The 72,089-nt window shown below is 39.2% G+C and overlaps 2 protein-coding genes across 2 annotated transcripts; both read left to right on the forward strand.

The window, feature by feature from the left end:
* The first annotated feature begins 8,661 nt into the window (after positions 1-8,661).
* LOC135636244 (putative invertase inhibitor) lies at positions 8,662-9,198 on the forward strand. The gene has a single exon (XM_065147885.1). The coding sequence runs from the start codon at positions 8,662-8,664 to the stop codon at positions 9,196-9,198; it is 537 nt and encodes a 178-aa protein (XP_065003957.1).
* Positions 9,199-24,909: 15,711 nt separating this feature from the next.
* Positions 24,910-25,446, forward strand: LOC103973422 (putative invertase inhibitor). Its single transcript, XM_009387981.2, has one exon. It carries the CDS (start codon positions 24,910-24,912, stop codon positions 25,444-25,446), a length of 537 nt encoding a protein of 178 aa, XP_009386256.1.
* The last annotated feature ends 46,643 nt before the right edge of the window (positions 25,447-72,089 follow it).

Below are 72,089 nucleotides of genomic sequence, written 5' to 3' on the forward strand. Positions count from 1 at the left end.
AGGATCATGTTGTTCCATGGGTCCTTCATTCTGACGGAGCGGACTCATCTTGCATGGTGCCGAAGACGAAGGGAGCTTCTGGGCACATGCACCTTATCTCGGAGAAGCATTTGATGGAGGAACTAAGGCGACTCAATTTACGAAGGCGAAATTGGGTTCAGAAGGCCTTAGCACGGGGCAAGAGGACTCAAAGGTGGGTACTCTTGAAGAATATGCCACAGTGTTGCCATTCAAGTTGCCATGAAGGAAGTGGTGCGCAGCGGAGATTGTGCTGGTAGGGGTAGAGGCCCAGGATCCAGACAATGGTACACAAATTACAGTGACATCGGTGGACTTCGGGAGCTACTAGGCGACAGACTGTCCTAGAGCGGTGCTTCATCTAGGTGTGACCCAAGAGTGGGTGGATGAAGGTCGATTGCCAAAGGAGCAAACAAAATCGAAGGTGGAAGAGACCCTGCGATGTATTGGCAGAGGCCACACATGGAGGGTTCACAATTCGAGTTTATTCCATAAGGATCAGAATGCAATGGAGATGTCACCAGGAGGCGACATGGTGCAGCGGATCATGGTGGAACAGTTCGTGGCAATGCGATACACACGATATAGTCCCGTGAGGGACTAGATCATATGGAGGTATAATCGGGAGCTACTGGAAGCTCCACTTCGGTGAACAACACGACGGCAAGAAGGGCTATGGATTCAAGGAGTGAAGGCCATGGTACCGTAGAGGCGGGTCTTCTGTGCGTGCATCGAATTTTGCATCGGATGAAAATCTTGGTCATCAACATATGGGGGCTGTGTTCCACCAAGGGAAAAGTTTGAATGCAAGTACCAGTGAGTTCCATGGGAGGGACTTGATCATGTAGAGGTATGATCGAAGCAGTTGGAGAGTTGGACTGCTCCAGAGCTCATATTAGCTTAAGGGAGCCCGGCAAGTCAGAGGACTAGGTCGAGTAAGCGAACGTTGCTACCAAGGAAGCTAAGGAGAACAGAATCGGTGCAAACCCTACAACGTGATGGCAGAGGCCATGCATGGGAGTTGCAGTCTGTCTTTCCATCGACCAAACAGACTGCTTGGAGAATACAGAGGTGTTGAAGCAGGGGTCGAAAGGGGCAAGGAAGCGACGACGAGTCCAGAGGGACTTAGCTACCCAAAATTAAGCATCAGTTAGAATGGAGGTGGACTCAGAGGAGTGCCATGGAGGCATATCTACTGATTGTGAAGAAAAGGGATGCAGATGCGAGGCGACGGATAGTAGTGCCATGGGCATAGCAGCGCCATGGTACCACAGAGGCAGGACTTCCGTGAAAGTCATTGATCCCTTGCTCTCATGGAGGGAGAGTGCTTGGTCGTGAAAGGGGCCGAGGAGGTGGAGCATACAGAGGCAATCTCCAAGTACCGAGACAAGACTGAAGGGCAGAGGCCGAGGAACTTCATAAGACCGGTGTCAATGAGCTTCTCATCAAGATAGCCGAAAGTGAAGGACTTCAGGTCATGCAAGAGTGCATAACCAAGGAACGAAGTAGGCAGTATGTGGTGCTGTACCTTTGCTACTCAGTGGAGTAGGCGGCAGGGTTGATGGAGAAGACGGTACAATCCCAGAGGCGACCAAACCTATGAGAGAATTACTCCAAGTTGGGGTGAAAACTTCCTACATTCCAGAAGTTCGATGGCATTGAGAAGGTGAATCACAGTAACTAACTCAACGCAAGGAGTGCAAACACTTCAAGTGCTTCAGAAGTGTGAGCAAAGAGCAGGCGAAGGCCAGTAACCAGCTCGATACATGGAGTACAACCTCGAGGAGGCGGGCGAAGTCAAGTAACCTTTGCCTTCTCAACTCTTAAGAGAATGGGAGAAACCGAGTACCCCAATTCTCTTATCTATCCAATAGAGGAGCTCTGCACAAGTTCAAAGACCCTTCGAAGATAATGGAAGATAATAGTTGTCAAATCCTCACCAACGGTGATAAGCGCTACTGAGAGTAGATTGTCCGCTTCATTTCCCAACAAAATGCCAATCGAAAGTGGAAGTGATGCGAACCTATTTGGATGTGACAACTAAGTGAAAGAAGAGTCAATGAGCAAATTTTGTGGGGGAATGACCCAAAACTTTAGAAGTTTGCGAGACGATGCTCGTTAAAGCTCCAACAAGCATCCACCTAGTTCAAGCAGCATGAGGAATTTGAGAGACTGGTGCAGTAACGATGGTCTTTTCCTTCATTTGGGGGATCCGCAGGAATCAACAAGGATCAACACAACTCAACCAACCCCACACCAGAGTCAGAGTCATTGGTGAGTTGAAGCAGCATGGTGGATCAAAGGTTTGACTACTCAAAAACAGCAGCGGAGAGCAGCTAGGAGCCAAGAGGCGCATTGTAGCTGGAGCAGAAGATTGAAGACTCAACAAAAGCAAGGAGTTACAGTGTCGACAAAGGCTTCAACGAGAACGTCGAAGGAATAAGTGGGGGAGAATGTCACGAACGAACTTCTAAACAAGATGTTTGATGTAATGCTTATGTATGTCCATGTCTTTTGGCATGTTCATGCCTTGTACAGCATGTAGAGGGGCGGCCGAAGGCTTAATAGTCCCATTTTAGTTGGGTTGGTGGCCTCTTTAGTCTTGTAAATAAAGGTTGTGTCATGTGGACACGTGCGAGAGATTTTCGATCTGTAATGGACCATTTTACCCTTTGTTGTGTAACTGTTCAGAGCTTGTAAAGTCTGTTTGTAATTTGCATTGTCTATGAAGTATTTTTCGGAGATGTTTGCTTATGGATCCCGATTGAGGTGTTCTCTCTAACCCGTTCTCTCTTTTGTTAGTCTTAAGGGACAATGGGAGGCTCCGGGGAGGCTGACCTTTGCGGACGGACATGCAAGGGTGCCGCACGACTTAGGCAAAACCAGCTAAGTCCGTGATAGTACGTCATTGATACAATGATGCCTACGCCCGAGGAAGGGGCAAGCAAGAATGAGATCACTTGCTACGCGAAGTGTATAGATGACTCCACTCTTACTCAGTGTTACATGTTGGGCTCCATGACTCTTGAGTTACAAAGACAACATGAAAAGATGGATGCCAAATCCATTCTCCTATATATCTGTAAATTGTTTGAGGAACAATAAAGGACTCAGTGATATGAGATATCTAAGAGTTTCTTCCGTGCTAGGATGACTAAGGGGATACCAGTTCAAAACTATGTCTTAAAGATAATTGAGTGAATAGAGAAACTCATAGGTTTGGGAATAGTTCCTATCGGATTCATTTTCTCGGTTCATAATGAATTTTAATATGAACAAGATTAAGGCGACTCTCCTTGAGCTTCTTAATATATTGAGGGAGGCAGAGAGCACTATCAAGAAAGAGAAGCTAGTTCTCTGGTGAGACCAAAAAGAAAAGAAAGATAGAAAAGTCCTTTAAAAAGGGCAAAGACAACGGCAGATTAGGTAAAGCAAAGGTTGTTAAGAAAAACCCAGCAAAGGATAGGTTAGTGCTCTCACTATAGTAAATATGGGCACTAGAAGAGGAACTATAAAGAGTATCTTGAAGAGAGGGTAAAACAAAAGCTTGGATAAGCTTCAAATACATTCATGATCAATCTTTATTTGTTAGAATCCTATGATAACACATGGATATTGAATACCAATAGTACTTATCATATTTACAATTTGTTGCAGATTCTAGTAAGACTTTGGAGATTGGCGAGAGGTGAGATGGACCTTAAGATGGGTAATGGAGCAAAAGTTATTGTAGTGACTATTGGCGAGGTCACCCTACATCTACTTGGAGGAGCTATTATTGCATTGGATGTATGGTATTTTTTCCTTCTATTATCAAAAATATTATTTTCATTTCGTGTTTGATAGTCAGTGTATATAAATTAGTTTTTGAGAATAATGGTTGTTCAATATTATCAAATGATAATATCATTATGAAAGGAACATTGCATAATGGCTTATTTATGCTAGATACTGCTTCACATATCATGAATATAAGTGAGTTTAAGAGAAAACAAGATGAGGTGAACAATACATACCTATGACATTGTAGGCAAGATCGTATCTATGAAGGAAGAATTCAAAAGTTGCTAAAGGGTGGATATCTGGATCCATTCAACTATGAGTCAATGCAACTTGTGAGCCTTGTCTTTGCAAAAAATTGACCAACTCTCCATTTAGTAGAACTGGAGAGAGAGCCACTGAGTTGTTGGAACTCATATATAGTGATGTCTGTGTTCCCATGTCAACTCATGCCATAGGTGGTTACTCCTACTTTATTACTTTCATAGATGATTTCTCAAGGTATAGACATATGCACTTAATAAAGTACAAGTCCAAGGCCTTTGAGAAATTCAGGGAGTATAAAAATGAAGTGGAGAACTAGACTAAAAAGAGTATTCAAACTCTTCGATCATATTAAGGAGGTAAGTACTTAAGTACAGAGTTTACCCAGTTCCTCAAGGACCATGGGATTTTGTCCCCATGGACACCTCCTTATATAGCTCAGCTCAATGGTGTATTTGAGAGGAGGAATTACATACTATTAGATATGGTGCGGTCCATGATGAGTTTCGCCGACCTACCCATCTCATTTTAGGGATATGCCATAGAGATCACTGCTTACCTTTTGAATAGAATTCTAACCAAGTTAGTAGTGTCTACTCCATATGAGATATGGAAAGGAAAGAAGCATGATCTTAAGGTTGTTAAGATTTGAGATTATCATGCCTACATTAAGAGACACAACCCCGATAAGTTAGAATCTAAGATGGAGCGGTGCAAGTTCGTGGGATACCCCAAGAAAACTTATGGGTATTATTTCTATCATCCCGAGGACCAAAAGATCTTTGTAGCTAAGAGAGTGGTGTTTCTTGGGAAGAGACATATTCTTGGTGGAGACAATGAGAGTATAATAGAGTTGAGCGAGGTTAGAGAACCTAGTTTAAGCACCATTCCATAGCCAGAGTCTGTTCAGTTACCTAGCACACAAGTTCTGACTTTACCTAGGTCCAATAGAGTACCCCATCCTTTTGAGAGATATGTGAGATATATTAGAGGAGAGGATGTTAAGAACATAAGATTTGATAAGGTGATCAGATCTTATGACTTCGTTAAGAACGAAGATGAGCCTTGTGTCTACAGGAAGGTAAGTGGGAGTGCTATCACATTCTTGGTGTTATATGTGGATAATATCCTAGTTATTGGGAATGATATATGAATGCTCTCCATTGTAAAGACTTGGCTATCTAGACATTTTTTCATGAAGGATTTAGGGGAAGCATCCTATATATTGAGGATTTAGATTTATAGATATAGATCCAAGAGGATGCTTGATTTATCTTGGTCTAGATACATACATACCATTGTCATATATGGTTTACACCATTTGGGATGTACAACATATCAAAGACCAAAATAAAAATCTATTACCAGTTGGACAGTTGGATGAGCTTAGCTGCATGATCCAAATTGAAAATAGTAGTATGAAGATTGTCAATAAACCAAGACAAAGAAGATCCTAGCAAATCTACATATGCTTTTGAGAGAGATACTATAAGAGACAGATGCACCTATAGCGTCATCTAGTTCTAAAGAATAATTTACTATGTTATGTCATCAAAGATTGGAACACATGTCAAAACGAGTCCTAAAGATTCTCTTCGATAGAAGCCTTATACCTAGACTTGCATATTTGCCTTGATTCATTTTGATGTTTGGAAGTCACCAGTTATATCACTAGGAGGAGCAAATTATTTTCTCATTTATTGATGATTATTCTAAGAGATGTTGGATGTTTCCGATCAAGAAGAAGGCTGATGTGTTTTCAGATTTGTAGTCATTTAAAGCAATGGTAGAATTTGAATATGGGAAAATGATCAAGTGCCTGTGGACAGATAATATACAAGCAATGAGTTCGATATTTTCTATAGGTAAGAAAGCATTGTGGGGCAGCTTACAGTGTCACACAATCCTCAGTAGAATGACATGATAAAACAGAGGAACAAGACTCTGTTTTGGGTAAAAGCAACAAGAAGTGTTTGTTATGCTATCAATCGGTCTCGTTTAATAGTAATTGAGTTGAAGTCATCTATCGAGTTATGGATTGGTGAGCCGCATAATTTTTCTTCCATACATATTTTTTGTTGTCCAGCATATATAATGTATAATGCCCAAAAAGAACGTAACTTGACTCTAAGTCTAAAAACTGCGTAATCTTGAATTGTACTGATAAAGTAAACGGATATCACTTATCGGACCCCACTGGCCATGAGGTAATGATTAGAGATGTTATCGTTGTAAAAGATCTTCAAAATGATGGTAGCAATAGTACAGGGATAGAAAGTTCAGAAACTATTGGAGTTCAGGTGAAAGATGATTCTTCTAAAGCAACACCTGAGTATGATGGACAAGTATCAATTCAGTTCGAGGCTTGAGAAGTTCGACGATCAACTCGTAAGAGGGTACCACTTACTTGGCATAAAGAGTGTGATAATATTAAAGAGTCATCAACTTTCAAGGAGGCTACATGCAGTCAAGATACATCTTTGTGAGTGATAGTAATGCCCTAGCAATTGAGTGGAGAGGATGAAAATGTCTCGAGTATCGTATACAGAAGCGGTTGCAACCTTCTTGTGTGATCTCATCTACATGCGTGGTTGCATCGTGGATGAGTGAATTTGCACCGCTGGTGAGGGAGGTTGCAACCTCCCACGCATGAGATAAGATGCATGGTTGTAATCTCTCGTGCAAGGTGACACTGAGGAGATTTCTTCAATCCCTGTGATGTTTATATAAGGCACCGAGATGTAGAGTGAAGAACCATCCAATCCATCACAGGAATAGAGAGAAAGAAATAGAGAAGTGAGGAGTTCAAATCTTTTGCTTTATTTGGTTCCTCTTTAGTTTCTTTCCTTTAGTTTCTTTTTCTTATTTTTTTATTATAAAAGATCAAGATGTCTAATTTGTTCTTATATTAAATATAATGTTGTACGATATATTTATAGTGTATACCTTCTAGTTTATGCGTGTAAGTTTTTCTCAACTAATTAAGAATTTTATCATGTTATATTTTGATGTTATTATTTTATTTAATTTTAATTTTGATCTTATTATTTTAACTTTATACTATTTACTTGTATCCGATTTTAATTTTTATTTCTTTTCCCCAGTAATGTTTGAAGCAGTAAGCTTGCCACTCTGATACTAAGATAATGCATCTAAGTTCACCAAAAGATGAGAGGAGATTTGTTAGCACATTTGGTTGGTAGGAGCTGGAACGCATTACCTGACCTTTCGAATTAGATGCATGACAAACGATGATTTCAGAATTTAAAGGAGTTCTTATGAGCTTACTGCCATGTGTAGAAAAGAAAGAGAATGATCACCTTGTCATTTTCTTTTGACTTACTATCTTATTTAAATTTCTTTGTGGTGCACATATATTTAGTAAATTCATTCCTGTCTTAACATATATTTTTCTTGTAGAATATGACGTAGAGAATTTGGAATTCTTGGTTTCTCAAACATTTCCACGTAGGTAAAGTTTTCCGCCTATTAAAAAGCCCATAAAAATCCTTAAACTATTACTTATCCTTGCATGCAAACTTTCATTTTTCATCTCTGATTCTCTTTAGTGGTGTCTTAGAGAATATCCTACCACGAAATATTAGTAAGCATTATTCTAAAAAGTAAAGCTAGTTGATTCTTTTTGCATTGTTCTTGTTTTGTTCCCTTATAATCATTTATAATTTGGATACATGATGATTTTTCATTCATCCCCTTGATCGTGTTTTAGAGTAGCGTTAGGGGATATGCATTTATTAGTCATATAGTGTTACTAGTTTCTACGATAGGAAGGATGACACCTCGTCAGGGGCCCACAAAATGAAGAGATTAATGTGTTTGTAATGAGCATACATTAACAATCTTAACGATTACTTAACACAAAATGAATTGATGATACGGTGTCACATGATTAGATGAATGATTTAATGTCAATGGTTACATTCATTCACAGTGAAATAAGAATCGAGAGTAACATCCCCATTGATATGCTTGGATGTGCTTATCGGTACCCTCGTTTTCCCAAAAATGCAATTAACCTGATGCTTTATCCGCATCTCATTCGATGTATATAGGCCTCCGACGTAAGAGAATCTGCATGCATGCATGCAATTGCCAGCGGTCACTTGCTTTCCCAGCCATGCATTTAAGCTTATGCTCATTGACCCATGTACTAAAATAATTTAATCTAACTTAATATCAATAGTAAAATCCAAATATCAACGTCATATATAAATAAAAAAATTAGAAATAACTATTCTTCGTATAAAATCAAATTATAAACGTCATCGAAGTAACTCGACTGAGACATAAATTCTCTTACGACTTTTATAATCCTAAATCCTTATGAACAATAAGGAATAACCGATACTAAATCCTTCCTATATTTGTCTTAGGTTTCATTGAATATTCGATCCGTAATCTTTAGAATTATTTCTTTCTATAAAAAAAATTCCATCGTTGAATTCTTTATTTCTTGACTAATAATGGCTCTAGAATTCAGTAATATTTGCCCGCCTCAATAAGGTTATATATTGATATCAACTTCGTCTCCTTACGAAGCACGCATAACCTAACCAAGCTATCGATAGCAGCAAATCGATGAGGCCGTCCTCCATTTGTATCCTCCTAGCGGTGACAGTCCTCCTCCACCACCACCTCCTCCCCGGGGTGGAGGCATCGGTGGAGAAGGCGTGCAGGGATGCAGCGAATAGCAGCCCCAATGTCAAGTACGACTTCTGCGTGGCAGCGCTCCGCTCGTACCCGGGGAGCCAGTCGGCGGACAAGAAGGGGCTGGCGGTGATCGCGTCTAGCTTGACGAAGAAGAAAGCCACCAGCGTCAACGCTAAGGTCAAGAGTTTGCTAGCCAAGGCGAGTGATAAGAAGACGAAGCAGTGCTTAGAGTCTTGCGAGAGCGTCTACGAGGACGTGCTCTCCGACCTCGACGCGTCCATCCCGGCCATCAAGGAGGGTCGCCTGGGCGACGCCAAGACTTATCTCAGCGCTGGTGTGGACGCGCCCATCACCTGCGAGGAGGCTTTTCAGGAGATGAAGGTCCCCTCGCCCTTGACCAAGGAGGACTCCGACTTGAGGAAGATCTGCATTCTTGCTTTAGCCTTCACCAATATGCTGGGGTGACTTGCTTGCCGTTCCGCCTTTCCGTTGGTTATATCTTCAAGAAGATCCTATTCCGAATGAAATAATGTGTTTCATGCTTGATCTCTTCAGGGAAAGCAAGTAAAAATACTTTCCCGAAAGAAAAGTATTGTCATATGTATTTATTTTGCATATTAGGAAGATAAAAATATAAATTTGATCAAATTTTGAGAATTTATCAGATGGAGCTTCATTTAAATGAAGAATCAAGAATAAAAAAATATCATACTATTTTAAAAAACATTTTTGAATTTTACTGATAATGGAAAATCAACCTAGACAACGATTCTTTTTAATTGCATGCAATCAAATCAAATAAAATCATATTGATTTTAGAGTAAAATTGTTTACTTGATGAATTGATTAGTTTATCATATATGAATTAAAACCCAAGAAACTATTAATGTTTTCAATTCTAATACTAACAATATGATCTCGGTATTTCTTTTTTTATCTAAAACTATGTATGTTAGGATCGAGTCTGCACTAAGAGGGGGGACGGGGGGAGGGGGTGAATTAGTACATCGGATAAAAACGTCGATTTAAAAATCTTTGTATGTTAAAAAAAATTGATCTCGAAAATTTGCTTAAAAGCATGTTTGTTGATAAGGGTAGTGAAACTGAAAATGTAAAAGAATTACAAAGTAAGTAAATGACAATAATAAAAATATAAATCAGAATTTATAGTGGTTCAGTCGTTGTGACCTACGTCCACTTCCGATTCCTCTTCCGTTAGGTCACCGGTGTCCACTAATAGTCTTTCTTCAATAGGCAAAGACCAAACCACCTTTTTACCGTACTTTCTTCTTTTCACAGGTATAGGAGGTAACTCTTACAAGCCTCACACCTCTCTTGAATGATCACAATCCTAGAAAAGGACAAGGAGGACTCTTTGCTCTTTTACAACGCTTTTAACACCCAATATTTCAGAATATTGTTCATACTTTCATGCTCTTTTATGCAGAAAAGTGTGGGGTATTTATAAGCCCCAATGGCTTCCGAATTGGAGCCAAAAAGTGTCACATCCCTGATTTTCGAAGTACTGATGGTACCACTGCCATTATTGGGCGGTACTACCACCTGCGGACTAACACTAGGTGGTACCACTACTTAGTCTGAGCGGTACCACGGTTTGACAAAGCTCAGAGATCGAGCTCTGGAGGTACCACCGTTTGACAGCATTAACTGTCGGCGATACCACCATCTAGAGCACTTGGGAGACTGAGTCCCAAGCAGTGCCATCACCAGTCGTGACTTCGGGTATTGAATAGACTATTCAATCAACCCAATTCAGCGCTGTTAAGGGCCCAATTAGCCCCTAATTGAGTTAGTAGGATTACCTTCCAATCCTAACTCGACGTAAGGTCTAACTACAATAATTTAAGACACTAACCAAGCAATCTTGGTCTGGTATGTCAATTGTTCTTCCGGCGATCTTTTGGTGAACTTTCGATGATCTTTCGATAATGTTCCAGCAGACTCCCGGTAAGCTCCTGGACTTTACGACGATCTTCTTGGTGAGTTCTGACGAGCTTCTTTGGTAAGCTCCTGGATTTCTCGATCAATTCCGGCAGAACTTTCGATGAACGTTTGGACTTCCGACGAACTCTCGAACTTCCAACGAAGTCTCGATCTTGACTCTGGCCCAACATCTGCTTTATACCTTACTGCTATCGTAGTTAATCCTGTACACTTTTCTCAATATATAGATTTGATAAAAAAATTTACCAATTGATTTCATCATCAAAATTCGAGATTTAACAATCTCCCCCTTTTTGATGATGACAATCAATTGATGACAGATTTAAACTTATCATAGTTTAAACTGATAAGTTATATTCATTTAAACTTATCAACATGCATATCATGATACTTATCATAGTTTACCAATACAATACCATGTATTTATAAAAAAAATAATGTCAAGGCATGACATCCATTTTCAAGTCAGTGATGATAGACAATCATCATTTTTAAATTTGATACAAATTTCAAATATGAAATTTAGCAAGATGACAATTCTTGATAAAAGATAACAATTTATCAATCCATGGCAAGATATCAATTGTAAATAGCAAGTTGAGCTCATGATATATTATCATAATGAAAGACATTTATCAAGCATTCATGAAACATTTCAAGTATCTATAATGCATACATTTTAATATGTTTCAAGCATTTACGACAAGATACATTTTATACATTTGTCTCAAACATTCAATTTGTCATCAATTTATCATATTTCTCCCCCTTTGTCATCAACAAAAAGGAGAACAATTCAACAATGCAAGTGTGGTAAAAATTCAAGTAAGTTTCACACTAATTTATCCAAACCATAAAGGAAGATAAGCAAAAACTTTACATGATAACTTTTATGGATAAGCTAACATTTTTACTCATGGGCCTTTTTTTCTTTTTGATTCTTCTTTATATGTGCAAGTTTATTTCTTCCTTTGTCATAAAAATAAGAAGAAGAGAGAGGGGTAAGGAAGAAATCCATTAAGAACCAAATTTATGATTTGAACTAAGTCAAATTCAAAACTATAAGTGAGCTTCATTAAATCATGCTTCAAAAGTTTTAACAAAAAGAAGGGATTCATGAATAGAATTAAGATATCCATACGAAATCAAATCCTCATTCTTGCAAGTGATTATTACATACCAAAAATTCATAAAAATTCTTTTTTCATGAGAAGAATAAGGATGAATTCATGCAACGGGAGCATCATATGAAAAATAATTCCATGAATTAAAACTTCATAAATCAAATCCATTTCTCATTAAAAAAATCATTTGTCAATGAATTTGATACCAAGTATATTGATATTCTGGATATCATGAAAGCCTTAAAAAAATGAGAAAATTCGAAAAAGATATATATCAAAATCATGCATTTGGACAATTTAACATCCGTAACTCCCTTCTAATAAAATCAAATTATTCTTCACTTAAAGGTTTTGTAAAGATATCAGCTAATTGATGTTTTGTATCAATAAACTCTAAAGATATATCATGATTATTAACATTATCTTATATAAAGTGATGCTTAATATCAATGTGTTTAATTCTAGAGTGTTGAATAGGATTTTTTGTTAAGTATGTTGGACTAGTGTTATTACACTTTATAAGCATGTTTTTCAGGTGAATTCCATAATCCTCTAAAGTGTTTTTCATCCATATAACTTGAGCACATCATGCACCTATTACTATATACTCAGCTTCGGTTGTAGATAATGCAATCGAGTTTTGTTTCTCGGAAGACTAAGAGACAAGTATGTGTCCTAAAAATTGACATATTCTGGTTGTGCTTTTTCTATCTTTTTGACAGCCAGCAAAATCAGCATCGGCATAACTAAGCAATTTAAAATTTTTAGATTTTGGATACCATAATCCTAGTTTAGGAGTTCCTTTTAGGTATCTAAAAATTCTTTTAACAACTTTTAAGTGAGATTTCTTGGGGTTAGATTGAAACCTAGTACAAAGTCCTATGCTAAACATGATGTCCAGTCTAGTTATGGTGAGGTATAGTAAGCTACCTATCATACCCCTATAAGCTTTTTGATCAAAGCTTTCTCCACTTTTATCAATGTCTAACTTAGTGGAGATACTCATAGGAGTATTGATAGCCTTTAAACTTTCCATATTAAACCGTTTTAGCAACTCTAATGCATATTTTGTTTGACTAAAAAAAATATCATTACTAAGTTGTTTGATTTGTAAACCTAAAAATAAAATTATTTCTCCCATTAAACTCACTTCAAACTCTAGGCTCATACTCTTAGCAAACGATTCACATAAAGATTCATTTATAGAACAAAAAATAATATCATTAATATAAATTTAAATAATAAAAAAATATTTTTAAAATTTTTGATAAACAATGTAGTATCGACCTTACCTTTAGATAAATTATTTTAGATAAGAAAAGAGCTAAGTCTCTCATACCAAGCCCTTGGGGCTTGTTTTAATCCATAGAGAACTTTAGTCAATTTAAACACATGATTCGATAAATTATCATTCTTAAATCCGGGAGGTTGTTCAACATAAACTTCTTTGGAAATAAAGTCATTAAGAAATGTACTTTTAATATCCATTTGAAATAACTTAAAATTATTATTACTAGCATAGGCAAAGAGCATCCTTATGGCTTCTAATCGTGACACAAGAGCGAAGATTTCTTCATAATCGATACCTTCTTTTTGGTTGAAACCCTTGACCACTAATTTAGCCTTGTTTATAACCACGATATTAAATTCATCTTACTTGTTTACCTATTTAGTACCAATAACTAAAGGGTTATTGAGCCTCGGAAAAAGCTTCAACACCTCATTTCTCTCAAATTGGTTCAACTCTTCTTGCATTGCGATAACCCATGAATCATCTTTCAAAGCCTTGTCAATATATTTAGGTTTAATTTGAGAAAGAAAAGTGACGTTGGCACAAAAATTTTTAAGAGAAGAATGAGTTTGAACCCCTTTTGATGTGTCTCCTATGATTAGCTCCTTAGGATGAGCATCTACGTACTTCCATTCCTTGGGTAAGGATATTTCGGAAGAAGATATATCCAAGTTGCTAGTTGGAGGAGAGGGTTCATTTAAATTTAAATCATCAAAATTAAGATCATCATCAAACTTATTTTTCTTAAATTCAGAAATTTCATTAAAGACAACATAAATAAACTCTTCTATAACCAAAGTTCTTTTGTTAAAGATATGAAAGGCTTTAGAAATAGTAGAATAGTCAAGAAAAATTCCTTCATCGGATTTTGCATCAAACTTTCTTAAGATATCTTTTTTATTCAAGATAAAATATTTACAACCGAAAACTTTAAAATATGAAACATTGGATTTTTTGTTATTCCATAATTCATAAGGAGTTTTAGAAAGTAATGGTCTTACTAGAACCCTATTCATGACATAGAATGATGTATTAACGGCTTCGACTCAAAAATATTTGGGTAGGCTATATTCGTTTAACATGGTTCTTGTCATTTCTTGTAAATTTTTATTCTTTCTTTCTACTACATTTTGTTAAGGATTTCTTAGAGTAGAGAAATTGTGGTTGTATCCATGAGATTCATAAAAAATTTAAAAATCATGGTTTTGAAATTCGCCACCTTGATCACTTCGAATTGATGAAATCATAAAGCCTTTTTCATTTTGACCAAGTTTATAAAACTTAAAAAAATACCTAAAGCAATCACTTTTATGTGCCATGAAGTGTGTCCAAGTGTATCTACTATAATTATTCACAATGACAAAGGCGTATTTGCTACCTCCTAAACTTGATGTGTCAATTGATCCAAACAAATCCATATGGATCAATTTCAATGGTCTAGAGGTGCTTATTTGACTCTTTGGTTTGAAACTACTTTTTATTTGTTTTCCTAGTTGACATGCATCACACACATTATTTTTAACAAACTTAATGTTAGGAATACCTCTTACAAGTTCTTTAGATGAGATTTGAGAGATTAATTTCATGCTAGTATGACCTAATCTCCTATGCCAAAGCCAAGCATTATCATTCAAATCCGAAAAATATATTTTATTACAAAGATCATCAATATCAATAGTGTATACATTATTTTGTTTTAGGGCAATCATAGAGGTGTTTTTGTGTGGTTGTTCAATAATGCAAGCATTGGATTCAAATCTAATGATATATCTTTTATCACATAATTGACTAATGCTCAAAAGATTATGCTTTAAGCCATCAACCAACAACACATCTTTAATCAAAAAGTTAGATTTGTTACATATGGTTCCTTTGCCAATGATTTTACCCTTGTTGTTGTCTCCGAAGGTGACATACTCTTCGTCTAGGCTAGTGAGGTTAGAGAATTGAGATGGGTCTCTAGTCATGTGCCTTGAGTATCCACTATCAAGATACCATCTCTTGCTCCTAGCTTGTGATGGTAGATATTTCTATAAAAAAGAATGATTTTTAGGTACCCATTTGACCTTGGGTGCCTAAAAAATTGATCAACTTAACTTATTATTTTGCATAGAGTTCTTTACAGTTCCTTTAGGAACACAAATCAATTTGTGTAGACTATATCTCTTAACTGGACATTGATAAAAAAATATGTTCAAATTTGTAACAAAAGTTGCATTTGTTTCGGGATGAAACATGCAAAGTTGGGCCTTTAACAAAGATGGTTGGATTTTTATAAGTGTTACTCACAAAGCCGATTCCATCTCTTCTATAAACATGATTCTTACTTGTAAGAATCTTGTTTAAGGATTTGCTACCTATTTCAATTTTTTTCTAAGGTTTCATGTAGTTGCAAATTCTCCTTTTAAAGTGTTTCTGATTCATCACATTTTGTGCAAGGAGCTAAACTATCAAAATGCTTAATTTTTAATACATCAAAATCACTAACAAAAGAAGCATGCTCTTTTTTCAATAATTTATATTTTTTACTAACTAACTTACATTCATCAAAAAAATCATAAAAAGCACTTAGTAATTCATCAAAAGATAAATTTGCATCTAATGAACTGCTTACCTCATCTTTGATAGTCATTAGTGCATAGTGAGCAACATGCTCTATGTTGGTTGGCTCCTCTTTTTCGGATGCACTTGAGTCATCCCAAGTTACTTTAAGAGCCTTCTTCTTTGGTTGCTTCTTCTTTGCTTAGGGATATTCATTTTTGAAATATCCTAACTTCTTGTATTCGTAACATATAACTTGTTCTTTCTTGAGTTCAATTTTACTTTTAGTGTTATTTTTAAATTTATTCCTTTTTATTAATTTTTTAAACTTTCTTGTCAAGAGTGCCAAGTCATCATCATAGTCCTCATCACTTGAATTTTCTTTCAAGTGGTCTTCATGAGTTCTTAGTATCATATCCTTCCTGTTCTTTGGAAGGTTGTTCTGAAGCTCTTCATGAACGTTGCAAGTCATCTCATAGGTCATTAGTGACTCGATAAGTTCTTCGAGAGGAAAGTTATTTAAATCATTGGCCTCTTGAATGACCGTTACTTTAGGGTCCCAACTCTTTGGAAGGGATCTCAAGATTTTATTAACAAGTTAAAAGTTCAAAAAATATTTGTCAAGAGCTTTTAAACTATTAACGACATCCGTAAAATAGGTGTACATGTCGACAATAGTTTCGCTTGGCTTCATTCGAAACAATTCATAAGTATGAACTAAAAGATTTATCTTCGACTCCTTTACTCTATTAGTGCCTTTGTGATTGATTTCGAGTGTATGTCAAATATCAAAAGTCGTTTCACAAATAGACACTCGATTGAACTCATTTTTATCTAAAGCATAAAACAAAACATTCATAGCCTTGGCATTTAAAGCGAATGTCTTCTTCTTTAACTCATTCTAATCGTTTATTGGAAGAGAAGATTTTGAAAGTCATTTTCCACAAGGTTCCATAACTTAAAATCCATTAAAATTAGAAAGATCCTCATTCTAGTCTTCTAATATGTATAATTTGTCTCATTAAACATGGATGGACATGTAATTGAATGACCCTCTTGATTGCCAACAAAAGCTATCTCTCTTTGGTTTTAAACCAAATCGAGAGTAACCGAGCTCTAATACCAATTGTTAGGATCGAGTCAGCATTAAGAGGGGGTGGTGAATTAGTGCAGCGGATAAAAGCGTCGATTTAAAAATCTTCGTACATAAAAAAAATGATCTCGGAAGATTGCTTAAAAGTGTGTTTATTCGTAAGGGTAGTGAAAACCAAGTAAGGAGGAAGTGAAACAATTGCAAAGTAAGTAAATGACAATAATAGAAATACAAACTAGAATTTATAGTGGTTCAGTCGTTGTGACCTACATCCACTTCCGATTCCTCTTCCGTCGAGGTTACCAGCATCCATTAATAGTCTTCATTCAATAGGCAAAAGACCAACCATCTCTTTACAACACTTTCTCCTTTTCACAGGTTTAGGAGGTAACCCTTACAAGCCTCACACCTCTCTTAAATGATCACAACTCTAGAAAGGGAGAAGGATTCTTTGCGCTTTTACAACACTTTTAACACCCAAAGATTTTAGAATATTGTTCACATTTTCATGCCCTTTCATGCAGAAAATGGTGGGTATTTATAGGTCCTAATGGCTTCAGAATTGGAGCCAAAAAGTGTCACATCCCTGGATTTCGTGATACCGATGGTACCACCACCATTATTGGGTGATACTATTGCTTGCAGATTGACACTGGGTGGTACCACCTCTCAGTCTGGGCAGTACGATCGCTTGATAGAGCTCGGAGACTGAGCTCTGGTGATACCACCGCTTGACAAGGCACTACCACCGCTTGACAGCATTAACTGTTAGCGGTACCATCGCCCAGTCTAGGCGGTACAACCGCCCAGAGCACCTGGGAGACCATGTCCCAAGTGGTGCCACTGTCGGCCGTGACTTCAAGTACTGAATGGGCTGTTCAATCTGTCCAATTCAGCCCTGTTAAGGGCTCAATTGGCCCCTAACTAAGTTAGTGAGATTACCTCCCAATCCTAACTTGACTTAAGGTCTAACTACAATAATTTAAGACATTAACCAAGCAATATTGGTCTAGTATATCAATTATTCTTCCGACAATCTTCAGCGATCTTCCAATGAACTTCCGATGATCTTTCGGTAATGTTCTAATGGACTCCCGGCAAGCTCTTAGACTTTACGATGATCTTCTTGGCGAGTTCCGATAAGCTTCTTTGGTAAACTCCTGGACTTCTCGGTCAATTCTGGTAGAACTTCTGATGAACGTCCGAACTTCCGATGAATTCTCGAACTCTCAATTATTGGAAGTAGGAGCAAATTACTATATATTTTGTAACATAATTACCCAAGACTACAAAATTATATGATGAAATTTGATAGTAGTGAACTGATTTACTAAATCTGCTCACTTCCTTCTTATTAAGAAAAAAGTATCCATTGGATAAATTAGTAGGTTTATATATTAAAGAGATCATTTGATATATTAGGGGTGCTAGTTTGTTTTATCTCTTATCGAGATCCAAGGTTCACTTTCAAGTTTTGGAAAAGTTTGTAAAAATCTTATGGCACACAATTAAAGTTTAGTATAACTTTGTATCACTAAACGAATGGTCAATATGAGATAACAATATAAATTCTTAAAGACCTCTAAAAAGTTTATACCTTATACGTCGGTGAAAGTTAGAATATGCATTTGCACTTAACTAAGTTTATTTATAATAATAATTACAAGTCCAATATTAAGATAGCCTATTTAAACTCTTTATGGGAGAAAGTGTAGGTCACATGTGTACTAGGATGACATGGGAGAAGGAAAGCCGGTGATCGCATCTTTTTTGAGGTGTCGCCAACTAGGAGAGTTGAGATTTAGTCAAAAGGAGAAGTTAGCCCCTAGATTTATTAGGCTATTTAAGATCTTACAAAGGTTGTATTTCTATCCTTCTTTTTATTTTCCTCTTTATTCATCTCTCACTTTTTATTCTTACAAAAGCGCGTGCCTACACGCACACATCTCTCACTTTTTATTCTTAGCGTACACACACACATCTCTCATTTGTGTGTGTGTGTGTGTGATCTCTTTCAACAGTAAACCTATGGAGATATGGACTGGTAAGCTGGATGATTATTCTTCCTCACATATTTTTTGTTATCCAGAATTTGTAATATATAATGCCCAAAAAAGAATAAAACTTGATCCTAAGTCTAAAAAATGCATAATCTTAGACTATATTGATAGAGTGAAGAGATATCACTTGTAGGACCCCACTAACCATGAGCTAATGAACAACATAGATTTTATCATTGTAAAAGATCTACAAAAGGATGCTAATGATAGTATAGGGATAGAAAGTTTAGAAACTATTGAAGTTCAGGTGAAAGATGATTCTTCTAAAGCAACACCTGAGCATGATGAACAAGTTCCAGTCCAATTTGAGCCTCAAGAAATCTGACGATCAACTCGTAAGAGGGTACCACCTGCTTGGCATAAGGAGTATATTTTGGAGGGCAATATTAAAGAGCCATCAACTTTCAAAGACGCTACATGCAGTCAAAACACATCGATAGTAATGCAAAAAGAATTTAAAGCTCTACACAAGAACAAGACATGAAAACTTGTACATGGTTGAAAAGTTATCGAAAACAAATGGATCTACAAGATCAAGAGAGATAGCAATGATCAATAGAGTGGTATCATAAACAACTGGTGGTGAAAGATATGCTTAGAAAGAAAGTACTGACTTTAATGAAATATGTTCTCCTATTGTTTGACTTACTATAGTTTGAATAGTTCTAACTTTATATACTACATTTGTCTTAAATCTAAAATAGTTAGATGCTAAATCTATATTTCTTAATAATGAACTTGAAGAGGAGATTTATATGCTCCAACCAAGGGTTTTGCTAAAAAATTAAAAACAGAACTTGATTTGCATGTAGAAAACAAGAGATTCATTCATTATTTGTCTTATATATAGTAGACTCAATTCAAACCATTGTGCATATTACAAGAGGTTTGATGATGATAATTTTATTATCTTGCTACTATATGTTGACGACAAATTGGTAACAGGACCGAACAAAGATTAAATCAAAGAATTAAAGACATGGTTAGCTAGGGAGTTCGACATGAGGACTTGGGACCAGCAAACAAGAATCTAGGGATGTAAATTCATTGGGACAAAAAAGGCAAGAAGATATGGCTATCTCAGAAGAATTACTTGAGAAAGATTTTATAGCATTTAGCATATAAGATTGTAAGCCAATTTCTATTCCATTTCCTATGAATGGCTCTCAGAAGAAGTACTTGAGAAAGATTTTATGGCACTTCAACATGCAAGATTGTAAGCTACTTTCTATCCCACTTCCTATGAGTTTCAATATGTGTGCTAGCAATGGAGCGGAGAGGATAAAAATGTCTCGAGTACCTTATGCATTGGCGGTGGATAGCTTAATATTTGTTCTAATACTTACTAGACCAAATATTGCACACATGGATTGTCGCATGACTTAATATTTGACATGGTCAGTTGTTTCATGGCAAATCCTGGCAGAGAGCATTTGTCGCATCTTGGATTTTTTTTCTTTTATGATCATATATTTCCACACATTTTGAGCTAAGTAGATAAATATTACTTTATTTATAATTTATAAATATTTATTATAATTTATTTATTCATCAAATCATTAGTTGAAAAGTAAACATAGTGATATTAACTCGAAGAATCATGAAAGTAGTTTTACTTAGCAGTAGAGGAAGGTCCGCTCTCCATTGGAATCCAAATTAGTACTACTGGGAGGCTACTCTAAAAATAAAAAATAAAAAAAATTCAACAACACTGAGTAGGAATCCCAAAAGTCAACTCAAAATGAATATATGATAAAAAAATCAATCATCTCATTGGCGTATATCGAATACCTGAAGGAGTACTCCCCTAACAGCGAATGAAGATGTTTTATCTTACGGGATGAGTTTGTGTTCTCTCAACAACAAATAGAGACAAACTCATATCGCACTCCCAAAAATAGATGGAGTGGTGTCCCTCACCCGTCAAAGTAGAGACATGTTCCTCCCAACAGCGGATGAACCGTCCAAGCGCCATGTCTGACAACCCGCTAATCCCCGAAAGGAATCACCCTACCTACCCTCGGTAAGGATTAACAAATATTTTTTGAACTACTTATAGTATATTTTAATCTAGAAAAGATTAAAAGATAAACTATCATATGAGCAAATAACATTCTTAATCCAAATATGAAAAATCAGATATCATGTATTTAATACATAAAATATGTAGAATTTCAGTATGTTTAAATCCAAAATAAAAACCTTTAAAGAGGATTGAAGAATCCCTTAAAAATTTTACATAATATATTTTAATCGAACAATAAATATTTTGGCATTAAAAGGATTGATGAATATTTTTAAACTATAAAAATTTAATATTTAAGAAATCAAAATAAAAATTTTTATTTTCAAGAAAGGTAGGGAAACCTACCTCTCCTTAATAGGATGTAATTCCTCGTTGCTGGTCATAGGTGCCCTACAAGCCAATCACGTGAGTGATAACACATGTGACATGATATGCAGTCTTTTTGCTTATTATATTATTTAGTATTTTATCACTTTATATTGCTTGTTGTATAAATATATTGTGATGTTCATTGATTTGTGCAATAGAAATTATATTGTGATAAGATCACGATAATGAGACCGATTCACCTTTAAATACACACCCTAAATAATTCCGATCATAGGTTACACGAGAGGAACATCAAGATAACTAAATAGACTAGTGTACTATATAGCCATACAAATGATAGAGGCGGTTGGTCTCATAGCTGCTCATGTGGGGACACTAGGGATACTGTGCAAGTGCTCATTTGAGAATAAGTTCACTGATTAATTTACTCTAAAAATGTAGGATAGTTGATGATATCTTATTATCTGAAAATGATTTCGTCGTCCTAGTGGTGTATCTGGTCCTTAGACTTGAGACACTAAGGATGTCATGTGTGAGTACTCTACTCTTTAATACTAGACTTGTAGGCTTGGAAGTTCTAAATCTAGCATAGTTGATCATTGAGAGTAGCAGCCAACCTTATAAGGGCTAGTGAGTGTCGATAGAGGATCATCTATTTTTGGTGTCATGAGAGAAATATCATATGTTTCTTACTCAGACAAATTCCTGGCCAGGGTCATTCGGATTGAGAGAGAAAGAGTTCTCAGGAAGAATCTAATTAGAGCAAGACTCGATTAAAAATTGTATGGGCCTGATAGTATCATGTCCAATATACAATCTCTGGGGTATTAGATGGATAAGAGACTATAGATACATAGTAATTGAGGATAAATAGGTCCAATGAATTGGATTCTCCTGTATCGTTCGGAGATTGTAGTGTAGTGGCCTAATATGTCCACATTCGATAAGTTGAGTGAATTATTATGAAGATAATAATTCATTGAGCCCAAAGGGGTTTTGATAGGTGTGACTTATGACCAGCTTGATATTGAGCCTAGAGGGTCATACATATATGGTAGGTATTGCGACGAGTAGAGATTCGGATATGAGATAACAGTTGGACCCCCTATCTTATTTGATATCCAATATGCCCTTGAATTATTAGATTTTATGAATAAGATACAATAAGAACTAATAAAAGATTATTTGGTAGAGACCCACTAATCTAAAATGCTTGGGTAGTTAGATGGTGATCTAGTACCCGATATAGTAGGATCCATTAGGGTAAGTTGATAAGGGGCCTTTATAAATAGGAGGAAACCAAAGGGCGATGGGCTAGGTTCCTTTTTATTGTCACCTCCTATTCTCCTCTCCCCCTCTCCTCATTAAACTATAGCCCCTATTTGGGGTGTATGGACAGCAAGAAGGGACAACCCCTTCTTGAGTGCATGGTGCGCATGAGGTAGAAATTTGGGTAATGATTTGAGGAGCGTCTTCGCAGCACCTATCATATGGATCACTACTAGAGAGGAGGACAGTTGACTTCCTTCATCCTCTGCCATAGATCTACTGGTTTTTAGGGATATATGATCTCCCTAGGTAATGCATCTTTCTTATATGCGCAGTCTTTAATTTCATGGGTTTTTGCATACCAATTTTTGCACGACAATGAAGCTTATTTTTCTACAGGAAATTTTGGGATTTTATTTTCTATTCTTCCGCTGCGTATGCGTATGTGATGTCGCTCTAGAATTTCCAACACTCATTCCTCGTGGGCTCGACTAGGTGAAAAACAAAGGAGAGAAATACCTCCTCTTAAATAGGAGGAGGTGAGCCCCCGAAGTTTTTCTTGATTTTTATATTTATTTAATATAAATTATTTTTTATTTAATTTACTAACAAATAAGATATCATTGTATTTGGAATACTTAATGGTCATTTCCTAATTCATATTGGTAAACAAAAAAATAAGATTAATTTATCATAAATTACAATGGTAAGTAAGAAAATAAAAATTAATTCTTAAATTAAATATTTAATTTTATTAAAGCATTAGAATATGGTTAAGAGGATTCTGAGCTATATCAGAGGAACCGCTGTATTATCTTATGGAAGATCATATTTTACAATCAAAGGATATATTGATTCTGATTTTACCATCCTGATTTCAAAGCTGCAGACTATCGTAGCTCTATCTACTACAAGCTTGTAAGAAGGCAATATGGATTAGAAGGTTAATGAAGGAATTTGGGCATAGGCAAAATAATATTTCTCTGTATTTGACAGTTAGACTGTCTTGTACATAGTAAGGAATCCATCATTTGATACGGCACATAGGAGTCTCGAGAATTAGTACAGGGCGGTACCACGAATATGCAGAAGATTGACACAATGTACAACCTAGCAGATATTAAGACGAAGTCAATCAACAGTAACAAGTTTGTGTTGAGTATATTATTTAATGGTCTAGTTTAAACATAAGCAACAAGACTCGGTAAGCAAGGATGAAGGCTTTCATTTTCTTTTTATTTTTGTTCTAAGTGAATGATTGTAAAGAAGTAAAGAAAAAAGAGAGACAAGAGAGAGGTTGCAACCTCCCTGTGTGATCTCCTCTGCATGCGTTGTTACACCGTGGATGAGTGAATTTGTACCGCTGGTGAGGGAGGTTGCAACCTCCCACGCATGAGTAAGATGCATGGTTGTAATCTCTCGTGCAAGGTGGCATCGAGGAGATTTATTCAACCCCTCTGATGCTTATATAAGGCACGGAGATGTAGAGTGAAGAACCATCCAATTCATCAAAGGAATAGAGAGAAAGAAAGAGAGAAGTGAGGAGAGGAAGTCTTCTACTTCATTTGGTTCCTCTTTGGTTTCTTTCAAGTTTCTTTTTCTCAGTTTTTTTCATTACAAAAGAGAAGGTGTCTTATTTCTCCTTATAATAAAGATAATGTTGTACTCTCATCTTTATAGTGAATAGCTTCTAGTTTGTGCATGGATGTTTTTCTCACGTTATATCTTGATGTCATTATTTCATTTAATTTTAATTATTGATCTAATTATTTTATGCTTAAACTTTATACTGTTTGACCGTATCCATTTTTTTTTTTTCAACAATCTGCGAAGCAATAAGCTTGCCCAGGCTGATATGTACGTAATGCATCTGAGTTCACCAAAAGAGGAGAGCAGGTTTGTTCGAACATTTGGTTGGTAGGAGCTTGAACACATTACGTGAGCTTTCGAATTAGATGCATGACAAACGATGATTTCAGAGTTTAAAGGAGTTCTTATGAGCTTTCTTTCACGTGAAGAAACGAAAGAGAATGATCACCTTGTCATTTTCTTTGAATTACTATTTTATTTAAATTTCTTTTTGGTGCACATATATTTAGTAAATTCATTCCTGTCATAACATATATTTTTCTTGTAGAATACGACATAGGGAATTTGGAATTCCTGGTTTCTCAAACATTTCGACGCAGATAAAGTTTTCCGATTAAACTACTACTTATCCTTACCTGCAAACTTTCATTTTTCATGTCTGATTCTCTTTAGGCACGTATTAGAGAATATCCTACAACGAAATGTTAGAAAGCATTATTCTAAAGAGTAAAGCTAGTTAATTCTTTTTTGCATTGTTCTTGTTTTGTTCATTTATAATCATTTATATTTTGCCTCAATAAGTATATATATTGATATCAACTTCGTCTCCTTACGCCCACGCATAACCTAACCAAGCTATCGATAGCAGCAGATCCGTGGCCCGAGCGATGAGGCCGTCCTCCATCTGTATCCTCCTAGCGGTGGCAGTCCTCCTCCACCACCACCTCCTCCCCGGGGTGGAGGCATCGGTGGAGAAGGCCTGCAGGGACGCAGCGAATAGCAGCCCCAATATCAAGTACGACTTCTGCGTGGCGGCGCTCCGCTCGTACCCGGGAAGCCGGTCGGCGGACAAGAAGGGGCTGGCGGTGATAGCGGCTAGCTTGACGAAGGACAAAGCCACCAGCGTCAGCGCTAAGGTCAAGAGTTTGCTAGCCAAGGCGAGTGATAAGAAGAAGAAGCAGTGCTTGGAGTCTTGCGAGAGCGTTTACGAGGACGTGCTCTCAGACCTCGACACGTCCATCCCGGCCATCAAGGAGGGTCGCCTGGGCGACGCTAAGACTTATCTCAGCGCTGCTGTGGACGCGCCCAGCACCTGCGAGGAGGGTTTCGAGGAGCTGCAGGTCCCCTCGCCCTTGACCAAGGAGGACTCCGACTTGACGCAGATCTGCATTATTGCTTTAGCCTTCACAAATATGCTTGGGTGAGTTGCTTGCCGTTTCGCCTTTCCGTTGGTTATAGCTTTGATGTGAAGCTCCTCTTCCGAATAAAATACTCTTTTTTTTCTTTTTCGGGCGGTATAATTATTGTGTTTCATGCTTGATCTCTTCAGGGAAAGCAAATAAAAATACTTTCCGGAAAGAAAAGTATTGCCATATGTATTTAATTTGCATATTAGGAAGAGAAAAAAAATAAATTTGATCACCTTTTGAGAAGTAATCACAGGGAGCTTCATTTAAATCAAGAATCAAGAATAAAAATATCATACTTTTTTTTAAATCAATTTTTGAATTTTATTGACAATGGAAAATCAACCTAGGAATATTCTAAGAAAAGGATTCTTTTTAATTACATGCAATCAAATAAAATAAAATCATATTGATTTTAGAATAAAATTCTTTACCTGATGAATTGATTAGTTTATCATATATGAATTAAAACCCAACAAACTAACAATGTTTTCAATTCTAAATCTGAATCTGATACTAGGTTTTTTTTTTCTATCTAATACTACGTCAAACCCAACAAAAATACACAACAATGCTTATGCGGTCGTAGAACTAAAAACTTCCGTGTAAAACAAATCAAGGTTCGAGGAGTTAGTTCATGTTTTGCCTAAGATAGAAGTCACGGTAGTAGCAATATATGATGATGTCGTTAGCTGTCGTGATTATCTCAATATCACAGTTGAAGTGAGCGAACGAATCAAGGTGTTGCTTAACCAATGATCGCACCTACATTCTGAGTCCATGTACCACCGAATCTTTCCAAGAATCGACCAAAAAAATGAAACCCTAAGATCGATCCAAAAATGACGAATTATTTAGCATAAAGAAACAAGAAGTTCCAAGATCAATATAAGAAAGAAGATAGAGACACACAATGACGGAAGATGAAGGTAGAGGATCGACTTGTCATGTTCTGAAATTTTTTTTATATATAATCCAGATTATAGCATCTTTACACTAGTATATCAAGAGTTGGAGGTAAATAAATATCACTTAATATGCATAAATTATAAATATTTACTATAATTTATTTATTCATAAAAATATGAGTTAGTGGTAATCCTTATTGAGAAACATAGTATGGACAACTCAAAAAAAAAAATTCAATTGGCTCTATCTAGCAATAGATGATGGTCTACTCTTCATTAAAATCTAGTCTAGTACTAATAGGAGGCTATTTTGAAAATCAAAATAAAATAAAAAATTTTAACAATATTGAGTAGGAACCCATATAAGTTAATTGTGAGATAAATATATACCCAAAAGTCAACAATCAAATCCTAGGGGAGAGATCAAGCAAGGATTTATACACTCACCCACCATGATGCTAAAGCCTTCAAGTCTGTCGTTTAAGGTATAATCATACTCTATTATGCCTGCTACTATGTTGATATATTTTGATTCTACGTATTTGTCATATCATATTGTTTTACTATGAGACTACAAAAAAACCCTTAAATAATGAGTAATATATTAATGGTAATAATACTAGTTATAAACTCTATGGTAGCTATCAAATATTTAAAAACTATGTTATTACTATTAAAAGTCATGATTTACTAGTAGACCTTATTTTACTAGAGTTTTGAAACTTCGCTACTATCTTGAGTATGAACTGACTTTCAACATATCATACAAGTGTCAATTGTTTATATAACTACTTTCTCACCCCTAGATCAATCATCTTTCCAATTAGTTGAAATTAAAAAAAACTCTCTCCTATTATTTTAATGTTAAATGCTACTTAGTATTGCTAAATGGATATCAGGAGTGCTTGACTTTCATTTTTGGAGAAGAATTTAAGAAGTCAATATTAAAATATATCCTAAGATTTCTTAGATGTTTTTCTAAAGACCTACTTGGATAAATTAGTACGTTTATACATTAAAGAAATCATTTGATATTATGGGATGTCAATTTATATTATCTCTAATAAAGATCCAAGGATCACTTTTAAGTTTTGATAAAGTCTATAAAATCTTTGGGTATACAGTTAAAGTTTACAGTTAAAGAATAATATAAATTCTTGAAGACCTCTTAATAGCTTGTGCCTTAGACTTTGGTGAAAGTTGGGATATATATTTGCATTTAATTGAGTTTGTTTACAATAATAGCTACCACTTATATACAGATGACCTATTGCAAGTTCTTTATAGTAGAAAGTGTAGGCCACCTATGAACTAGGATGATGTGAGAGAACGAAAACTTGTAGGATCTTAATTGATTCAAAGAGATATTGATGATATTTAAACTATGTGTCAAAGATTATTAATAGCCCAAAGTTGCTAGAAAAGTTGTGTCAAAGATTATTAATAACCCTAGGTTAAGAGAATTCTGAGATATATCAGATAGTCCTGTATTATGTTATGGATGATTAGATTTTACTATCAAAGGATATATTGATTCTAATTTTGCAAGTGATAGTTAATAAAAAAAATCCATCAACGGATATATTGATTCTAATTTTGTAGGTGACGTTAATAAAAAAAATCCACTGCAGGGTGTTTGTTTAAACTTGCTGGAGGAGCAGTGAGTTGGGTTTCAAAGCTGCAAACTATTGTAGCTCTATCTATTGCAAGCTTGGAAGAAGACAATAAGGATTAGAAAATTAATAAGGAATTTGGGCATAAGCAAATGAATATTTCTCTGTATTGTGACAGTTAGACTGTTTGGCACATCGCAAGGAATCCTCTTTCATTCCAAGACAAAGCACACAGGAGTTTAATATCAATTCGTTCGAGAAGTAGAGGACGGTACCATGGATATACAGAGGAACGACACAATAGACAACCTAGCAGATGTTATGACAAAGTCAATCAATCACCCAAGCAGATGTTATCACGTTATATCTTGATGTTATTGTTTTATTTAAAATTTAATTATTGATCTTATTAGTTTAACTTTATACTATTTGGTCATATTTAATTTTAAATTTTTTTTTCCCCGACAATCTTTGAAGCAGTAAGCTTGGCCACGCTGATACTTAGTAATGCATCTAAGTTCACCAAAAGATGAGAGGAGATTTATTAGAGCATTTGATTGGTAGGAGCTTGAACATATTACTTGAGTTTCCGAATTAGATGCATAACCCAGATTTTCCAACATTTTTTTCCTTTTTAAGTCAACAACTTTAACAAAAGCTCTCTCTAAAATACCTCTTAATAATAAGAAAAGGTACATCATAGATTTGAAAACTACAACAAAAAAAAATATAGCAATCGCACAAACAATTCTACACGATTGAACACAATATATACAATCTAAAAGTAAATATTTTGCACGAACAATTTGGCTCTGATACCACTATTGGAAAATCTATGGTATCACATGTGTAACAAAATAACAAAAAATAAAAATCATTGATTTCTATAGCAAAATTAGTCTCTTGTCGTCATGCAAAAATTGGTACGTAAAAACCCGCGAAATTGAAAACTACGCATGTAAGAAGATTATATTACTTATAGAGATCGTATATAAGTGAATTCTTATAGATCTATAAAAGAGAATGAAAGAGGTCAATCGTCCTCCTCTCTAGCGATGATCCACATGCCAAGGGCTGCGAAGATGCTCCTCAAATCGCTACACAATCCTCGTCGTTGCGTGCACTATGCAATCTAGAAAGGGTTAGCCCTTCTTGCTATCCATATATCCTAAATAGGGGCTGCAAGTTGAGAAAGAGATGGAGAGAGGAGGATAGGAGGTGACAGCTAAAAGAGGTCTAGCTATGGCCATTTGGTTCCCTCCTATTTATAGAGGTCGCTTGTCAACTTAACCCTAATGGATCCTACCCTATTGAGCACTGGATCTCTATCCAACTGCCCAAGCCTCCTAGATTTATGGGTCTCTACCCAATAATCTCTTATTGGCTCTTATTGAATCTCATCTATAGGATCCAATAACACATAGGCTTATTGGATATCCAATAAGATAGGGGCTCCGACGGATATCTAATATTTGAACCTCTACTTATCGTAACACCTACCATATATATGTGACCCTCTCATAAGACTCTAAAGTCTTATTGTCACTCTGATACCAAATGATAAGACCCTAATGTCTTATCGTTGCTCTAATACCAATTGATAAAACCCTAAAGTCTTATCGTCGCTCTAATACCAATTGATAAGACCCCAAAGTCTTATCGTCGCTCTGATACCAAATGATAAGACCCTATGGCCTTATCATAAAAGAAATCGAAGAAATGGGGATGCTCTAATACCAAATAATAAGACCCAAAAGTCTTATCGTAAAAGAAATGAAAGAAATGAAAGAAAAGGGAATGATAATGATCGCTTCGAGGGGACCAACCTCCTTGATCACTTCGAGGGGATCGACCCTCCTTGATCACTTTGAGGGGATCGGCCTCCTAGGGTTTGTTCACAGAGTGGAATAACATTTCATTGATTGATTGATTGATTTCTAAAAGAAAGGGTTACATCACTATATATAGAGTTTCACCCAAAGTCCACCAAGACTTAGACTCTTAATAATAAATAAATATTAAATTAATCTCTACTTGACTCTAACTGAACTAAATAGACTCAATAACATTCAAAAGCTCAGGAAAAGGGTCCTAACAATTCCTCCCTCTTCAAATCATCCTTGTCCTCAAGGCTGAGTAGCATCAATCTCGGGAAGCTTCTCTTTCAGCACTTTAGTCATAGACTATCTACAACGCATCACAACTTGTTGATTAAGTATGGTCTCCACTTTTTGATAGTGTAAGCAACAGGTCGGTCTTTCAGTGTAGTAATGTTAGAACCCTTGCAGATTCTAAACTTGGGGTTGATCTCTTTAGAGGATCGGCCTCCTTGGAACTCTATAGGGGTTCTTCCCTCCAAGTTGCTGCTCAAAGACTGCAGAAAAGATTCATCTATTGCTTATGAAAAGAGGTGGAATACATGACTATTTATAGGGCTTCTAAACCCTAACTCATAATAGGACTCTTACTTAAGACTCCTACTTCTAAACAACTCCTAATAGGACTCCTACTCAAGATTCCTACTTCTAACCAACTCCTAATAGGACTCCTACTCAAGACTCCTATTCCTTTACAACTCCCTATTCTTCTCTAAGAAATAACCTCCTAACCCTAGCCGACCTCTTCACCTCTTTAATAGGAGTCGGCTCAGGTAGGTTTTACATGAATGTCCCTCTCAATTAGGACTCTCCTAGCTAGAGTCCTAACAGACCCGCCCTCTTCAAAGCAGCCTTGTCCTCGAGGCTGACGATTCATGAATTTTGAGAATTTGATCTTCAAGTCATCATAGTTCTCCCAAGTGGCATCTTATGTTAGTAGGTTTGCCCACTGTATTAGTAATTCAATAGTGGATCTTCGTCGTCGAGTCACGATCCGTCGACCAATAATAGCACTTGGCTGAGTCTGAAGTTCTCCTTGGGTAGTCATATTTGGTGGGTGGCTTTGGGTTGTCTCTAAGCACCTATTTACAACTTCCGTTTGGCCGTCGGTTTGTGGGTGATATGCCGTACTCCTTTTCAATTTAGTACCCTGCATATGGAATAACTTTGTCCAAAATCTGCTCGTGAAGATGCAAGTAGAATTTATCATAAGCACAATGCGTCCCTTATAGTGTAATTCTTTTGAGTCCCAATTGTAATGAGCTATGGGGCTTGGTGCTTCCTCCAATTTTTTTATAATCTTACTAGTATCTGAATCTTCCTGCTATTCCATCTTAATATCTTCAAGGAAGTCGCTGGTCGGAAGTGAAACGGCCGAAACTTCAACTTGCTCGGGTAGCTGCGAAAGCGCATCTGCAAGAACATTCTCTTTCCCCTTTTTGTAAGTTATTTCAAAATCAAATCCAAGAAGTTTTGTTACCCATTTTTGCTGCTCAGGGGATGGTATCTTTCGCTCCAAAAAGTACTTGAGGCTTTTATGGTCGGTTTTAATTTGAAATCGTCGACCAATCAAGTAGGATCTCCACCTCGTTGCTGCGCGCACAATGGCGAGCATCTCCTTATCATATGTTGACTTATTTTGATGGGAGGGAGATAATGTCTTGCTAGTGTATGCGAGTGGTCGACCATCTTGCATGAGAATGGCTCCAATTCCGACTCCAGATGCATCGGCCTCAATAATGAAGGGTCGGTTAAAATCTGGTAGTGTTAGCACCAGCGTCGTCGACATGGCTGCCTTAAGTTTGTCGAAGGCAGCGGAGGCTCTGTCCGACCATTTGAAGACATCTTTTTTTAGTAAGGAAGTAAGTGGTGCACTGATCTTGCCATAGTTTTTCACGAACTTGCAGTAGTAGCCTGTTAAACCCAGAAAGCCATGTAGCAATTTTACATTCCTCGGGGTAGGCCAGTTTTGCATTGCTTCAATTTTGAAGGGGTCCACTGTCACACCTTCCTCTAATATGATATACCCAAGATATTCCACCTTCTGTTGAAGAAAGCAAAAATTCGTAATGGTTGTTGTGTGTTCAAAAGGTGGTTTTCGGTATGTCTTCTTCGCACACTCATATTTGATGATACCCGGATCAAAGGTCCAGCTTTGTAAAGATTTGTGCTCCCTTTCATCTAGCAATTCATCTGCTATTGGAATAAGGTATTTGTCCTTGATGGTTATGCCATTGAGAGCTCGGTAATCAACACATATTCGTCATGTTCCGTCCTTCTTGCGTACAAGTAGCACCGGTGAAGAATAGAGGTTGCAACTTGGCCGAATAACTTCTGTTTCGAGCATTTCTTTTACAATACTTTCTATTTCATCCTTCTGGAGATATACATATTGATATGGCCGAGTATTTGCTGGAGGTTTGCCTGAAAGAATCATTATATAATGATCATGCCGACGGGTAAGAGGTAGGTTATACAGTTTGTCAAATATATCTGAAAATTCAGCAAGCAAAGGAAGTAAGTTTGGATCTTCAAATTGTATTGGCTCTCCCTTAGTTTGCTGCTCAAGTTATATAAAAAATCTGCTACATGCTTTATGCAAAACCTTCTCCATTTGTTGTGTGCAAATCGTCGTTATGTCTCCCCCACGTTTCCCGTTCAGTATCACCTGTTTCTCCTTACTACAAAATTTCATAATTAGTTGCATAAAATTCCAAGAAATATCACCTAATGTCGTCAACCATTTAATTATGAACATGGCCTTATGATCATCAAGAGGGAGAAGGAAGAAATCTGCAATTATCTCTTGGTCCTGCAGCAATAGTTTCTCCTGCGGGCGCCTACGATCACAATTCAAAATCCATCCGTCGACGACCTTAACGTCAAACCTGCTACAATTCTTAATAGGTAAGGCCATCTGGAAAGTAACCTTACTGTTTAGAAAGTTATTAGAACTGCCCGTGTCGATGAGAACAGTGATCGGTTGTTGTTTGAGAAGGCCTCCAACTTTCATCGTTTCCGGGTTTGAGTAGCCGGCTAGTGCATGTACCGTAACTTCAGTCGATTGTGGCTCTTCTTCTGCATCTTCTTCTTCATGTTCAAGGCTCTCTTCTGGATGTTCAATGACCTCTTCTTCTATTGGTTCAATCATAAGAAGTCTCCCTTTACTACAGTGATGCTCACGGCTCCACGGCTCGTCACAATGCCAACATAACCCCTTCGCATATCGCTCCCAAAGCTCTTCTCTTGTTAAACTCTTTGGTGTAGGGACTTGGTCGACAGTAGGGGGGGCTGAGTGCTTCAATATTACTAGTTGAGGAGTGACCCTAGTCCTCCGAGCTTCATGATTCAATTGCTCCTCTTGATGTCGTGCAAAAGAGATGGCTGCCATAAGCGTATACGGTTGTCGCGCTTTAACTTCTCCTCGGATCTCTGGCTTCAAGCCCTCAATGAAGGTCCTCAATAGCTGTTTTTGAGACCAATCATGAGTTTGATTAGATAACCTTTCAAACTTGGTTTGGTACTCCTGAATGGTGGAGGTTTGTCGGATCTTTGCTAGTTGTTCGTCAATATTCTTGTAATCGGTTGGTCTGAAGCGGATCAGCAGTCTTTCTTTGAATTGTCGCCATGAAAGGACTCCATAAGTATGTTCAAATCAATCAAACCACTGTATAGCATCCCCTTCAAGATGTATAGCTGCAATTTTCACCATAGATGCATCCGCGGTTTTGTGGTACTGAAAATATCGCTCCGCGCGCGAGATCCAACCAATCGGGTCTCCTTCTTCCCATCTAGGGAAGTCCACTCTCATGCATGGATAGTTGGGGTCAGTCATAGAGCTTCCCCTCTCTTGGAAGTCATATCTTTGGGCTTGGTGCGATTGGGCAAAGCTCTCTCCTTGATGTGATTTCTTCGGGCTTAGTGGTCGGCCCAATCTGAGTTCGGTATGTTAGGATCAAGAGCACTAAGAGGGGGGGGTGAATTAGTGCAGCAGAAAACTTTCTGCGATTAAAACGAAACTGCGTTCGAACGATAAAAATGATTTCTGTGTGAAAGCCAATTCTAAGATTACTTTAACTTAAGATCAAGCAAGATGATGTTAAAGTCAATCTATGAAGGCAGTTTGCAGTTATGATGAAAACCAGAATATAAGCATAAACTGAAATACAACGTTCGCACGAAGAAACTGATTTACGTCTAAACGCTGATTCGGAAAGTGCAAAGCTTGAAACCAGATTGTATATGCGCAGAAAGCGGTAAGCTTCAGAGGAGGTTTGCAGTAAAGATAATATGCTCAAAGTAAATGCAAACCGAGATTTAGAGTGGTTCGGTTAATCTTGACCTACTCCACTTTTGGCTTCCTCCACCGACGAGGTCACCGACGTCAACTAGAGGCCTTCCTTCAATAGGCGAAGGCCAACCACCCTTTTACAGTTTCACTCCTTTTGACGGGCTTAGGAGACAACCCTTACAGAATTTTCTCTCCTCTCTTTACAACTCAGAACTTGGAAGAAAGGAGGGAGAAGAACTTTTGATCTTTACAACAATTTTGAGCTCTAAGAATCACAGAAAAAGATCAAGATTTCGGTGTATGTCTGTGCTATTTCAGTGCTGAATGGGTGGGGTATTTATAGGCCCCAACCCAGTTCAAATTTGGAGCTCAAAACTGTCAATTCCCGAAATTCCGGGATTAGGCGGTTGCACCTCCTGACTGGAGCGGTTGCACCGCCTGGCAGAGCTCGAAAACTGAGCCTCTGGGCGGTGCCACCTCCTATCAGGGGCGGTTGCACCTCCTGCCAGAGCTCGAAGACTGAGCTCAGGCGGTTGCACCTCCTGACTGAGGCGGTTGCACCGCCTGCCAGAGCTCGAAGACCGAGCTCAGGCGGTGCCACCTCTTGTCAGGGGAGGTTGCATCGCCTAGTCTCGCTCGGAGACTGAGCCCAGGCGGTGCTACCTCCTGGCTGGGGCGGTTGCACCGCCCAGTCTCGCTCAGAGACTTAGCCTAGGCGGTGCTACCTCCTGGCTTGGGCGGTTGCACCTCCCGCCAGAAATCAGGGTCCGAATGGGTTGATCCATTCAGCCCAATTTGGGTTTTTCAGGGGCCCAATTGCCCCAAGATTAAGTTAATGGGATCACCTCCTAGTTCCAACTTAATCATTATGCTAACTACGATTTTTCCTAAGACATTTACTACAACTTGCTCCGGTGCGTCAATCGCTTCTTCCGGCGAGCTTCCGGCGAACTTCCGTCGATCATCCGATGAACCCTCGGTGATGCTACTGCGGACTTCCGGCAAACTCCTAGACTTGCGACGATCCACTTGGCGAGTTCCGACGAGCTTCGTTGGCAACCTCCGACGACTGTCCGAACTTCCGTCGAACTCTCAAACTCCCAACGTGATCATTGTCTTGACTCCGATGCAACTCCTGCTACATGTTTTTCTTCCATCATAGTTAATCTTGCACACTTAAAACAAAACTTCGATCGAGACAATTAATCCTAAGCAATTAACCAAGTTGTCCAGCATGTCATTGGTCCCTCGACGCTTCGTCTGATTCTTTGGCGCATCGTCCTCTCCTACAGCCTATTGCCCAATCGGCCAGTTGACTCCGCAACTCCGATATCCTTGGCACAATACCAGCTCTTCTTGGCCTGATGCCTGAGTCCTCGGCCCGAAGCCTTCTGTCGATACGTCGACCGATCCACCGGCCCGACGTCCAATCTTCTGACATGTTCCTCCGGCACAACATGATTTTCCTGCTTTAATTGTCTCATCCTGATCGAAGTATCCTGCGTCACTCAAAACGCAGATTAAATCATAAACATATATCAAGTAGTTTCATCATCAAAATACGAGATTCAACAATCTCCCCCTTTTTGATGATGACAACCACTTGATGACGGAGTTAAACTTAACTCTTAGAGTTTAAACAAACTCACCCTATCAATATGTCATATTGATAGAATCTTGAATTCAAACTGAATTCAAGTCATTGCAATATTCATCATGAATACTTGCAACACGTCATCATGAACTTATGCATAAACTTATGCATAACATGTCATGTCATCAACATACTTCTCCCCCTTTGTCATCAACAAAAAGGAGAAGTACCACAATCAAGTGTTTGTGATATTGGTTCAACTCATTGCATGAAAAACATAATATTAAGTTTTATCATCATGCAGTTTTGAAGCCAAAAAATTTAGCAAATGTTACATCATGCTTAGAACATTCAAGCTATCAAGTTTTAGATATGCAAGTTTTACAACATACAAGATAGCACTTTTAGAACATGCAAGCTAGCAATGTTACAACATTTTAGAACTTGCAAGCTAGCAATTTAGAGATGTTCAAGAAGGCAACTCTTGCTTCTTGAAATATGCAAGTTGCAAGCTAGTAAATTTTTATGATATGCAAGTTTTGCTTCTTGAGATAGGCAAGATAGCACTTTTGCAATTTTTGTTTGGCAAGCTTGTGATGTTCAAGATAACAAGCTCTTTCTTCTCTTTTGAGAAGTGTCATTTTTGCTTTCTTCTTGAATTGTGTAAGCTAGCTAGTTTGCCTCTTTTCATGATGTCCACACTAGAAATTCTTGCTCCCCCTTTGTCATTGTCAAAAAGAAGGGAAGACCCTTTTTTGATTATGACAAAGGTAAGTATCAAATTAAAACATACATAATTTCAAAAGCCTTATTTTTCATGCACGATACCGAAAAAAAAATCAATCATCATTAATGGGTATGTCATACATGATACTCAAACACTAAAATTTTTAAGCATTTATCAACATGTTGATCATGATACCAAACATTCATCATTTAAAGCATTCATGATACATATCATATGCAATACATCACATCATAATTAAAAAGCTCAAGTATTGCGTGCATCATTGCAAATCATAAATGTTTCATATCATGATAGTATCAATTTTGTTAAATTATATCCTACCATGCATGATCATAACTTTTCATTTGTATACATCAAAATAAATTAATGAATATTTCATGTATTCATATCATCACATAAGGAATATCAAGAAGAAAATAATTGGGTGATGAGATAAACCTTCCATGAATACAAAGAATTGCATAAAAATCATATCATGAATACAAGGAATACAGGTCACAATCATTCAAGAGAAAAATCATCATTTATTTTCAATTCATTCAATTTGACAAATCATGATCATGATTTTGATAAAACTCATTTCAAATTTAAATCATCAAAATCATTTTTATGGCTCACAAAATTTATAACATAAATAGATTCATGATTTCATTGATAATATATTTTTCCCCCTTTTTTAAATGTTTCATCTTAAGTGATCGATTTCATGTAAGCATGCCTTTTCATTTATGTCAAATGAAAACATGCATCAACGTTTAGGATCGTAAAATGAATTTTATCATAAAACCATCAAGACCAATAAGTCACAAAAATCATTATGTATAACTTTAAAATCTCATGCATAAAATCATAAATCATGGTATCCAAACATTTAGTGTTTTTATTACATCATTATGTATCATTGAGTATACAATCGTCAAGCATGACACTTACACTATTTCATATAACCATGCCTATCTCATTTATGTCAAACATGCATCAGTTTTTAAAGCCACTGTTATTATCATGAAAAACGATAATCCATAATTATCAAGAATCATCATACATAATTTCAAAAATATATACTCATTAATCATAACTTCAAATTAAACATGATTTTTAATCAAAATCGAGAAGTAACAATGGAAATCAACGTAATACACATTATTACTTCTTAACCATGATTTCAAATTTTCAATCAAGATCATTTTATTTGTTTATCATAAAATATGCAATATTATCATTTTCGAAATTACTTAGCATGATCATAATTTTTTTTTTTACATGTAATTTTTAGGAAAATTAATTCTAAACTAAAAGAGAAAATACATCATGAAAGCATCAAGTAATTTCAAAATAAATTAGGGGGATTTCGATTACCTCATCATTGAATGCGATTAAGGCGTAGTTTGCCACCTTGCCTTTCTTGATTTTCTCCTCATCTTCAGAGGAGCTCGATTCATCCCACTTTGTTTTCTTCTTCTTTGGCCTCTTCCTTCGTTCAAGTTTATTGTTTATTTTAGATTTTTGTTTAATAAACTTATTAAGATTTAGTGTTCGAAGTTCAAGTTCATCATTGTCCTCATCACTTGAGTCATCGCTCAAGTGGTATTCATTTGTCCAGAGTTCCAAATCCTTCCTGTTCTTTGGAAGGTGATTTTGTCCATCATGTTCATCATGTGCATTGTGCACCATTTCATATGTTATCAACGAACCAATTAGTTCTTCAAGTGGTAAGTTGTTTAGGTTTTTAGCTTCTTGTATTGCAGTTACTTTTGAATCCCACTTCTTAGAAAGAGAACGCAAAATCTTGTTTACGAGTTCAAAATCCGAAAAACATTTTCTAAGAGCTCTTAAACTATTGACGACATCCGTGAAACGGGTGTACATGTCGCCTATAGTCTCGCTTGGTTGCATTCGAAAAAGCTCAAAATCATGCAATAAAATGTCAACTTTCGAGTCTTTGACTCTACTAGTTCCCTCGTGCGTGATTTCAAGTGTTCGCCAAATGTCAAAAGCCGTTTCGCACGTAGAAATCCGATTGAATTCATTTTTGTCTAAAGCGCAAAATAAGGCATTCATAGCCTTTGCGTTTAAAGAAAAATACTTCTTCTCCAAATCCGACCATTCGTTCATCGGTTTAGAGGGAAGTTGAAAATCGTTTTCAATGATATTCCATAAATCAAAATTCATAGAAATCAAGAAAACTCTCATTCGAGTTTTCCAATAAGTGTAGTCCAATCCGTTAAACAATGGTGGACGAAAAATCAATAAGCCCTCTTGAAAGCCATGAAGAGCCATTTCTCTCGGGTGTAAATCCGAAATGAGAAATACCGGGCTCTGATACCAATTGTTAGGATCAAGAGCACTAAGAGGGGGGGTGAATTAGTGCAGCGGAGAACTTTCTGCGATTAAAACGAAACTGCATTCAAACGATAAAAATGATTTCTGTGTGAAAGCCGATTCTAAGATTACTTTAACTTAAGAACGAGCAAGATGATGTTAAAGTCAATCTATGAAGGCAGTTTGCAGTTATGATGAAAACCAGAATATAAGCGCAAACTGAAATACGACGTTCGCACGAAGAAACTGATTTACGTCTAAACGCTGATTCGGAAAGTGCAAAGCTTGAAACCCGATCGTATATGCGCAGAAAGTGGTAAGCTTCAGAGGAGGTTTGCAGTAAAGATAATATGCTCAAAGTAAATGCAAACCGAGATTTAGAGTGGTTCGGTCAATCTTGACCTACTCCACTTTTGGCTTCCTCCACCGACGAGGTCACCGACGTCAACTAGAGGCCTTCCTTCAATAGGCGAAGGCCAACCACCCTTTTACAGTTTCACTCCTTTTGACGGGCTTAGGAGACAACCCTTACAGAATTTTCTCTCCTCTCTTTACAACTCAGAACTTGGAAGAAAGGAGGGAGAAGAACTTTTGGTCTTTACAACAATTTTGAGCTCTAAGAATCACAGAAAAAGATCAAGATTTCGGTGTATGTCTGTGCTATTTCAGTGCTGAATGGGTGGGGTATTTATAGGCCCCAACCCAGTTCAAATTTGGAGCTCAAAACTGTCAATTCCCGGAATTCCGGGATCAGGCGGTTGCACCTCCTGATTGGAGCGGTTGCACCGCTTGGCAGAGCTTGAAGACTGAGCCTCTGGGCAGTGCCACCTCCTGTCAGGGGCGGTTGCACCTCCTGCTAGAGCTCGAAGACTGAGCTCAAGTGGTTGCACCTCCTGACTGAGGCGGTTGCACCGCTTGCCAAAGCTCGAAGATCGAGCTCAGGTGGTGCCACCTCTTGTCAAGGGAGGTTGCACCGCCCAGTCTTGCTCGGAGACTGAGCCCAGGCGGTGCTACCTCCTGGCTGGGGTGGTTGCACCGCCCAGTCTCGCTCGGAGATTTAGCCTAGGCGGTGCTACCTCCTGGCTTGGGCGGTTGCACCTCCCGCTAGAAATCAGGGTCCGAATGGGTTGATCCATTCGACCCAATTTGGGTTTTTTAGGGGCCCAATTGCCCCAAGATTAAGTTAATGGGATCACCTCCCATTTCCAACTTAATCATTGTGCTAACTACGATTTTTCCTAAGACATTTATTGCAACTTGCTCCGGTGCGTCAATCGCTTCTTCCGGCGAGCTTCCGGCGAACTTCCGTCGATCATCCGTTGAACCCTCGGTGATGCTACTGCGGACTTCTGGCAAACTCCTGGACTTGCGATGATCCACTTGGCGAGTTCCGATGAGCTTCTTTGGCAAGCTCATGGACTTCTCGGATTTGTTCCTGCAGAACCTCCGATGACTGTCCGAACTTCCGTCGAACTCTCGAACTCCCAACGTGATCATTGTCTTGACTCTAGCGCAACTCCTGCTGCATGTCTTTCTTCCATCGTAGTTAATCCCGCACACTTAAAACAAAACTTCGATCGAGACAATTAATCATAAGCAATTAACCAAGTTGTCCGGCATGTCATTGGTCCCTCGACGCTTCGTCTGATTCTTCGGCGCATCGTCCTCTCCTGCAGCCTATTGCCCAATCGGCCAGTTGACTCCGCAACTCTGATATCCTTGGCACAATACCTGCTCTTCTTGGCCCGATGCCTGAGTCCACGGCCCGAAGCCTTCTGTTGATATGTCGACCGATCCACCGGCCCGACGTCCAATCTTCTGACATGTTCCTCCGGCACAACATGATTTTCCTGCTTTAATTGTCTCATCCTGATCGAAGCATCCTGCATCACTCAAAACGCAGATTAAATCATAAACATATATCAAGTAGTTTCATCATCAAAATACGAGATTCAACACGGTAAAGAGCATTCGAATCTTATCCTCCATTCGCACCTCGAAGGCTTCGAATTTAGCGTTAATTACCTCCTCAGATGCCATAGTATATGCCACCAAATCTGTGATGTTAAGATCTCTCTTTTGTTGTTGGGTTAAAGGCATGTATTGGTTGAGAGAGGTAATGGTCGAAAGGGTTGGTAGATCGGTGGATGTAGGCTACGGTTTAGGCTTGTTTTGTGGCTATTTTGGGTGCAATTTGAGGGTGTGGTTTGGTGGAGTTTTAGGGCTGTAGATGAAAGTTTTGGATCTGTGGTAGATGATAGCAAAGGTTTGATAGAAATAAGTGGAACTTGCAGCAAGTATGTGCTGTCTTGTAAGAGTAGAATTGTCGTCGAAGAAACAACGGTTTCTCGACGTAAATTCCACCAAAAACTTGAGAGAATTGAGGAGGGAATTGATAGCAAAATCATAGTTTATATGATAGTAAGGATATCTAATTTAATCAAGAAAATTTCGGCAGTATAACAGCAAGGAAATTGGTGCAAGTTGCGATTACAGAATTCTCGTCGAGAAATTTCAGCAAGTTACGATGAAAATTTGCAGCAACACAAAATCATTTTTTGAGATAAATTTCTTAATAGATCAATCATAGATGGAAGCCAAGATGATCTATGAAGTGTCTAAGAAATTTCATTCAAAAAAGATTGCAAATAGATGGGTTAAGGCAACAATATGCGGCTGAAAGTTTCTACAGCACATATTTTTAAGTATAGCAGATTGGATGTAAAAGATCAGTAGGTTATATTAAGAATTTTTTGATAAAACCAAAAGGAAATCCACTACTAGGAAGTGTCAAAGCTATCATAAAAATTTCGTAGAGATTTGGATAGAAACAACGTAGTATCAAGATCAAACAAACAGTGCTATGTGGCTGAAATTTTATAGTGCAGATTTTCAAGTATAGCAGATTAGACATAAAATATCAATGGTTTATATTAAGAATTTTTTGACAAAACCAAAGGAAAATCTGCTCTTAGGAAGTGTCAAAGATGTCATAAAAATTTCAACCGTGATCCCTTCATGTGTGGCCTTTGCCAATACATCGTAGGGTCTCCTTCAACTTCGATTTTGTTCGCTCCTTTGGCAATCGACCTTTATCCACCCACTCTTGGGTCACACCTAGATGAAGCACCGCTCTAGGATAGTCCGTCGCCTAGTAGCTCCCGAAGTCCACCAACTTCGCTGAAAATGGTGCACCGTTGTCTGGATCTTGGGCCTCTGCCCCTACCAGTACAATCTCCGCTGCGCATCGCTTTCTACCTAACAACTTGACTAGCAACACTGTGGCATATTCTTCAAGAGTACTAGCCTCCGCGTCCTCTTGCCCCGTGCCAAGGCCTTCTGAACCCAACTTCGCCTCCGCAAGTTGAGTCGCCTTAGTTCCTCCATCAAATGCTTCTCCGAGATAAGGTGCATGTGCCCAGAAGCTCCCTTCGTCTTTGGCACCATGCAAGATGAGTCCGCTCCGTCAGAATGAAGAACCCATGGAACAACATGATCCTGCTCTTGCCTCTACAAGAGTTCATGTCCTTGACCTCTGTCCAAGGAAAGCACTGTGCCTCCGCTCCATATTCCATCTTCTATGCTGGCTCCCTTCATGCGGCTTGGATACTTCGCCAAGTTACACCCAAGTTTCTCTTCTCCTCGTTTTGCATTAAGTTGATGGTGGCACTCGCGCCCACCATTCCATGGGTCAGCCCTCCCTTGAGTTTGATCTTCATATCGACTCCTAGTGTGCCTTCATTTGTGTTACCTTAGATTGCTCCCCCACTTGATCTCGCAATGCATCCACCAATACATTCTCTTAAGCGAGATCATTCGACAACTTCTCACCGCTTGCTCGATCCATTGAGCTTCGTGGAGTTGTTGTTTGTTGAGGTACTCCTCCTCAAAATGTGCGGTCTGTTGCACCTGATTCTCCCTCTGGAAAGCCGGGACTTATCCCTCCTAGATATCTATCCCGTTGGAGTAATATCTCTCTTCGTTTTGGAGACCACCATCCCCTTGGACTACTCTGATTTGCTGAACAAACTGCATATTGTTCTGCCTCCTGCAAACGCACTTGCTAGATTGCAACTCCACGTCAATACAGCCCCCACTGCATCCCTCAAGGCCTAGCAATATGCTGAACACACTACATACTTCAGCCTCCTACGGACGTATCCTTCACATGCCGAAGAGAAAGTTTCAATGCTCCATGGCGCTGAGTTTCGGTCGCCTTGAGATAGCCACGAACATTCCATCGTCCGCATACAAGCCCATGCATGAGTACCGAATTCTTTGAGTTAGCAATTCCCCTCACCTCTGTGAGCTTTGTACAACTCTTTCGGTCGCTGAGCAACTCATTCCACCTTACATGGTCTCATCCTTTACCAAGTACCTCGCTTGCCTTGAGCACCATCAAGTATAGTTGTCAATGTTGAGCCGTAGCTCAAACTCAGCCATCCCACCCTTTGTGCGCTCCACATTCTTCCAAGCTTGCCTGTTCTCATGGTGCCTCTTGCGCGAAGGGTTGGCCATTCCTCTAAATGCCAATCTCATATGACCACTCCTCCGAGCGACTCCTTTTTCCCTACTTCTCCATGCCCGTTTTCCCTTAAACGGTCGAGCGTGTGCTGATTGCCCTCAACGCAGCCCCGCTAGGTCTCCCACATTTGCATGCTAAGTGTTTCTATGAGTGCTTGTCCCGCTCTTATACCATCTGTCACAGACTTAGCTAGTATTGCCTAAGTCGTGCGACACCCTCGCGTGTCCGTCCGTAAAGGTCAGCCTCCCCTTGCCTCCCATGATCCCTTAGGACCCACAAAAGAGAGAACGGGTTAGAGAAAACGCTTCATTCGGGATCCACAAGCAAACATCTCCGAAAACACTTCATAAACAATGCAAATTACAAACAGACTTTACAAGCTCTGAACAGTTGCACAACAAAGGGTTAAAATGGTCCATTACAGATCGAAAATCTCTCACACGTGTCCACATGACACAACCTTTATTTACAAGCCTAAAGCGGCCACCAATCTAATTAAAATGGGACTATTATGTTAGGATCGAGAGCACTAAGAGGGGGGGGGGGGTGAATTAGTGCAGCGGAAATCTTTCAGCGATTAAAAACGAAAGCTGAGTTTGTTTGATAGAAACTATTTTGATGCAAAAGCCGATTCTAAGATTACTTATGATTGAGTACAGTTTACGTCTAAACACAGTTTACGTCTAAGCGCAGTTTACACAGTTTGCGTCTAAATGCAGTTTGTGTCTAAATGTAGTTTGCGTCTAAATGCAGATTGCGACTGAGCGCAGTTTGCATCTAAGTGCAGTTTGCGTCTTAGGCTCAGATTGCGTCTAAGCGCAGTTTGCGTAGTTTGCGTCTAAGCGCAGATTGCGTTGAAGCTCAGATTGCGTCTAAGCGCAGTTTGCGTTTAAGCGCAGTTTGCGTCTTAAGCGCAGATTGCGTCTAAGCGCAGTTTGTGTCTAAACACAGTTTTACGTCAAAACGTAGATTCGAAAAGATTTGAACTTAGACACTCGTTCGTAAAAGCGCAGAAGTCAGTTTGCAGTTATAAATGGAATGTAAACGTAAACTGCAGAGAAACTCGTTCGTAAAAGCACAGAAATCAGTTTGCAGTTATAAACAGAATCAAGACGTAAACGTAAACTGCAAAGAAACTCGTTCGTAAAAGCGCAGAAGACAGTTTGCAGTTATAAATAGAATCGAAACGTAAGTGTAAACCGCAATGTAGAGATCGTACGAAAATACCGATATACGTCTGAATGCAGATTCAGAAAGAACAGAACTTAGAAACTTGTTCGTAAAAGCGCAGAGAGCAGTAGCTATGTAGGAGGTTTGCAGTAATGATAAAGTGCTCAAAATGAAAGCAAACCAGAGATTTAGAGTGGTTCGGTCAGTCTTGACCTACTCCACTTTTGGCTTCCTCCACCAACGAGGTCACCGACGTCAACTAGAGGCCTTCCTTCAATAGGCGAAGGCCAACTGCCCTTTTACAGTTTCAATCCTTTTGACGGGCTCAGGAGACAACCCTTACAGAACCTTTCTCTCATCTCTTTACAACTCAAGACTTGAAGAACAGAAAGAGGAGAACTTTTGGACTTAACACAAATTTGAGCTCTTAGAATCACAGAAAAGATCAAGAATTCGGTGTAGTTCTATATCTTTTCAGTGCTGAATGGGTGGGGTATTTATAGGCCCCAACCCAGTTCAAATTTGGAGCTCAAAACGATCAAATCCCGGAATTTCGGGATCAGGCGGTTGCACCTCCTGACTGGAGAGGTTGCACCGCCTGGCAGAGCTCGAAGACTGAGCCTCTGGGCGGTGCCACCTTTGTCAGGGGCGGTTGCACCTCTCTGCCAGAGCTCGAAGACCGAGCTCAGGCGGTTGCACCTCCTGACTGGGGAGGTTGCACCGCCTGGCAGAGCTCGAAACTTGAGCTCTGGCGGTGCTACCTCCTGACATAGGAGGTTGCACCGCCCAGTCTCGCTCGGAGACTGAGCCCTGGGCGGTTGCACCTCTTGGCTGGGGCGGTTACACCGCCCAGTCTTGCTGGGAGACATAGCCTGGGCGGTGCTACCTCCCTGCCTGGGCGGTTGCACCTCCCACAGCAACCTGGGTCCGAATGGGTTGAACCATTCAACCCAATTTGAGTTCTTCAGGGCCCAATTGCCCCAGGATTAAGCTAATGGGATCACCTCCCATTTCTAACTTAATCAAAGTGCTAACTACGACTATTTCCTAAGACATATTCTGCAACTTGCTTCGGTGCGTCACTCGCTTCTTCCGGCGAGTTTCCGGCGAACTTCAGTCGATCATCCGATGAACCCTCGGTGATTCTCCTGCGGACTTCCGGCAAACTCGTGGACTGCGACGATCCACTTGGCAAGTTCCGACGAGCTCCTTTGGCAAGCTTCTGGACTTCTCGGATTTGTTCCCGCAGAACCTCCGACGACTGTCCGAACTTCCGTCGAGCTCTCGAACTCCCAACGTGATCATTGTCATGACTCCCGCGCAACTCCTGCTGCATGTCTTACTTTCATCGTAGTTAATCTTGCACACTTATCTCAACACACTGATTAGTCAAACAATTGTCAATTGACTTCATCATCAAAATCCGAGATTCAACAATCTCCCCCTTTTTGATGATGACAATCAATTGATAATGGAGTTAACCTTAACTCCCCCTGTCAATATGCCATACTTCTTGAATTTAAAAACTTTATAAATTCAAGAGACATATTCCCATTATGATTCCTATCATAATGTATCTCTTTGAAGATGATGTCAAGGCTTGACATACATTTTCAAATTTAACAAGTTTGAATGATTGTAATTGTAGCAATTCATCATATTGTAAGATATCGACATGTAAAGCTGTGAAACAAGATTTTGATATCATTACATGATGTACACATTTCAAATATTTTAGCAAGTGTAGCATTGCATCACATGGTAAGATATCAGTTCGTAGCATTGCATCACATGGTAAGATATCAGTTCGTTCGATGCAAATTTTTGTTTGATATCTTGATACAAGGCATATGGCAATCATATATTTCTTGGTGATGCAAGTATGGCCTAATCATAGCATCAGTGATAGCAACCATATCATCAACCATATCAGCATCAGTGATCATCATTAGTGATAGCAAACATATCAATTCATATATTAGCAAACATATCAATTCATATATTTCTCCCCCTTTGTCATCAACAAAAAGCATGGTAGCATTCTTAAAAAGCATGGTAGATGTCATTCCAGCAGGTTATCAAGCACATAAAGGAAGGCTTGACATGCATTGAATATTTCTTCTCCTTGTTATGTTATAGTTCTTTGCTTGAAGGAGAAAACTCATTTTTCAAAGGTTTTCATAAGAGTGTACAGGAAAATCCTATTTTTAGCATTCAAACCGAAAATAAGATGAACTTTTCAATGCATTCGGATATGAGTAAGCTACTAATTTCCAAAAACATTTGTCACATAATTTTCAACATGTTATTTGATCAAGTGATACCAAGGCATGTAATAGTAATCAATAACGTCCGAAAAATAATTTTAACTAGTTTAAGTATTCGGACACATCAACATTCCTAATTCTCTTCTTATGAAATCAAATTGTTCTTCACTTAGATGTTTTGTAAAGATATCAGCTAGTTGATGTTTCGTATCAAGTCATATTGCTGACTTATCAACTACATTGGTATGTCACTTTATATTTATCAAGGCATAAGGTTTTCAAAACATTTAGTTTCAATGTAAAATCTGAGATAAACAACAAGAGATGTTTGTGACTTTGCATATGCTTACAGATCAAGGTAAAGAGTAACATATGGAGTTTACAACATAGCAGGTAACCATATTAAAGACAAAGTCCTTCATGATGAGTAACATAAGGAGTTTTCAACATGCCATATTAAAGATAAAGTCCATGAGGAGTTTACAACAATAGCGGATGATTGTATTCATACAAGTTTATTCATGAGGTGGAAGATTAAAGTGCCTAAATAAAGAATCAAATTGTCGATGTATTTGCTGTAGCTCAGTTAGGATTTGATCTTGTCGATGTTCAAGTCGTTCTTGTCTTTGTTCGAATCGATCCATCCGAATCCCGATGTCTTCGACAGATGACGTGTGAGTTTGCTCCAATAGATGTGTTTCCTCAAAGGGACAGATCGAAGGAGATTGGGTACCCCTAAAGACAGGTGTTTTCGGTTCTGGTTCAGGTTGAGGGGGATCAGTTCTTCTTGGCATTCTAACCCAGTTACCGTTTCTATAAAAACATCTCAGTCGGTGAAGTAGATTTTTATTAATTATGCTGAATCTATCTACTTTTATTACTTCTTCTTCCGGTGGTATCAGAATATCATAGGCTTTCATTATTCTAGTTATCATACCACCATATGGGAGTATCATGTCTTTTTTTGCTAGTTCTAACATGTTTTGTTGGATTAGATAACCAAGGCAGATGTCATGTCCTTTCATGATCATATATATAGTTCCTAATTCTAATTGGCTTACTTCATCATGATGATATTGTTTAGGAAGAATGATGCTAGTTAGGATGTGATGAAGTACCTTAGTATTTAGAGGCAGTAAATGTTCACAACTTTTAGGAACAAATTCTAAGTTCGGATTAGCAAAAATTGTTTGTAGGGCTTCAACGTATGTTGTTCCAACATTTTCATCATCCCATGCTCCTTTAAAGTAAAGTCCTCTACTTTTCATGGGAATGCCTATCATGTCGCAAATGAATCTATCCGTAATCGAAATATGTTGTCCTAAGAGATAGGTGGACATCCTTTCTTCTTCATCTACTAGTATGTTGTTGTAAAACAATCTTACTAGTCTTGGATAGATGGGTTCATTAATTTGTAGGATAGGGAGTAGATCTAAGTTTGCAAACCACTGGATTGTTTCTAAGTCTCTTAGCTCACTTAAATCTACGTATTTTTCCTTGTTAACATTCCTAAGTTCAAAAGAGGAAAATTTTTCAGCATGGTATTTTGAATCAAAAAGGGTGGAATCAAAATCTTCTACTAATCTCCTCTTTCCCTTGTCCCTTGAGGATCTTCTAGATCCCATAACTACTGCTGTTTAGAATAATAGTGATGAGCAAAAGCAAATGAATCAAGAAACAGAGTTTTAGAGATTACCTTAATGAGATCTTCAAGAGAGGGAACTTCAAGAGAGGGAAGGAATGTTGACGCTTTGCTTCGAAATGAAGAGTATTTGGGATGCTGAGATGAGGGAAATGAGGATGGAGGAGACTTAGGAGAGTAGAGGAGGGAAGGAAATGAGTTGGGGTCGGTTTCACCGCCGGCACTAGCTTGAGTTATAAAGGGGCAGAGTTGCGGGCGGTTGCACCTCTGGCTGGAGCGATGCAACCGCTTGCAACCCGTGACAGCTGGAGGTGCTACCTCCAGCTGGGGCGGTGCCACCGCCTGGTGAGTACTTGATCTGAAAATTTTTCGTCTTGAGGAGAGTTTTCATTCAACTTTTCCTACGTAATTACGTAAGAATTTTCAATTTAAGACAGAGACTTTGGTACGATCAAGGTAGATTTTTAACGTGTACATTCTCAATGTCGTACACAAGTTTGTGATAGTTTCTTCAAGTTGATAAGTTTTGCAAGATCATGACAGAGTTAGTGATTTCATGATACGAGTTAAGTTAGAAGGTTATGAAAGGATGAAATTGATGGGTTCGAAAATCCAGGGATATGTGAATTTGAGAATCATATGTTTCTAATTCTTGAAAAGTTAAACAGGATTGTATCTAGGTCGTATTTGTGATTTTACCCTTGTTGTAGTTTCCGAAGGTGACATAGCCTTCGTCTTTGCTAGTGAGCTTAGAGAATTGAGATGGATCTCCGGTCATATGCCTTGAGCATCCACTATCAAGATGGATCTCTTGCTCCTAGCTTGCGATGATGTGGGTTTCTACAAGAAAGGATAATTTTTAGGTACCCATTTGCTTTTGGGTGCCTCAAAGATAGATCTACATTGTTTATCATGTTGCATAGAGTTTAGGAACCCAAATCAGTTTGTTTGGACTAATTTTCTTGAATGGACAGTAAAGTGTCTTGTGTCCAATTTTGCAACAAAAGTTACATTTTGCTTGGTGTTGAACATGTAAGATGGGGCCTTTTATAAAGGTGGTTGGATTTAGGTGAGGACTTCTCACAAATCCAATTCCACTTCTTTTTGGAACGTGACCCTTGTTTGCAAGGATCATGTTCAATGACTTGCTACCAACCTCGAATTTCTTCAAGGTGTCCTTGAGTAGCAGGTTTTCTTTTTGAAAAGTTTCTAGATCATGACATTTGATACATGAATTTAAACTATCATGATGTTCAATTTTTAACTTATCAAAATCACAAGTAAGACTATCATGTTCTTTTTTTAACAATTTGTATTTTCTATTGATAATCTTGCATTCATCAAATAAGTCATGGAAGGCATTTAATAATTCATCGAAAGATAACTCAGCATCTAATAAATTCGTTACCTCATCTCCGATGGCCATTAAGGCGTAATGAGCAACTTGCTCGGTGTTAGACTCCTCTTCTTCAGACGTGCTCGAATCATCCCATGTTGCTTTGAGCGCCTTCTTCTTTGTTGTTCTCTTCTTGGCTTGAGGACAGTCACTCTTGTAGTGTCCCGGCTTTTTGCACTTATAGCAAATAACTTGATCCTTCTTGGGTTCAAGTTTATTTTTAGTATCATTCTTAAACTTGTTTCTTTTAATGAACTTTTTAAATTTTCTTATTAGAAGTGCCAGGTCATCGTCATAGTCCTCATCACTTGAGTTTTCTCTTAAGTGGTCTTCCAAAGTTCTAAGTGTCATATCCTTCCTGTTCTTTGGAAGGATGTCTTCTTGCTCTTCATGAGCTTTGCAAGTCATCTCGTAGGTCATTAATGACCCAATTAGTTCTTCAAGAGGGAAGTTGTTTAGATCTTTTGCCTCTTGAATAGCAGTGACTTTAGGATCCCAACTCTTAGGAAGGGATCTTAGTATCTTATTTACGAGCTCAAAATCCGAAAAACTTTTTTTGAGTCCTTTTAGACCGTTGACAACATCCGTGAAACGGGTAAACATGTCGCCAATAGTCTCACTCGGTTTCATCCGAAAAAGTTCAAAAGAGTGTAACAAAAGATTGATTTTTGACTCTTTCACTCTACTTGTGCCTTCATGAGTCACCTCGAGTGTGTGCCAAATATCAAATGCAGTTTCACAAATCGAAACACAATTAAACTCGTTTTTGTCAAGTGCGCAAAATAAGGCATTCATAGCCTTTGCATTAAGAGCAAAAGCCTTCTTCTCCGAATCGTTCCAATCGATCATTGGAAGAGAAGACTTTGAAAAACCATTCTCGACAAGATTCCAGAGTTCAACGTCCATAGAAATAAGAAAGATCCTCATTCGGGTCTTCCAATAGGTGTAGTCCATCCCATTAAACATGGGTGGATGTGTAATGGAATGGCCCTCTTGGTTTCCGGCGTAAGCCATCTCTCTTGGGTTTTAATCCGTTTGGGAGTTAACCGGGCTCTGATACCAATTGTTAGGATCGAGAGCACTAAGAGGGGGGGGGGGGGGTGAATTAGTGCAGCGGAAATCTTTCAGCAATTAAAAATGAAAGCTGAGTTTGTTTGATAGAAACTATTTTGATGCAAAAGCCGATTCTAAGATTACTTATGATTGAGTACAGTTTACGTCTAAACACAGTTTGCGTCTAAGCGCAGTTTACGCAGTTTGCGTCTAAATGCAGTTTGTGTCTAAATGCAGTTTGCGTCTAAATGCAGATTGCGACTAAGCGCAGTTTGCATCTAAGTGCAGTTTGCGTCTTAGGCTCAGATTGCGTCTAAGCGCAGTTTGCACAGTTTACGTCTAAGCGCAGATTGCGTTGAAGCTCAGATTCCGTCTAAGCGCAGTTTGCGTTTAAGCGCAGTTTGCGTCTTAAGCGCAGATTGCATCTAAGCGCAGTTTGCGTCTAAGCGCAGTTTGCGTCTAAACACAGTTTTACGTCAAAACGTAGATTCGGAAAGATCTGAACTTAGACACTCGTTCGTAAAAGCGCAGAAGTCAGTTTGCAGTTATAAATGGAATGTAAACGTAAACTGCAGAGAAACTCGTTCGTAAAAGCGCAGAAATCAGTTTGCAATTATAAACAGAATCAAGACGTAAACGTAAACTGCAAAGAAACTCGTTCGTAAAAGCGCAGAAGACAGTTTGCAGTTATAAATAGAATCGAAACGTAAGTGTAAACCGCAATGTAGAGATCGTACGAAAACACCGATTTACGTCTGAATGCAGATTCGGAAAGAACAGAACTTAGAAACTTGTTCGTAAAAGCGCAGAGAGCAGTAGCTATGTAGGAGGTTTGCAGTAATGATAAAGTGCTCAAAATGAAAGCAAACCAGAGATTTAGAGTGGTTCGGTCAGTCTTGACCTACTCCACTTTTGGCTTCCTCCACCGACGAGGTCACCGACGTCAACTAGAGGCCTTCCTTCAATAAGCGAAGGCCAACTGCCCTTTTACAGTTTCACTCCTTTTGACGGGCTCAGGAGACAACCCTTACAGAACCTTTCTCTCCTCTCTTTACAACTCAAGACTTGAAGAACAGAAAGAGGAGAACTTTTGGACTTAACACAAATTTGAGCTCTTAGAATCACAGAAAAGATCAAGAATTCGGTGTAGTTCTGTATCTTTTCAGTGCTGAATGGGTGGGGTATTTATAGGCCCCAACCCAGTTCAAATTTGGAGCTCAAAACGATCAAATCCCGGAATTCCGGGATCAGGCGGTTGCACCTCCTGACTGGAGAGGTTGCACCGCTTGGCATAGCTCGAAGACTGAGCCTCTGGGCGGTGCCACCTCTGTCAGGGGCGGTTGCACCTCTCTGCCAGAGCTCGAAGACCGAGCTTAGGCGATTGCACCTCCTAACTGGGGAGGTTGCACCGCCTGGCAGAGCTCGAAACTTGAGCTCTGGCGGTGCTACCTCCTGACAGAGGAGGTTGCACCGCCCAGTCTCGCTCGGAGACTGAGCCCTGGGCGGTTGCACCGCCCAGTCTCGTTGGGAGACATAGCCTGGGCGGTGCTACCTCCCTGCCTGGGCGGTTGCACCTCCCACAGCAACCTGGGTCCGAATGGGTTGAACCATTCGACCCAATTTGAGTTCTTCAGGGGCCCAATTGCCCCAGGATTAAGCTAATGGGATCACCTCCCATTTCTAACTTAATCAAAGTGCTAACTACGATTATTTCCTAAGACATATTCTGCAGCTTGCTTCGGTGCGTCACTCGCTTCTTCCGGCGAGTTTCCGACGAACTTCCGTCGATCATCCGATGAACCCTCGGTGATTCTCCTGCGGACTTCCGGCAAACTCTGGACTGCGACGATCCACTTGGCAAGTTCCGACGAGCTCCTTTGGCAAGCTTCTGGACTTCTCGGATTTGTTCCTACAGAACCTTCGACGACTGTCCGAACTTCCGTCGAGCTCTCAAACTCCAACGTGATCATTGTCATGACTCCCGCGCAACTCCTGCTACATGTCTTACTTTCATCGTAGTTAATCCTGCACACTTATCTCAACACACTGATTAGTCAAACAATTGTTAATTGACTTCATCATCAAAATCCGAGATTCAACATATTAAGCCTTCGGCCATCCCTCTACATGCTGTATAAAGCATGAACATACCAAAAGACATGGACATACATAAGCATTACATCAAACATCATGTTTCAAAGTTTGTCCATGACAGTTCACAGCAGCAAGAGGACCGACGACTGCTTCGCAATAGCAAAAGGATTGCCCTATTTCGGTCACCAAGGGGGCAGAGCAAGGTGGAGTGGTGGCGGTCGTTCTCGCCAAGCCAGGGGGAGCGGTGGCTAGGAGGCGAGCGGCGGTCATCGCACGGTGGCTGGCAGCGGTGGTGGGTCGGCTGGAAGGCGACGGTGCTCGAGGCGCGACTGCGATCGATGAGGGGCTGCGGCAACAGAGGAAGCTCTGTTTCTGCAACCGCTACAACGAGGGGCTGTGGCAACTGGCGGCTGCGGTTGTGACCCAAGGGGGGGGACTTGGTTAGGGTTGTGACTGGGAGGCAGGCAGTGGTGATGGAGCGGCCGGGAAGCAGCAACGGCGGTTGGAAAGAAGTTGCCTTGCAACGGCGGTTGAGAAGGGGAGCGAGCTGCGGCAGGATGAGACGCTGGCAGCGTCGTCTCCTAGCAGTGGTGGTGACTCGAGTGGGAGGCAACGGCCATGGTGGACTCTGGCTGGAAGCGGGGCAGGCTCGATTGCTGGCCGGAGAGCAACGACGGCCAGCGGTGGGCTGGCCGCAAGCAAGGGAAGCAGGGGTGCGTGGCTGCAGCTTCTTCTTCTTCTCTCTCTTCTTTCTCTTCTTTCTTTCTTTCTTTCTTTCTTTCTTTCTTTCTTTCTTTCCCTTTCTTTTTTTTTTTTTTTAGATGATGAACTACAATGAGAACACCGAGGATCGCTGCTCTGATACCAATTGATGGTAGCACTATTGGAATGAAGGGTTACTGCAAGGATGCGGGGATGTAGCTATGTTCCCTGCGTGGAGGGATCGCTATTGCTGAGGAACGAGGGGTTGGTCGTTGGCCGGGAGCAGCGGTGACGGTTACAATCGGCGGCGAGTGGGCTAGCCGGAAGCAGCGGATGCGGGCTGCCGGCCTTCTCTCTTCTCCTTTCTCTCTTTTACTTTTTTTTTTTTTTGGATGATGATAGCTACTTGGTGGCCGGGCAGCAGCGGTGACTGTGGAGAATGGGTTGCCCTACAATGGCGACGGTGGTGGAGAAGGGAAGCAGGGTGCGATTGACGGTTGCTGACCTCTTCTCTCTTTTTTTTTTTTTTTTTTTGAGATGACGAACTACAGCGAGAACGCCGAGGATCGCTACTCTGATACCAAATAATAAGACCCCAAAGTCTTATCATCGATCTGATACCAATCGATAAGACCCTAAAGTCTTATCTCGCTCTGATACCAATTGATAAGACCCTAAGGTATTATCATGGAAGAAAGGGGAGAAAATGGAATGATAATGATCGCTTCGAGGGGATCATCTCCTTGATCGCTTCGAGGGGATCGGCCCTCCTTGATCACTTCGAGGGGATCGGCCTCCTAGGGTTTGTCCACAGAGTGGAATAACATTTCATTGATTGATTGATTTATTTAAAAAAAGGTTACATCACTATTTATAGAGTTCCACCTAGAGTCCACCAGGACTTGGACTTTTAATAATAAATAAATATTAAATAAACCTCTACCTGACTCTAACTGTACTCAATAAACAACTGAACTAAACAGACTCAATAAACATTATTCAAAGCTCAGAAAAAGGGTCCTAACACCCTCTAGGCCCAATACCGAGTTAGCTATGAGTCGTACTTGTCAAAACTCCTTCTAACTATGAGTCATACCACATGTCACCTTCGGTCGATCCACTAAGTAGCAACAATTGCTACCCCTGTTTCCTTCATTTGCATCAACAAATTTGATATTGAAAGACCGCTCTAAGACAACAAGATGAGGCATCTTTCGGATCTGAAAACTACATCAAATGCAATAAGAACACATAAAATAATTCTACATGATTAAATACAATACATATAGTTTATAAGCCAATCATTGTATGACGAACCTAGCTTTGATACCACTATTGGGAAATCATGGATCGGCATCTCATACATAAAGAAAAATAAAAATAAAACCAGATTTTCTAAAGTCAAGTACTTGATCATTGTATGACGATTGGTACACAAGAAAACCACAAAATAGAAAACATATATCATGTGAGAAGTGTTATCACGGGAGATCGTATATCAATGAAATTTTTATATCTGATGAGAGGATGAATGAGAACTTACGTACGCCTATCTAGCAGTGATCCACATGATAGATACAACGATGACACTCAAATCACTATAGGATCTCTCTCTCTATACACACAACAAGGCTACCGGAGCTGATGAGAGAAGGCTAAGGAGAATATGAAGGGTGATCACCAGAAGTTCAAGCCTATGAACTATGAGGTTCCTCCTATTTATAAAAGTGCATACAACTTAACCCCTTAATGGATCCTATACTTATTGGATATTGGATTAATATCCAATTACCTAATCTTATTGGATCTCATCCATAGGATCCAAACTATTGAATCTCGGATTTTGATGATGAAATCAATTGATGAAGTTATGATCTAATGTGTATTTGAGTAACGCAGTGATAAGACCCTAAAGTCTTATCGTAAAAAAGAAGAAGAGAAAGGGGATGATCACTTTGAGGGGATCGGCCTCCTTGATCGCTTCGAGGGGATCGGCCCTCCTTGATCGCTTCGAGAGGATCGGCCTCCTAGGGTTTGTCAAAAGATAAAAATAGTATTTTTCATAGATGATCGAAAAGAAGCAGTTACATTCCTATTTATAGAGTTCCGACTTTAGCTAAACTAAACAGACTTAATAAATACGCAGAAAATAAAAGGAAAGCATAAAAAATAAAAGGAAAAATAAAAGGATCCTAACAATCTCGCCTCCTTTAGTTCAGCCTTGTCCTCAAGGCTAAGCAGCATCAAATTCTGGAAACTTCTCCTTTAGCATGCTGTAGGACTCCCAAGTGGCATCTTCCTTTGGTAAGTTGGCCCATTGCACCAGCACTTCAGTTACAGGATGTCTGCGGTACATTGTAACTCGTCGATCAAGTATGACTTGTGGTTGAGCTTGAACTTCCCCAATAGTAGAAGTGTCCGGAAAATGGCACTGCACTATTGCATCTTCACCCAATTTCCTTTTAAGGCATGCAACATGAAAGACTAGATGTATTTTAGAGCTAGCAGGCAAACCCAAGCGGTAGGCCATTGGTCCAATGCGTTCTAATACCTTATAAGCCCAAAAAACCGAGGAGATAGCTTTATGGAAGATCGGACCTTTATGGAAGTTTGCTTGTAGGGTTAAAGAAGAAGGAAAACCCAATCACCCATAGTAAATTCTCGTTCACTTCGGTGTTTATCAGCTTCTTGTTTCATTCTTGCTTGTGCGGTTGTGAGGTTATCCTTTAAAAGCTGAATAATCTTATTTCTATCCATCAATTCCTTGTCCACTTGATCAACTTTAGAAGAACCGGGTACATACTTTGTAATTGTAGGTGGGGGTTGGCCATAAATTGCTTCAAATGGAGTCATTTTAATAGAAGAATGGTAAGAGGTATTATACCACCACTCTGCCCAGGAAAGCCATTTGACCTATTCCTTCAGCTTGTCACTAGTAAAGCATCGGAGGTAATTTTCTAGGCACCTATTTACCACTTCAGTTTGCCCATCTGTTTGCGGATGATAAGCAGTGCTCATATTCAGCTGAGTACCTTGTAAACGAAAAAGTTCTGTCCAGAAGGAGCTAGTAAATATATTGTCTCTGTCACTAACAATGGAACGGGGACTCCCATGCAATTTAGCTATGTTTTTCACAAAAATACGAGCAACACTTGCAGCAGTATAAGGATGTCGTAAAGCACATAAATGAGCATATTTTGTAAGTCTATCCACGACTACAAGTATAGTACTCTTTCCTTGAGATGATGGGAGACTGTCAATGAAATCCATAGATATGTCGGTCCAAGTAGCATCAGGAATAGGGAGGGGCTGTAGTAAGCCTAGGGTGGCTACTGTCTCACTTTTGTGACGTTGGCAAACATCACATTCAGTAACAAATTTCTTGATAAAATTTTTCGTACCTTTCCAGTAAAAAAGTTGTCGAACTCGCTTATAAGTGCAGAGAAATCTCGAGTGACCAGCAATTGGTGATGAATGGAACTCCTTCAGAATTATTGCTTGGCAAGAAGAATGTGGGGCAACCACTATTCGGCCTTTATAGCGTAAGTCCATCGAATCCCAACTATAATTTGAGACAGAACCTGAGGCTTCTTCTAATCTTTTAATGATGTTTTGGATCTCAGGATTATTTATCCATTCCCTTCTGATAACTTCCAAAGTCTCGCAAATAGGAATAGAAATAGCTACTAGTTCAGCTTGTTCTGGAAGGCGTGAGAGGGCATCTGCTACTAAATGCTCACTCCCCTTTTTATAAATGATCTCATAATCGAATCCCAGTAGCTTTGTGACCCATTTCTGTTGCTCTGGAGAAGAAATATTTTGCTCTAGAAAATATTTGAGGCTTTTGTGATCAGTGTGTATTTGAAACCGTCGACCAATTAGGTAGGGTCTCCATTTTGTGGCTGCATGTATTATAGCTAGCATCTCCTTGTCATAAATAGATAAACTCAAATGGGAAGGGGAAAGAGCTTACTTGCATAAGCGATAGGCCGACCTTCCTGCATTAATACAGCCCTTATTCCAACTCCAGAAGCATCAGATTCAATCACAAACATCTTATTAAAATCGGGTAAAGCCAGCACGGGTATAGTAGTCATTGCAGTTTTCAAGAATTGAAATGCTTGAGTTGCCTCTTCTGACCATCTGAATGCATTTTTCTTTAGAAGTGACATCAAGGGGGCACTAATTTTGTCATAATTCTTCATAAACTTTCGATAATAGCCTATTAGTCCCAAGAACCCCCTTAAAGCTTTGATTGACTTTGGAATTGGCCAGTCTGTCATCACTTGGATTTTTGAAGGATCAACTGCAACACTCTATTGAGATATGATATGGCCGAGGTACTCAACCTCAAGTTGCCCAAAACTGCACTTGGATTTCTTGACAAAAAGACCATGCTCACGAAGAATATTAAAGATAATTCATAAATGTAATAAATGACTTTCTAGAGAATGGCTGTATATTAAAATATCATCAAAGAAAACCAAAACAAACTTACGGAGATGAGCCCGAAATATATCATTCATTAAACTCTGGAAGGTAGAGGGCGCATTGGTTAACTCGAAAGGCATTACTAGAAACTCATAATGGCCGTTATGTGTCCTGAAGGCAGTTTTCTGAACATCCCTTTCATGTACTCTGATTTGATGATAGCCCGATCGTAGGTCCAATTTAGTGAAGACCTAAGCTCCTCCCAATTCGTCCAACAGTTCATCCACTACTGATATAGGATATTTATCTTTTACTGTAATGTTGTTAAGTGCTCGATAGTTGACACACATCCGCCATGAGCCATCCTTCTTTCTGACTAGTAAGACTGGGGAAGAATATGGGCTAACACTAGCTCGTATAACTCCTGTTTTGAGCATCTCTGTAACAATCCTCTCTATCTCTGCCTTTTGGAAATGTGGATATCTATAGGGTCGGACATTGGTTGGTGCCTTCTCGGGTAATAGTGGGATCCGATGATCATGACATCTAAGAGGTGGAAGTCCGTGTGGCTCTATAAATATATCCGCAAACTTTGTTAGCAATGATTCAATATTTCCAGCGGGAATGTTCACTGTCATTTCCTTTTCAATGTTATGCAATTGCACCAAAAATCCAGTGTGTGTCTTCTGAAGGACCCGCTCCATCCGATGGCTAGTGATAGTTGTAACCTTACCTCCACGTCTTCCTTTAAGAGTCACCTGTCTTCCATTAATAAAGAACTTCATAGTCAGTTTAGAAAAATTCCAGGAGACATCACCTAGGGTTGATAGCCATTCAATTCCGAGCACCACTTCATAGTCTTCCAAGGGTAATAAAAAGAAATCCACAAATAATTCTTGACCTTGCAAAATTAGTTTTATCTTTGAGCACTTGCTGTCATAGGTTAAAATCCGTCTATCGGCGACCTTGACTTTAAATTTGTCACAACATTCGATGTGGTAAGCTAATCAGGCTGTAACTTTTCTATCCATAAAATTATTAGTGCTACCCGTATCAATCAAAATAGTGACAGACTGGTGTTTCAGAGTTCCCCCAATTTTCATAGTTTGTGGATTAGAGTAGCCAACCAATGCATGCACTTTATTTGTGATGGCTTCAACATCATCATTAGTTTCCACTTCTTCATGATTGGAATCCGATACTTCTACTTCCGGTTCATCCTCGATCGGTTCAATCATCAAAAGTCTTCCTTGTTTGCATCGATGCTCCTTACTCTACTTTTCATCGCAATGCCAGCACAAACCCTTCGCTAACCTTTCTTTGAGTTCCTCTCGGGTTAGTCTGCTAGTGTTGTGGTTTCGACTAGGAGTAGATGAAGTAGGTTGCCTGCTAATCACCTGTTTATTGGCACCTCTGTTTCGACGATATTCCACACTGATTTTTTCTTCATGTAGGCATGTAAATGAAATCGCAGCCATCATAGTGTGGGGTTGATGAGCCTTAACCTCGCACCAGATCTTGGGAATAAGCCCTTCAATAAATGTACCCAAAAGTTATCGTTCTGACCAATCTCTAGCTTAGTTGGACAATCTTTCAAATCTACTCTAATACTCCAACACTGTAAAAGTCTGACGAATTTTGGCGAGTTGGCCATCAACATTCTCATATTCGGATGGGCCAAAGTGAACAAGAAGTCCTCTTTTAAACTGCTCCCACGATGGAATTTCATGGCAAGTTTCATACCAATCATACCACTGAATTGCATCTCCATCGAGTTGGATTAAGGCCACTTCTACCTTGGATTCTTCTGGGGTTCTGTGAAAACAAAACAATTTTTCCGCCCTAGAGATCCAACCGGTCGGATCCTCATCTTCCCATCGTGGAAATTCTACCCTGATATGTGGGTAGTGTGTGTCACCATCCTGGGGCCCTTTTCCTGTATCTCCCGATCTGTTCAACATAGAACTTGAGCTCCCATCTTGTTGAAACCCGCTAAAGTGCTCCAACAAGCTCTTTTTGAAATCATGAAGAGTTTCTTGTAGCCGATTTTCAATTCTGGTTTCCAACGCTTCCATTTGTGCCTTCACTGAGTTATCGGTAGCCATTGCGTACGATTGCAAGTCGGTAATCCCCAGTTCTTGTTTTTGATGTCTAGTCAAGGGCATTTGCACAGTAGCTGGCAGTAGTAGCGATGGTGGCGACAGCCGGCAGCAGCAAGCGACCACACGCAGTTGTGGCGCGGTTGAAAACTAGGGCAGAGCAAGTGTGCTTTGTTTCGGTTAGATGCAAAGCTAGGTGGAGCGGCGGCGGTTGGGAGGCGAGCGGCGATCGTCGCACGGTGGCCCACAGCGGTGATGGGTCGGTTGGGTAGCGACGACGCTCGAGGGGAAGAGGAGTGTTGGAGGAGGCGCGGCTGGTGGAGGCGCGGCTGGAAACAAGGCAGCAGTAGTGAGTTGCCCTGTTTCGGTCGCCGTGAGGAGGGGGGCAACCGGCGGCTACAGCTGCGACCCAAGGGGCGGGGCACTGCTAGGGTTGCGGCTGGGAGGCGGGCGGCGGTGATCGATCGGCTTGGAAATAGCGGCGGCGGTGGAGAAGGAGTTGCCCTGCAACGGCGGTAGAGAAGACGAGTAGGGCTGCGGCAGAGTGGGACGCTGGCAGCGTCATCTCCTGGCAGTGGTGGTGGCTCGGGTGGGAGGCGGCGGTGGACTCTGGCCGGAAGTGGGGTAGAGCCGGTTGCTGGCTGGAGAGCAGCAACGGGCGGCGGGTGGGCTGGCCGGAAGCAGGGGAAGCAGGGGTGCATGGTACGGTTGCTGCTTCTTCTTCTCTCTTTCTTTCTTTCTTTCTTTCTTTCTTCCGTTTCTTTTTTTTTTTTTTACAGCTTCGTTGCAGAGAGAACGCCAAGGATCGTCACTCTGATACCAAATGATAAGACTCTAAAGTCTTATCGTAAAAAAGAAGAAGAGAAAGGGGATGATCACTTCGAGGGGATCGGCCTCCTTGATCGCTTCGAGGGGATCGGCCCTCCTTGATCGCTTCGAGGGGATCGGCCTCCTAGGGTTTGTCAAAAGACAAAAATAGTATTTTTCATAGATGATCAAAAAGAAGCAGTTACATCCCTATTTATAGAGTTCCGACTTTAGCTAAACTAAACAGACTTAATAAATACGCAGAAAATAAAAGGAAAGCACAAAAAATAAAAGGAAAAATAAAAGGATCCTAACACGCAGGACTAACTTCGATCATGCAAAGATAAATCGATTAAAGCAGGAAGAATCATATATTGGGCAGAAGTAGAACATGTCAGAAGATTGGATGTCAGGTCGGAGGACTGGTTGACATACTAGAAGGACTTCGTGCTATAGGTTCGGGCATTGGGCCGAAGGATCAGACATTGCGCCAAAGGAGATCGGATGTTACGGAAGGTCAATATGCTGATTGGGCAATACGTCGAAGGAGAGAATGATACATTGAAGGATCGGACGAAGCGTCGGATAAACCAATGATATGTCGGACAACATCGGATTCACGCTTTTAATCATGTGTGTCTAGATCGAAGTAGTCTAGGTCTAATTGAGTTAGTTTTGGGTGTAACCAGGCTGACTTAATTAGGGGCCCATTAGGCCTAATTTGGGGCTAAGTTGGCCCATTGGGTGGCCCATTCAATGATCTGGAGCTAGGTCAAGTGGTGGCACCGCTAGGGCTGACGAGGGAACCGCTTGAGGCTCGGCCTCCCAAGTAGTGTTTGGGCAATGGTACTACCCAGACTAGTGGTGGTTCCGCTAGAGCTTAGTCTCTAAGGTTGTCAGGCGATGGTACCACTCAGACTAGTGGTAGTATCGCTAGTGTCAGGGCTGCAGGCGATAGTACTACCAGTACCCCTGAAACCGAGGATGTAACACTTTTTGGCTCCATTTTTAAAGTCATTTAGGGTATATAAATACCCCACTCTTTTCTACTTGAGGCAGCAAGAAATTAAGTAGAAAGGGGAAAGAATACTTGAGTGAAAAAGTATTATAATCTCTTTTAAAATTTAGAGTCTCTTCCTCCTAGAGTTAGAGGTCTTTCTAAGGGAGAAGTGTGGTCTAGTATAAAAAAGAATTTATAAAGGTTCTCTCCTGAGTATGTCAAAAGGACAAAGTGTTGTAATAGGGTAGTTGATCTTCGTCCATTGAACGAAGATCAATAGTGAATTTCGGTGGCCTCGACGGAAAAGAAATCGAGAGTGAACATAGGTCGAGACGACCGAACTGTTGAATCTCGTATTTTGATGATGAAACTACTTGATATATGTTTATGATTTAATCTGCGTTTTGAGTGATGCAGGATGTTTTGATCAGGATGAGACAATTAAAGCAGGAAAATCATGTTGTCCCGAAGGAACATGTCAGAAGATTGGACGTCGGGCCGGTGGATCGGTCGACGTATCGACAGAAGGCTTCGGGCCGTGGACTCGGGCATCGGGCCAAGAAGAGCGGGTATTGCGCCAAGGATATCGGAGTTGCGGAGTCAATTGGCCGATTGGGCAATAGGCCGCAAGAGAGGACGATGAGCCGAACAATCGGACGAAGCGTCGAGGGACCAATGACATGTCAGACAACTTGGTTAATTGCTTAGGATTAATTGTCTCGATCGAAGTTTTGTTTTAAGTGTGCAGGATTATCTACGATGAAAGTTAGACAAGCAGCAGGAGTTGCGCCGGAGTCAAGTTCATGATCACATTGGAAGTTCGAGAGTTCGACGGAAGTTCGGACGGTCGTCGGAGGTTCTGCGAGAACAGATCCGAGAAGTCCAGAAGCTTGCCAAGCGAAGCTCGTCGGAACTTGCCAAGTGGATCGTCGCAAAGTCCAGGAGTTTGCCGGAAGTCCGCAGGAGCATCACCGAGGGTTCATCGGATGATCGACGGAAGTTCGCCGGAAACTCGCCGGAAGAAGCGATTGACGCACCGAAGCAAAGCTGCAGAAATTGTCTTAGATTTAATCGTAGTTAGCACGTTGATTAAGTTGGAAAATGGGAGGTGATCCCTTTGGCTTAATCTTGGGGCAATTGGGCCCCTGAAAGACTGAAATTGGGCCGAATGGAACTAACCATTCGGACCCTGATTGCACCAGGAGGTGCAACCGCCTAGGCCAGGAGGTGGCACCGCCTGAGCTCAGTCTTCGAGCAAGACTGGGCGGTGCAACCTCCCTGACAGAGAGGTGGCACCGCCTGAGCTCAGTCTTCGAGCAAGACTGGGCGGTGCAACCTCCCTGACAGAGAGGTGGCACCGCTTGAGCTTGGTCTTCGAGCTCTGCCAGGCGGTGCAACCTCTCCAGTCAAGAGGTGCAACCGCCTGATCCCGAAATTCCGGGATTTGATCGTTTTGAGCTCGAAATTTGAATTGGGTTGGGGCCTATAAATACCCCACCCATTCAGCACTGAAAAGATACAAACCTACACCGAAATCTTGATCTTTTCTGTGATTCTAAGAGCTCAAAAGTGTTGTAAAGCCTTTAAGTCTCCTCCTTCTGTTCTTCAAGTTCTTGAGTTGTAAAGTGAGGAGAGAAAGGTCTGTAAAGGTTGTCTCCTGAGCCTGTCAAAAGGAGAGAAACTGTAAAAGGGCAGTTGGCCTTCGCCTATTGAAGGAAGGCCTCTAGTTGACGTCGGTGACCTCGTCGGTGGAGGAAGCCAAAAGTGGAGTAGGTCAAGACTGACCGAACCACTCTAAATCTCTGGTTTGCGTTTATTTTGAGCACTTTATCATTACTGCAAACCTCCTTCATAACTACTGCTTTCTGCACTTCTACGAACAAGTTCTAAGTGCTGTTCTTTCATAATCTGCATTCAGACATAAATCGGTGTTTTCGTACATTACAGTTTACGTTTACGTTTTGATTCTGCAAAACTGTCTTCTGCGTCTTCACGAACAAGTTTCTAAGTGCTGATCTTTCCAAATCTGTTTTCAGACGTAAACCAGTGTTTTCGTGCGATATTTACATTGCAGTTTACGTTTACGCCTTGATTTTGCAAAACTGTCTTCTGCGCTTTTACGAACGAGTTTCTAAGTTCAGATCCCTTTGAAACTGCATCTAGACGTAAAATTGCGTTTAGACGTAAAACTGTCCAAACTGTGTTTAGACGTTTTAGACGTAATCTGAGTTTAGACGTAAATCTGCGTTTAGACGTAAATCTGCGTTTAGACGTAAATCTGCGTTTAGACGTAAAACTACGTTTTAGACGTAAACTGAGTTTGGACGTAAATCTGCGTTTAGACGTAAATCTGCGTTTACACGTAAATCTGCGTTTAGACGTAAAACTGCGTTTAGACGCAAACTGCATTTAAACGTAAATTGTGTTTAGACGTAAACTACGTTTAGACGTAAACTGCACTTAATCATAAGTTATCTTAGAATCGGCTTTTGCTTCAAAACTGATTTTTATCGAACGAACGCAGCTTTTGTTTTTAATCGCTAAAAGATTTCCGCTGCACTAATTCACCCCCCCCCCCTCTTAGTGCTCTCGATCCTAACAATTGGTATCAGAGCGGGGTATTTCTCATTTCGGATTTACACCCGAGAGAAATGGCTCTTCAAGAGGGCTTTTCGGTCTTTCGTCCACCGTTCTTTAACGGATTGGACTACACTTATTGGAAAGCTCGAATGAGAGTTTTCTTGATTTCTCTAAATATGGATTTATGGAATATCGTTGAAAACGGTTTTCAACTTCCCTCTAAACCGATGAACGAATGGTCGGATTTAGAGAAGAAGTATTTTTCTTTAAACGCAAAGGCTATGAATGCCTTATTTTGTGCTTTGGACAAAAATGAGTTCAATCGGGTTTCTTTGTGCGAAACGGCTTTCGATATTTGGCGCACTCTTGAAATCACGCACGAGGGAACTAGTAGAGTCAAAGACTCGAAAGTTAATATTTTACTACATGATTTCGAGCTTTTTCATATGAAACCAAGCGAAACCGTTGTTGACATATACACCCGTTTTACGGATGTCGTCAATGGTTTAAAATCACTTGGTAAAAGCTTTTCGGATTTTGAACTCGTTAACAAAGTTTTGCGCTCACTTTCTAAAACTTGGGATTCAAAAGTAACTGCTATTCAAGAAGCTAAAAACCTAAACAACTTACCACTTGAAGAACTAATTGGTTCATTGATGACATATGAAATGGTGCACAATGCACATGATGAACATGTTGAACACAATCACCTTCCAAGGAAAAGGAAGGATTTGGAACTCTGGATAAATGAATGCCACTTGAGCGATGACTCAAGTGATGAGGACAATAATGAACAAAACAACCTTCCAAAGAACAGGAAGGATTTGGGACATAGAACATTTGAAGACCACTCGAGCATAAGCTCAAGTGATGGTGAACTTAAACTACAAATGAAACGAAAATTAAAAAGCAAAAAGAATCGAACTACTTGCTTTAAACGCAAGAACAAAAATTGGGATGAATCGAGCTCCTCCGAAGAAGAAAAAGTCAACAAAAGCAAGGCGACAAACTACGCCTTAACAGCCTACAATGATGAGGTAATCGAAATCCCCCTAATTTATTTTGAAATTACTTGATGCTTTCATAATGTATTAGTTTAGAATTAATTTTCTTAAAAATTACATGTTAAAAAAAAAAAAAAAAAATGATCATGCTTGTAATTTTGAAAATGAAAATGAAAATTGCATGTCTTATGTTAATGCAAGATAGAAATCTAATGATTGTACACCTAGTGAGATTAAATCTTATTTATGTGCTTGAGAAGCAAGAATGTATATTTTGATGATTTTCATATTGCTTTTCAGTGACGATACATGGCTTTTGTCTAGAAGGCTTGATATTTTTCATTGTCTTTGTTTGTTAAATATGATGTATGATTTTGACATAAGAATAAAGATTTGAGCATTCTATTATAAAGTCAATCATATAAATTAAAACTAAAGAAGTTTTAAGAATCATTCAAAATGATGTTCAATGAAACCTTGCTTAATGTTGCAATGAAAATATTAAAGTTTTGATTCTATGATTTGACGATTTTATGCATGAGATTTTAAAGTTATACATGATGATTTTTGTGATTGATGGTTTTATGATCCTAAACGTTGATGCATGTTTTCATTTGACATAAATGTAAAGGCATGCTAACATGAAATCGATCACTTAAGATGAAACACTTAAAAATAAAAAATAAAAAAAAAGGGGGAGAAATATATGAATTGATATGTTTACTATCACTAATGTTGATATGGTTGATGCTGAAATGTTTACTAATGATATGGTTGCTATCACTGATTGCTATCACTGATGCTATGATAAGGCTATACTTGCATCACCAAGAAATATATGATTGCTATCATTGCTATATGCCCTGTACCAAGATATCAAACAAAAATTTACATCATACGAGCTGATATCTTACCATGTGATGCAATGCTATACTTGCTAAAATATTCGAAATGTGTACATCATGCCCTGTATCAAGATATCAAACAAAATCTTGCTTCACAGTTTTACGCATTGATATCTTACCATATGATGAAATGCTACAATTGATGAACACTTGAAATGTAATCCTCTATCTTATTAATTTTTCAATAAATCTATGCGTGTCATACATGAATTCATTGAATGTAATTTTGAGGATGATTTCAGATTTGACAAATGCTTGATTCGTATTTACGACATAAGATACACTTTAAATATGAATCATGCTTCAATCATGTTAAATGCTTCAATCATTTTCTATCTCTAGAGTTCTCGATTTTGATGAAATACAAGTGATAAATTCATTTATGATATCTTGTAAATCACTTGAATTATGAATGAGTTTTTTATGATGTGTTAAAAGAATCACTTAAAAAGAAAATGCTTTTCCCATCTTATCGAGATTAATGATATTGTGTGAATCTCGAAATTGATTTTGATGAAATAGTAATAACGTTATTCATGTTATGAATCTTAAAAATGATAATATGCTTCATGTGATAATATGAATACATGAAACACTTATGATATTCCGTGTATTCATAAAATATTTATCTCATCATCCGATAACTCTTCTTGATATTTCTTATGAGATGAAATGAAATAATGCATGAAATACAAATGAGGAATCAATGATCATGCATAATAGGATGTAATGAATTCTGACATTTAGATACCATCATTTGAATATCTATGATCATGTTGCCAAAACGATATATCATGAATGCTTGAATATCATGTTTGATATGCTCATGATGATGATTGATTTTTCGGTATCGTGCACAAAAAAAAAAAAAAATTGAAATGTAATGTTAATGAATTTGTGCATTGAAACTATAATGATGCACAAATAACAATGATTACTTACCTTTGTCATGATTTAGAAATTGATGTAAAGAGTTTTTCCCTTCTTTTTGACAATGACAAAGGGGGAGATAGATTGCTAGCACAATTCAAAAAAAAAAAAGGCAAAAATGACACTTCTCAAAAGAGAAGAAAGAGCTTGTTATCTTGAACATCACAAGCTTGCCAAACAAAAATTGCAAAAGTGCTATCTTGCCTATCTCAAGAAGCAAAACGTGCGTATCGTAAAAATTTGCTAGCTTGCAACTTGCATATTTCAAGAAGCAAGAGTTGCCTTCTTGAACATCTCTAAATTGCTAGCTTGCAAGTTCTAAAATGTTGCAACATTGCTAGCTTGCATGTTATAAAAGTGCTATCTTGTATGCTGTAAAACTTGAATATCTAAAACTTGATAGCTTGAATGTTCTAAGCATGATGTAACATTTGCTAAATTTTTTGGCTTCAAAACTGCATGATGATAAAACTTGATAATATGTTTTTCATGTAATAAGTTGAACTTATATTACAAACACTTGATTGTGGTACTTCTCCTTTTTGTTGATGACAAAGGGGGAGAAGTATGTTGATGACATGACATGTGATGCATAAGTTTATGCATATGTTCATGTTGACGTGTTGCAAGTATTCATGATGAATATTGCAATGACTTGAATTCAGTTTGAATTCAAGGTTCTATCAATATGGCATATTGATAGGGGGAGTTTGTTTAAACTCCGGGAGTTAAGTTTAACTCCGTCATCAAGTGGTTGTCATCATCAAAAAGGGGGAGATTGTTGAATCTCGTATTTTGATGATGAAACTACTTGATATATGTTTATGATTTAATCTGCGTTTTGAGTGACGCAGGATGCTTTGATCAGGATGAGACAATTAAAGCAGGAAAATCATGTTGTGCCGAAGGAACATGTCAGAAGATTGGACGTCGGGCCGGTGGATCGGTCGACGTATCGACAGAAGGCTTCGGGCCGTGGACTCGGGCATCGGGCCAAGAAGAGCGGGTATTGCGCCAAGGATATCGGAGTTGCAGAGTCAACTGGCCGATTGGGCAATAGGCCGCAAGAGAGGACGATGAGCCGAAGAATCGGACGAAGCGTCGAGGGACCAATGACATGTCGGACAACTTGGTTAATTGCTTAGGATTAATTGCCTCGATCGAAGTTTTGTTTTAAGTGTGCAGGATTATCTACGATGAAAGTTAGACAAGCAGCAGGAGTTGCGCCGGAGTCAAGTTCATGATCACATTGGAAGTTCGAGAGTTCGACGGAAGTTCGGACGGTCGTCGGAGGTTCTGCGAGAACAGATCCGAGAAGTCCAGAAGCTTGCCAAGCGAAGCTCGTCGGAACTTGCCAAGTGGATCGTCGCAAAGTCCAGGAGTTTGCCGGAAGTCCGCAGGAGCATCACCGAGGGTTCATCGGATGATCGACGGAAGTTCGCCGGAAACTCGCCGGAAGAAGCGATTGACGCACCGAAGCAAAGCTGCAGAAATTGTCTTAGTTTTAATCGTAGTTAGCACATTGATTAAGTTGGAAAATGGGAGGTGATCCCTTTGGCTTAATCTTGGGGCAATTGGGTCCCTGAAAGACTGAAATTGGGCCGAATGGAACTAACCATTCGGACCCTGATTGCACCAGGAGGTGCAACCGCCTAGGCCAGGAGGTGGCACCACCTGGGCTAAGCCTCCCAGCGAGACTGGGCGGTGCAACCTCCCCAGCCAGGAGGTGGCACCGCCTGAGCTCAGTCTTCGAGCAAGACTGGGCGGTGCAACCTCCCTGACAGAGAGGTGGCACCGCCTGAGCTCAGTCTTCGAGCAAGACTGGGCGGTGCAACCTCCTTGACAGAGAGGTGGCACCGCCTGAGCTCGGTCTTCGAGCTCTGCCAGGCAGTGCAACCTCTCCAGTCAAGAGGTGCAACCGCCTGATCCCGGAATTCCGGGATTTGATTGTTTTGAGCTCGAAATTTGAATTGGGTTGGGGCCTATAAATACCCCACCCATTCAGCACTGAAAAGATACAGACCTACACCAAAATCTTGATCTTTTCTGTGATTCTAAGAGCTCAAAAGTGTTGTAAAGCCTTTAAGTCTCCTCCTTCTGTTATTCAAGTTCTTGAGTTGTAAAGTGAGGAGAGAAAGGTCTGTAAAGGTTGTCTCCTGAGCCTGTCAAAAGGAGAGAAACTGTAAAAGGGCAGTTGGCCTTCGCCTATTGAAGGAAGGCCTCTAGTTGACGTCGGTGACCTCGTCGGTGGAGGAAGCCAAAAGTGGAGTCGGTCAAGACTGACCGAACCACTCTAAATCTCTGGTTTGCGTTTATTTTGAGCACTTTATCATTACTGCAAACCTCCTTCATAACTACTGCTTTCTGCGCTTCTACGAACAAGTTCTAAGTGCTGTTCTTTCAGAATCTGCATTCAGACGTAAATCGGTGTTTTCGTACATTACAGTTTACGTTTACGTTTTGATTCTGCAAAACTGTCTTCTGCGTCTTCACGAACAAGTTTCTAAGTGCTGATCTTTCCAAATCTGTTTTCAGACGTAAACCAGTGTTTTCGTGCGATATTTACATTGCAGTTTACGTTTACGCCTAGATTCTGCAAAACTGTCTTCTGCGCTTTTACGAACGAGTTTCTAAGTTCAGATCCCTTTGAAACTGCGTCTAGACGTAAAATTACGTTTAGACGTAAAACTGTCCAAACTGTGTTTAGACGTTTTAGACGTAATCTGAGTTTAGACGTAAATCTGCGTTTAGACGTAAATCTGCGTTTAGACGTAAATCTGCGTTTAGACGTAAAACTACGTTTTAGACGTAAACTGAGTTTGGACGTAAATCTGCGTTTAGACGTAAATCTGCGTTTAAACGTAAATCTGCGTTTAGACGTAAAACTGCGTTTAGACGCAAACTGCATTTAAACGTAAATTGTGTTTAGACGTAAACTGCACTTAATCATAAGTTATCTTAGAATCGGCTTTTGCTTCAAAACTGATTTTTATCGAACGAACGCAGCTTTTGTTTTTAATTGCTAAAAGATTTCTGCTGCACTAATTCACCCCCCCCCCCCCTCTTAGTGCTCTCGATCCTAACACGAACCACTATAAACTCAGTTTACATTTACTTTATGCTTTTCATTCTTATTACATACTAATTTACTTGCTCACTATGCTTATGAATGCTTTCAAGTTAAACATCTTTCCGATACGAGCTTTTATCGAATGAAGTTTTCTAAATTATTGAAATTTTACGAAAGCACTAATTCATAGTCCCCTCCCCCCCCCCCCCCCCCCCTTCCTCCTCTTAGTGCTAAAATGGTCCTAACAGTTGATATCAGAGCCAAGTTTTTCTCAATTGGTTTAACACCTAAGAGAATGGTTTTTGCCAGCAATCTAGAGGGTCACTCGATCACTTGTCCTCCTATATTCACTCGATCACTTGTCCTCCTATATTCAATGGGACGGACTACATATATTAGAAAACTAGTATGAGGATTATTTTACTTTCTATGCACTTTGATTTATGGAATATTATCGAATATGGTTTTCAACAACTCTTTAAACCAATGAATGAATGGAATGACTTAGAGAAAAAATCGTTTTCCTTAAATACTAAAGCTATAAATGCTTTATTTTGTGCTTTAGATAAAAACGAGTTTAATCATGTTTCTATATACGAAACTGCACATGATATTTGACACACACTCGAAGTCACATATGAAGGCATAAGTAGAGTTAAAAAGTCTAAGATAAATTTTTTGATGAATAATTTTGAATTGTTTTGAATGAAACTAAGCAAAACCATTGGAGATATATACACCTATTTTACGGATGTCATCAATGGTTTGAAAGCTCTTGGTAAATGTTTTTCTATTCTTGAACTTGTAAATAAGATTCTAAGATATCTTCCAGAGAGTTGGGATCCGAAAGTAACTGCAATACAAGAGGAAAAAAAATAAATAATTTTTCACTAGAAGAACTCATTAGTTAATTGATGATATATGAAATGACTTATTTGGCACATGATGAATATGAAGACAATCTTCCAAAGAACAAAAAGGTTATTGCACTTAGAACCAAAGAAAACCACTCGAGCGAAAGCTTATATGAAGATGACATAGAACTACTCACAAAAAAATTTAAAAATTTCATAAAACAAGAATCTAAAAATAAACTTAAAAAGAACACAATCATTTGCCACGAATGCAAAAGGCTGGGGCACTTCAAAAGTGAATGTCCAAAACTAAAGAAGAAGCTACTAAAGAAGAAAAAAACATTCAAGGTGACATGAGACAAATCAAGTACATTCGTAGATGAGAAGCAAACCAATAAAGATGAGGTGGCAAACTATGCTTCGATGGCTTTTGACAATAAGGTATACAACTCAACTGAAACTTCTTTACTTTATAATAAATTACTTGATGCTTTTCATGATTTGTTTGATGAATATAAATTAGTTGGTAAAAAAATATAAATTATTAAAAAAAGGATCATACTTCTCTTTCTAATGAATTTAAAATTTTAAAAATTAAGTATAATAAATGTTTGTTAACTCCTTGCACTAAATGTGAAGAGTTAGATTTATATAAAAAAAATTTATTATTAAAACAAGCATTATAAAATTTTAAAATTGATAACAAATCATTAAACATAATTCTTGCCAATAAGGGTCATGTTCGTAGAAAGGAAGGAATCGGCTTTGTGAGTAACACT

The sequence above is a fragment of the Musa acuminata genome, chromosome BXJ1-3, assembly GCF_036884655.1.
Source record: "Musa acuminata AAA Group cultivar baxijiao chromosome BXJ1-3, Cavendish_Baxijiao_AAA, whole genome shotgun sequence".
NCBI classification, from domain to species: Eukaryota; Viridiplantae; Streptophyta; class Magnoliopsida; order Zingiberales; family Musaceae; genus Musa; species Musa acuminata.

What these genes read in the sequence shown, in the direction of transcription:
- LOC135636244 (XM_065147885.1), top strand. Translation starts at nt 8,662, where the DNA reads ATGAGGCCGTCCTCCATTTGTATCCTCCTAGCGGTGACAGTCCTCCTC.
- LOC103973422 (XM_009387981.2), top strand. Translation starts at nt 24,910, where the DNA reads ATGAGGCCGTCCTCCATCTGTATCCTCCTAGCGGTGGCAGTCCTCCTC.